The sequence below is a fragment of the Cricetulus griseus genome, assembly GCF_003668045.3.
Source record: "Cricetulus griseus strain 17A/GY chromosome 1 unlocalized genomic scaffold, alternate assembly CriGri-PICRH-1.0 chr1_0, whole genome shotgun sequence".
NCBI lineage: Eukaryota > Metazoa > Chordata > Mammalia > Rodentia > Cricetidae > Cricetulus > Cricetulus griseus.
The window spans coordinates 90853487-90925575 of record NW_023276806.1 but is presented as its reverse complement, the minus strand read 5'-3'; the positions used below and the strand labels follow the sequence as shown (position 1 = coordinate 90925575).

Sequence of the window (72089 nt, the reverse complement as noted above, 5' to 3'; positions counted from 1 at the left end):
GTTCTCAGTCTTGACTCTCAGACCCAAAGCATGACCTAGGTCTCTGCGCTTTCTGTGCCAGGAGATCTCTGTCCTCTTGTGCTGTATCCTACTTGGATCATTGAAGACAATGTCAGAAATTTAGTCACCAGAATCTTTCAAAACTAGGAAAATAAAGGTTTATTAATGTTTACTTTAACTTATCAATCTTAACTTTTCGTTTGTTTGTTTGAGACAAGATTTCTCTGTGTAGCCTTACTGTCCTGGAACTAGCTGTGTAGACCAGGCTGGCCTCAAACTCACAAATATCTGCCTGCCTCTTCCTCCTGAGTGCTGGGATTAAAGGCATGTGCCACCACAGCCTGCCAATCTTAACTTTCTAATGCAGAAAAGTACTAAGACCCTCAATAAGCCTTTCTCTTTGGGTTGTGCCAGGGATTGAATCCAGGTAATTATACATGCTACACATGTGCTTTGCTCCTGTATACCCTCAGCCCCAAGGTCTTCCTGCTAAAATGTTAACATATATATATATATATGTTATATATATATGATATATATATATATATATATATATATATATATATATATATATATGCAAGGCATGCTAAGGGAAGACAGGCATGTTTCCATGAGGGTTGAGAACTGTTCTCTTTTACTTATGCTAATGAGTTATGTTGTATGTGATAGTATGTATTGGCAACTTACACCTTATAGGATGTTTAAGCTAAACTAATCTGCCAAATGACAAGTGGCAATGAGATTCGTGCAACCACACTCGAGGGAAAATTTAACTTGGTTAATAAAAATGAAAGCAAAATGTAGTAAAATCATAGAATGACTATTGATTTATTCCTATTCATTGTTAAAGAACCTTCTTAGTCATATTCTAAACTAACTGTAAGAATCTAATGATGCATGTCAAAGTGTCAGCAAACCATTTGAAATTGTTAAGAAGCCTACAGAAATGAACTTTTAATCCTCTATTATTAACAAAAACGCTTCTCGCTGTAATCACACAGACTATCTTGTGCATCAGTTACATAGCCCAGCAGACAGCAATTAGCAAACATTTTTTAACTGAGCATACAGAAGCTATTTTTCATGACAAGCAAAAGTTTGTGGAGAATTTTCTCCTTGAATCAATTGTTGGAGCTCTAATGAATAATTATTCATCATGGATTCATCTCATCTTTTAAAAATACTATGCTTGCACATGTTTTAAAATATATAGAATATATTCCAAAAATGGGAAAGATTTATTATTTACATTTCAGCATTCTGTATTAAGGGTTTAAGCTATAATGTGTTAAGGGTGACATGAGAAGTTGGTACTTTGGCAGGCATTCTTTGATAAATGTTGACTTTAGGCAGGTAACACATTTATTATATACATTTCATCATTTTATTCATCACAACCTGAGTTGGCGATCTGATACTTTGATTGACAGGATTATTTATAAGTTTATCCTGATATCTGGCAAAGTTTTTAATAAGCTTACAAAATTAAAATCAGAAAACTGGAAATTTACCATCTTACTCCTATGAGAATGGCTAAAATCAAAAACACCAACGACAGTTTATACTGGAGAGGATGTGGGGAAAGGGGAATACTCCTCCACTGCTTGTGGGAGTGCCAACTTGTACAGCCACTTTGGAAATCAGTATGGCGATTCCTCAGGAAAATGGAGATCAGTCTACCACAAGATCCAGCAATTCCACTCTTAGGCATATACCCCAAAGAAGCATATTCATACAACAAGGACATCTGTTCAACTATGTTCATAACAGCATTATTTGAAATAGCCAGACCTGGAAGCAACCTAGATGCTCTTCAACTGAAGAATGGATAGAGAAAATGTGGTACATTTACACAATGGAGTACTACTCAGTGGAAAAAAGACAATGTAATCTTGAAATTCGCAGGTAAGTGACTGGAACTAGAAGAAACCATCTTGAATGAGGTAACCTAGTCACAAAAGGACAAACATGGTATGTACTCACTCATATATTGATTTTAGACATAGAGCAAAGGATTACCAGCCTACAATCCACACCGCCAGAGAAGCTAAGAAACAAGGAGGACTCTAAGAGAGACATACATGATTCCCCGGGGAAGGGGAAAGGGACAAGGTCTCATGAGAAAATTGGGAGCATGGCAGGAGAGGATAGGGAACTAGGAGGAAGGGGAGAAGGGGAGAAGAGGAGGGGGAAGGAGAAGATGAGGGAGCAGGAAGGTAGAGTCAGGGAAAGAATAGAGGAGAGCAAGATAAGAGACACCACAATAGGTGGAGCCATTATAGGTTTAAAGAGAAATCTGGCACTAGGGAAATATCCAGAGATCTACAAGGATGACACCAACTAACCTGTTAGTATAGCAGTCATGGGAATCACTGGGAGTCATTTTATTAATAGTACTTTTTTAAGACCAGTAGTGTTTGGTTTTACTCTAGGTGTCTGGGATATCTAGTCTCTGGTTCTTGGTTAACCAAGAAGTGTCAGGTATATGTTCTCTCTTGCTGTGTGGGCTAAGTCAAATTTGACATTGGTTGGCTACTCCCACCAATGCAACCTGTGGTGATTTGAATGTAATTGGCCCCCATAATCTCATAGAGTGGTACTATTAGGAAATGTGGAATTGTTGGAGTGTGCATGACCTTCTTGAAGGAAGTGTGTCACTGTGGGGGTGGGCTCTGAGGTTCCTTGTGCTCATAATACTCCCCTGTGTCTCAGACCACTTCCTGTTGCCTGCAAGATGTAGGACTATCAGCTACTTCTCTACATGTCTGTCTGCATGCCCCCATGCCATCCCACTTAAATGTTTCCATTTATAAGAGTTGCTGTGGTCCTGGTATCTTCCACAGCAAAAAAATCCCTAACTAAGACCCAACCATTGCCCTAGCATACTTTCCAGGCAGGACAAACTTTAGGTCAAAAGTTTTCTGGCCTGTTGTCAGACTTTCTTTGCATCACCACCACCATCTGAATAATGCCATAGAGACTCTTCCCTAATTATGAAAGCTTTGCCTTACCTTGGGCTTATTCACAACTAGCTTTTAAAATTTAAATTCACCCATTTATATTAATCTATGTTCTGCCACATGGCTCATTACCTCTCCTCAGTTCTGAAACTCCAACTTCATGTCTGGCTAATGAATCCCAACTGCTTGATTCTTCCCAGAGTTCCTATCTCTGCCCAGAAGTCCAACCTATCCTCTGTTGCCTAGCTATTAACCCTTCAGCTCTTTATTAAACCAATGTGTTTTAGGCAGGCAAGGAAGGACAGACATTTGATCACATAGTGTGATCAAATACCCTGCAACAGTGGCCAGATTGGTGTGCATGTTTCTCTTATAGTGCCTTGCTTAGTACCTTCCCACACCAAAGACACTACAACAGATTGGGTAAAGGCTTCATGTAGGCACCAGCTGGACTTCTCCATGTTCAGTGAGTGTGTAAGTGTCATCCTTAGCCATGAGAGTCTGCTGTCCATTTGCAAAGAGCAAACCATTGTCTTAGCAACAGCCTAGGTTGTTTGGGGGATTTCCATGATACTACTACCTAGGCCAGCAATTCAGGAATCCAGTATGGCTACTGGAAGCCTCCTCTGGTTACAAGACATCACTAGTTAAGATTCCAAATTCCCGTTATTAGGAGACTTCATTAGGATCACCTTCATGTATTTTAGGAAGTTTCCACTGCACTAAGTTTCCATATTATCCCTCAAATACATCTTTCTTTCCTGACATTCTCTCCCTCTACCCTATCTTCCCTCCCTCTCCTCACCTGGGAGGATCATTGTTCCTGTCCCCATTCACTCCCTTTGATATTTGTGTATACGAAGGCTATTGATTTTTGTGAGTTAATCATCATATAGCTACTTTGCTGAAAGTGTTTATCAATAACTATAGGAGTTACCATTATACCATCTGCAAATAACTATGCTTTGACTTCTTCTTTTCCAATTTGTATCCCCATGATCTCCTTTAGTTTTCTTATTTCTCTAGTTGAGACTTTTAAGTACTATATTGAATAGGTATGGAGAAAGTGGACAACCTTTCATTTTTCTGATATGCTTCTTTTAATTTGATAATGGGTATGGGCTTACTGTAAACTGCCCATTATCATGTTTAGGTATGTTGCTTGTATCCCTAATCTCTCCAGGACTTTTATTACAAAGGGGTACTGGATTTTTTGTCAAAGGCCTTTTCTGCATCTAATGAGATAATTGTGTGGATTTTTTTCAATTTCTTTATATGTAGGATCACATTTAATGATTTTCATATGTTGATTCTTCCCTGCATCTCCTACATGAAGTCTACTTGATCATGATGGGTCTTTTTGATGTGTTCTTCAAGCATTTTATTAAGTATTTTTGCATCAGTGTTCTTAAGAGAATTTGATTTGTATTTCTTTCTTTCTTGAGTCTTTATGTAGTTTGGGTATTAGGGCAACTTTGGCCTCATAAAATAATTCAAGCAATGTTTCTTCTGTTACTTTTTTGTAGAATAATTTGAGGAGTATTGACATTAACTTTTCTTTGAAAATCTAGTCAAATACTGCACTAAAACCACCTGGCACTGGGCTTTTTGAGGTTGAGAGTTTTTTTTTTTTTTTTTCTTTTATTTGGTTTTCAATGCATACTGACCACAGTTTCCTTTGTCTCCACTCCTCCTAGCCCCTCCCCCACCTCATTTCCTCTGTCCCCTAATCCACTTCTCCTCTGTTTCCCTTCAGAGCTCAGGCCTCCTAGGAATATCCTCTGAACAAGGCCCTAACTAGACGCACTATGACTATGCACAAAACCTCATATCAAGGCTAGGCAAGGTAACCCAGTAAGACAAAACAGGTCCAGTTGGTTGGGAGACTTTAAATGACTGCTTCTATTTCACTAGGGGTTAAAGGTTTATTTAAATAGTTTATCTGTTTTTTGTTTAACTTTGATAAGTAATACCTTCCAGAAAATGACCCATTTCTTTTAAAGTTTCCAGTTTGGTGGAGTACAGGTTTTTAAAGTATATTCTTATGATTCTCTCAATTTCCTGGGTGTCTGTTTTTACATCTCCTTTTCATTTCTGATTTTGTTAATTTGGATATTCTTTCTCTGCCTTTTAGTTAGTTTGCATTATGGTTTGTTGATATAATTGATTTCACAAAGAACCAACTCTTTGTTTCATTATTTGTATTGTTCTTTTTCTATTTAACTGATTTCAGACCTGTGTTTGATTATTTCTTTCTGTCTACTCATTTTGGGTGTGGTTACATCTTTTTGTTCTAGAGCATTCAGGTGTGAGAATATTTTAGGATTTTTTGCTTTGCTTTTTGTTTGTTTATTTGTTGTCACATAAGTTTTGGTATGCTATGTGTTTATTTTCATTTTATACCTGAGATAGATGAGAGATCTTCTATCATTTTGTATCGTGAAGTTTGCCTCTGTGGTTTCTGTTCAAATTTCTAAATTTTTCATTTCCAGGATTCTTTTAGTTTGTGGGTATTTTTTTATTGATTCTACTTCCATTTTCATATCTTAAACAGTTTTATTTATTTCCTTCCACTGTTTGTGTTTTCCTGGATTTCTTTAAGGAATTTATTCATTTCCTCTCTAAGGACCTCTATCATCTATCATCTTGACATTGTTGGTTTTAAGGTCATTTTCTTGTGCTTCTGCTTTGTTGGAATATTCAGTGCCTGTTGTGATAGAAGAGCTGTGCTCTAATGGAGACATATTGCCCTGGCTGTTATTGATTATGTTCTTATACTGACATCTAGGCACCAGATGGTTTGGGATGATTATAGGTCTAGGTGCTGATTTCTGTTTAGTGGCTGTTTTGTTCCCTGGTTTCTGTTTCTTTAGATTTTTGGAGATTGTGATGGCTGCAAGTTGTCTGTTTTTGTGGCCTGCTCAGCTGGTATATTCCCAGCGAATACCTACTGGTACTGGAGGCAAGGATACTGGGGTGAGTTGGGGGAAGGAAGTTTGGAAGAGAAAGTCTTTGTGATCCATTGGGGATGGGATTAGTAAGGAAAGGAAACAAGTGGTTTTCTGCTACAGAACTGAGACTGAGGGTTTGGTTCTGGAGGAGCAGAAGGAGAGGTGAGGGTCTGCCTTTAGTCTACTTGTTACCCTGAAAGGAACATCTCTTGGGTTTGCAAAGGGTACCCTCTGGGTTTTGGGGCTGGGACAAAGCAAATAGTTTAGGGAGAGAATTAGAAGGGGAAGATTTGTGATATACACAGACGATGGGGATGGGCAGGAAAGTCTGACTCGGATGTTCTTCTATAGAGCTGGGGATGAGACAGGGAGATTGGGTCTGGAGAAGCAGGGGAACAGAAAATAATTTGCAATCAGCCTACCTGGTTTTCTGGCGTGCCTGGCATGTGGGTTAGCAGGAGTTGCCTTCTGGAGTTGAGGGCTGGGATAAAGCAAAGTGTTTGGGAACGGAGGTTAGGAGGGGATTATCGTCTGTGGGACCCATAGGAGGTGTGGGCATGGAGGGAAGGAAGGCTGCAGATGGTGTTCTTTTGCAGAACTAGGGATGAGAGTGGGAGATTAGATTTGAAGGGGATGAGGGAGTATTGATCATCTTCAGTTATTTCATCTGTTTCTCTGGTGTGTAAATGCCTGCTGTTTTTGGAGGCTGGGATACTGGCATGAATTGGGGGAAGAAATATTGGGATAGAAAGAAGATCTTTGTGTCTACATTTTGTACCTGTTGAGGTTGGGTTTTAGTTGGGGGGTGGTAGGGGAGGATGGGTGGGAGAAGGGAACTGGGATTGTCATGTAAATAAATCCTGTTTCTAATTCAAATTTTAAAAAGTTAAAAGAAAAAAAAAGAAATAGAGTAATAAAAAAGTCATGGAAAGATGAAAAATACAAAAAAAAAAAAAAAAAGAATCTTTGTGATCTCTTGAGGAGAGTGTCACAGAGAATAAGAAGACCACAGCAGGTTTTCTGCTACAGAGCTGGGGATGATACTGGAGGGGTTGGACCTGGAGCAAAATGAAAGGTGTGGGTCTGCCTACAATCTTCTTGTTGACTTCCCTGTACTGAAAATTTATATTATAGGATAACCAGTAATTAACCAAGGGTACTGGAAGGATTCTTTGTCCCATGACCATGGAAAAATTCAAGGTGTAGAGAAAAGAAAATTCAGGGAAGTATTAATAACACATCTCAGATACAGAGCAGTGCTGGTTGCATCTACAGAAGCAGAACTAAAAGATATTTCCTCTCAACTCAGAGAGTGTCTGCAATAAGCAGACAGCATTAAGCTGTCTAGGAGACCAGAGCTTATTTGTTGAGTGCTCTTTAGGAAAAGTTACTTAAACCCTGTGTTTCTGATTCCTTGTCATAGGGATACAAGAAATAGTAAAATTTCTTATATATTAATGGAATGCTAGCCTTAAAATATTTTAAAATTGATCAGTGACTGAAACAGCTAGTGCCAGGGTCATTTGTGAATTTTAAGAGAATGAAATTTAAGTTAAGAGATTCAGAGTGTTAAAACTGAAACATTTTCCAGGATCATCTTTGATAGTTCCCATTACAACACTCAATGAATGAAGCTAATGAAAAGGAGTGGTAGATAAAATTCAGTTGAAGACAGCTTGCCTAGTATGTGAAAATCCTAAATTTGCTCTCCAGAACTTCCAAGGAAGAAAAAGGCAAGGAACAAATGAAAAAAAAAAGGAGGAAGAAAGGAAGGAAAAGAGTAAAAAGGAGTATGTAGAAGTTTGAGATGTAGATATTGGGTAATAATTCTTACATAACACAAATGTGTAATGACGTAGGTTTTCTCAACAAACAGGCTAGGTTGGGTGGCCAGTGAATGCCAGTGATTGGCCTGTCTCTGCCTTCCCACCTCTAGGATTACTAAGGCACACCTCTCCCACACCCACTGTTTTATATGGGTTCTGAGACTCAAAGAACTTTAGTGGCTGAACTATCTTCTCAGACCCCTCAGTTATTCTTTCATAATGTTCTTTGTTTAAATAGTGAAAAATAAGCAGTGCTTTTCAGATCTAAGTGTCTTGAATGAGCCATACATAGTTATAAATCAGAGAGAAAACACTCTGAAGTACTCTATCAGTACAGGACAAAAGGAACAAAGTTCTATTATTATCTGTTTTTCTAGGCTATTATTTCCAGATTGACCATTTTACTGACATGTGATTAACTTGGAACTTGAGGAATTGGGTAATTTCCTACAAAAATGTAGTAATGTTTCTATGAGCATTCAACCTTTTTGTCAAAGGAGGGTGGAGACAACTCACTAATACCATGACCAGGTGAAGCAATGACAGTGCTTAAGTGTAGCCTCTGCACTTTCTCACACTCCTATTAGCTTCTCCCCATTGATGGATTTTTAGTCAAGTTCGTGTCACTAATTCCTGTCTTTCCCAGTGAACTTCAGGTATCAACCACATAGATTCAAAGTTGCCACTCCTATAATGGACATAATAACATTTCAGTTTTGTTATACCTGAATTCCTTTTGCAGGGCACACATTTCACATTACCTGAATCACAGAGAGGTTTGGATGTATCTTCTTAGAGAGTGCATTTCTCTTCTGATGCCAGATGTGAAACAGGTGCATGACCTGTTATCCAGATGTTTGTGTTCACCACTTTGAATATTGAGCTAATATAAAGAATTAGAGGCCATTTAGAAATTATAAAATGAAGAAAACTTTAATAGTGAACACTAAGAAACATGAATTCAGTTACTAAGCAATTATTTAGTACCCCAGTCTTCCTAATGATATTGCTTGATTGGTTATGTTTTGATTCATTCATTTTTGAGTGAATGATATCTTTCCAACACAGTTCTATGCAGCTTAAATCTGACCTGTTAGGATTTGGTCTATATGTAACTTTCCAGAATGACCTCTAATTATACTCCTCATCAAGTAACAGTGTACAGTCACTGCTTACCATGATCCCAAAACATCCTGTGTTGAGAACTCTGTACTCTTTTTTTTCCCCGTTCTTTTTTTGGCTAAGCTTCTTCTGACCTGTCTTCCACTTTCAGGTTCCTAGATGAACACTACCATATCTATATGAGGCCCTCTTTCCTTCAGTTATGGAAAGACAATACACCTTAAAGGAAGATAGACTTTGACTTAAAACCATAACAGCATATCAATGTTTCTCTATTGACCCAGATTCTGGAGTTCATCTTAATTTCACAGGAATATTTTAATTTGTTTCATATAGAATAGCTAAGTTATGAAAAGGTGTGTATTATTCAAATTGACATTGTTCTCTAATCTTCTAGGGTTAAAATAAGGATGTAATTCTTTTTCTTTTTGTTGTCACATTAATGTTCAGGGCCTTATACATAGTCGGTAAGCACTATGCCACTGAGTTATAGTTTCACCCTAGGAAAGAACTTGTGAAATAATAGCATAAAATGTACTAAGATTTCATTTCATATAGTCAAATGTAAATCAGAGTGTCTGCTTGGAAATATAGCAAAGGAGATGAAGGCTTTTATTCAGAGTCATTTTATATTGTTTTCAACCAGAAACCCTGATCTGGGGTTTGTCTTCAGACCCTTATCAAGATTCCATCATAATAGTTTTATTTTCAAAATCACTGTACACTCCTGAGAAATTATTTAAAAAGTAACAAAGCTACTAGAAGTCCAAAATTCTTATAGGAACTAGGATTACTAGTCTTTTCTTTTTATTATGATTCCTAAATGTGAGTGCTGATAACATTAATGAGTAATATAAAATCAGTAATAGGATATTGTTCTTTATACTCATATATTAGTGTAACTCTGTCCTCATCAAAGAAGCTTTGTGTAGTGGATGGCATTTAATACAGAGACCCACAGCTGGTCAAAACATAGGAAATAAGTGTCTCCAGGGTGCTCGGTGACAAATGAGACATCTTTAGCCAACAATCTATCCTAAGGTTCATGGAACATTATGGAAAAGAGGGCATAAAGATTGTGAGATGAAGAAATTCAGGGGAACTTGGGTGAACTTTGTCTTTTGGACATGGCAGTCCTATTGTACTTATGAACGCACAATATCTGTGTTTCCCTGCACAAATTCTGCACAAGATCAAGCCAGTCAGCATTCCAGTATGGATGATGAAGGACATGAGTCCCCACCCATGGCTATTGACCCATATTGGCTGTGGATGGTGGTCTGTGGTCTTTAAGGATATATCTGCCTGTAGGTTAACCATTGTCCAGTGATGGCCCCAAGCCATGATAAATGGGCAGTAGTAATTAGGCTCAGCAGGTTTTTGTAACATAAAAGTTACAAAAAAGATATCAACTTCAGAAGAGAATGTGTGTGGGGGATGTAGTGTTGGAGGGAGTGGAGGTAACTGTGACAAAATAAATTATATGTATGTATAAAACTCTCAGAGAATAAACTGTATAACTATATATAGAGATATAGTAGATATATACACTACTAGAACAAGAAAACAAACAAAAGTATGATCTAAATACTGGGACCAATTTAATATTTTAGTATCTTGTATGCATCCAAGATTCAAATGCCCAAACTCTTAGAAATATTTCTTGCTATTAAAAGTTGTTTGATTGAACCATGGAGTTGAGATTTTGTGGTTAATAGAAGCTATACATGCCAGCAACTGAGCCCCACTTCACTGTTGTCATTAAATTGTGCCATTCAAGGTTGAAGCAGTGGCATGGTGTTTCTTCATAGAATTCACCATAAGCTAACTCTAATGCAGGGCTTTGCTTTTTAGATTAAAGGATACATCCTCACTCCAAAGACCCACTACGTTACTTTTATGTATTTGATGTGTCTACTAAAGTATGTCCCAAGAGTTAAGTAATGGGCATTGTGCATGAACAGGATAAGAGAGTGATGAGGTTATCTCCCAGCTAATTTGATCCAATGTTATGACTTTAGTATTTATTCTACTTACCTAGAAATGTTCTATTCAAATGTTCTAATCTGGAAAGATATGGTTATATGTCTCCTGTTTGTTCTTATAAGGAAGGTGACTTGATTTTCATTTAACTGATGAAGATCAAAACCTCTCTTTTGTGAGTGGATGATCTAGGAGGAGTGCAATGGTCACTGCCTGGTAATAGCTATAGAACTCTATTCACATGGAAGTTCATATTAAAGAATTTTGTCTAAAACATGTAAAATTGGTGGCAAATTTGAAACTCCAGTTTGGTCTTTTTTAACTTGTGTCTTTTAAGCTCCACATCCTTCCAATATGGGTACCTCTAAGAAACTCTAGTGGTATTTATGACAGTTGAGAGATTTATATATTTACATTTACAGTAAGGTCCTGTAACTTAGTTACTTCTCTGTTGCTGTGACAAAACACTATGACCAAGGCAACTTACAAAAGAAAGTGTTTAGTTGAGATTGTGGTTCTAAGGAATAGGGTTCATGCTGACAAAGCAAAGGCATACTGGCAGGATCAGCTGACAGCTCACCTCTTGATCTAAAAGACATAGACAGGGACACTGGGAATGGTGTGAGTCTTTTGAAACTGTAAAACCTGCCTCCAGTAACATAGTTCATCCAACAGGGTCCACACCTCCTAATTTTTGCCATACAATTCCACCAACTGGGATCAAGTATTCAAACACATGAGTTTATGTGGGACATTCTTGTACAAACAACCACATCATGATTTTATTACACATTTATATTTTAATTAATAAATCTTCTTGTACCACGATATAACACCACAAGTAAGCAGTATGTAACAATGTGAAACACATTTAAATATATATTGTCAATGAAAAAAATTATAGATTGCGGCGTCCACCCTTGACCAGCAAGAACGACGCCACACCAAGGAATCTTCTTCAACACAGTTTAATCGGGAACCTCTTTGCTTTTACAGTGTATAATGGCGGCGGCCCCGGGTCGAGGGAGACGGGGCCTGATATAGTCTACATCTACCAATCACTAACCCTACGTGGCGCACCAGGATAGGTTGTCTCCAAGCAGAATTAAGAGGATACATGACCTTTACCAAATTTGGAGTTGTTTACCACAGAGAGCGCTCGCCGTCCGGCTGGCGGAGGGCGGAAACCGGCACCATCTTTTGGGTGCGGTATTCTGCAGCTCCCTACAGTTCCCCCTTTTTGTTTTAATATTATAGGAGTAGTAGTATCTATCTGTTGTTAGATTTTAGTCAGCCCTGTCTTAGGTTTAACCCCAGTCTCCCTATCTTACCCGTCAAAGAGTCACTGTGTCACCCTCATAGGCTCATGTCTTAGGTTGAAGGGAACACATGTATGCTTATTCGCTCAGCAAGAGGGTAGGTGCCCGTCATTGAGCATGACTGATTCAGATACGCATCACTCACTCAGCAAGGGCGAGACAGACATCTATTTGTCTGTCAGCATGGATAACCATGCTTGAGGGGACTGTCCTGCTTCCACAGCAGCAAAGGCCTGTACCAACATAGCAGTTTGAGATTTTTGTGACTTTTTGATCCTGTATAGGCACCATAGGCAAACAAAAATGGCTAACAGCATCATGGAAAACATAACCCCTACTCCAGCCCATTACCAAATTTGGAGTTGTTTACCACAGAGAGCGCTCGCCGTCGGGCTGGCGGAGGGCGGAAACCGGCGCCATCTTTTGGGTGCAGTATTCTGCAGCTCCCTACAATAGATTTTTCTATGACTGGTTCTATATATTTCCATCAAATTTATTTTGTCTGCCTGGTGAAGCTATCTAGCCATACTACAGAGAACAAAATTTAAAAAACAAACAAAGGAGTTAGGCAAGAGAGAAGTTCCATGACACAGTAGTGGAAGCCTCACATCCAGACTTACACCCTGGATACATAACCTTTGGCTCCATCTTCTCCTGGCAGAAGAAATGGAGTTGGGCTTAGGGTTTCCGGATTTCACAACATTCCCTAATGATAAAGTTCACTTGGGGAGCTTGTGTTCTCCAAAAGTGTATTCCCAGACTCAGTTCAATTCTACTGAATCCGGATGTCAAGAGAAGCCCTGGAAGTGAAATGTGACAGGACTTCCAGGTGATTTTCATCCCTTCAGCGTTTGGAAATCAATGACCTCATCAGCCCTGTTCTTCTGAGTCAGACTGTCTGTGATCTGCTTAATCCCCTCTTTGTAACGATTCCTTTCCTTTCACCACCGCTGTAGAGCTTGGGATAGACGTGGTGGGAAGCAGGAAAAATATTAGTTTTAAAATGAAAATCACATTGAGGAAGCTGAGGAGATTGCTCAGTGAGAAAAAGCAGTTACCTTTTTTTAAAGGTGATTTTTAAAAGAAAGTACTTTTTAAAATAAGTAAAAAAAAAAAAAAAAAAAGAAAAAAAGCTGAAAGCAGTAATACCCCTCTGTCATCAAGCTCCCTTCTGATAAAATGGGAGGTACAAATAGGAGATTGTAGTGTTGAGTGCACACATAGCAGCACAGCAGCAGAAACAGCAAGAAAACCATGACTCAAAAACAAGGTGGGGAGGAAGAGGCAATGCGAGAAAGATGTTCTCTGACCGCCACACCTACCTACACACACATATATGCACATGAGATGATTTAAAAAATAATTCAACACTGAGTGTTGAGAAGTTAGTCATTATGTGAAAAAGTCCTCAGAACTAAAACCGCATCGCTTTCATCAAATCATTGGATACAGTTTGAATGTAGATTTTCTCCCAAGGGCTGATGATATGATCTTTTGTGGGTAGCTGGGGGCACTGGTTTGTGAGAATTGGGGAACTTTAGGAGGTAGGGCCTGGTCAAAGGAAATAAATTAGTGAGAAGAGATCCTTGGGGCCATGCTATCTACCTTCTTTCTGCTCCCTATGTACCAACAGGTGAAGGCCTGTCTCTGCCATACAGTCTCTCCACCATGATGTTTTACCTGAGTGCATGAGGGCAAAGTACTATAAACTGAGCCCTTTGAAACAATGAGCATGAGCCTTCCCTATCAGTGATTTTCTCACAGCAATACAATAAAGTCTAAGAAAATCATATTGACACCACCAATAGTTACTAATACCAATAATGCTGATAAACCTGGGAAGACATCATGGCCAGCTTCTAGTGCAATAATATACTGTGCGATAACACCGCTCTGCACACAGGATACCGTAGTCTGACTGAAAACAAATGCTATGCATGCATGTCTGCTCTACACCTGTCTGCTGCAATGTGGGCTGATACCACCTGATACTGAGGCCCTATTTGAAATCACTTATGTTATCCCCATCGTCCTTAGCAGCATCCTACACCTGAACCTTTTCCACTCTACAGATAGCACATGTATGTTATTTTTCATGTCTACTACCAAATAAATTTACTTTTAAAAAGACTCCAATCTTCTCCAGTCTCTTTCCTGGTTTTCTCATGGGAAACCTGGATTCTCATTTGGTCTTCTCTTTTTTATTCTATTTTTCACATTGTTGTTAGGACAGAGGCTTCTCTTGCTTCTTTCCCGTTGTTTAGTTTCCATCTACTTACTCATTCTGATTTTTTTAAAGACAGACTCATGTAACCTAGGCTGCTCTCAAACTCACTATAACTACCTCCACAGCTTGAGTGAGGGGATTTGACAATTACAGGCATGGACCACCATACCTTGGTTATGTGGTACTGGGCATGAAATCCAAGGATTTGTGCATTCCAGGCAAGCACTCTATCAACTGATCTACTTTCACAGCCCCATTCGTTTTTAACTCTGTTTTAATATTGTTGTGGTTGAAGTATAGATGTAACGTGTCACACAGACACTTGCTTGCAATATATGATGAACATATTTTACCCCAAACTTAACTGTAACAAAAATATTTTTGAACATTTCTCTCTAAAGGAAAAGTGATATACATATTTCCATGGTAATTGAATTTCTAATTTCTTAACTAGACTGACCAAACTTCCACTGAAATTATTTTTTAAAATTCACCATATGTTAAATATAACAAAATGTAGTAACACTTGATGGCAATAACCTAAGAACTAGTCAGTTGGTTCATCTCAATACACATTTCTAAATGACTTCAGGATAGAGAAATTAATTTCAAGAGTAAGTCCAGTGTGTTAGAGACTGTTTGGAAATCATGGAAACAGTGTCATTTACACCGATAAAAATGTCAGCTGCCTTCTGAGAAATTCAAAATGTTGCCTCATTAGTTTCACATCTCAAGTCTTAGTCTTTATATTTATGGTTTCGGTGTTGTAATCCTTTTTCCTAAGGAGATTTATTTTGTCTACCATGACACCGATGAGTCTTCCTTATTTCTTAGGGAAATCCTGCATTTTGTTCCTGTTACATCTTACTTATGAATCCAGAGACTTCACATTTTAACTGAGTTGAGCAAAGTAATGACAGCAATAAATAGTATCAATACATTTTGATACATAGTATCAGTTTTTCTTTTTCTGCTTTTCTTTTAGATCTTCCCACCTACTTAAATAAACATACTTATAACAAGAAAATTCTTTTCAATATCTTTTACTATAAATGAGTACCATGGTACTTTCATATCCATGTATTATTTTGAATATATAGTAAAATCTGGAACTTATGCTTAGTTTTCAAGATACTGGGAGTTTGTTATACAAAACCATAGGGTGCTAAATATTTCTACAATTTAAGCCATTTATAAATGACTTAACAATTAAAGTACAAATTCTGATGAACAATGGTCTTAAAATAATGACATTTTAAAAACAAATTTAATGCATGTGAGATGATATTTCCTTCTTTTAATTTTCATTTATTTCATCACCATTGATGGAAAGAAACCAGTAATCCCTACCATGCCAATTAATACTTATTTTTTATACTTGGATGAAATTTGGAATAAAATATCTGATATAGCAAAATAAATTACTAAGTCAAATTAAGTGCACATTAAAACACCATAAGCATAATTTCTAATGTAAGCATACTTTAAAATTTTACTTTAAAGCCATCTTTGTGTTTTGAAATTTTTGTACAACTTTTAGTTAAATTTTTAAAAGATAGTTATGATATGAGTTTATTTTATTCAAAAATTAGTCCGGAGGAAGCTTCTATTCCAGTATTGTTTTCCCAGCACGAAAATGTTAAGTTGATAAAATTGGCATAATGAAATGATAATTGCAAGGCTCTCAGGATACAATAGCACCATATATCACTGCTCATCACCTTCAAACTTAACATCTTAGTTTAGCTTTGTGTTTATTTTAGTAAATGTCTTCCTTCACAAATTGCCTCTCAATCTGTCACATGCCAGAATTAGATTGGCTCGACTGCCTAATTAAATACAGGTTCATCATGAAGAAGTCTTCTCTGCTTTTACATTTCAGTCTAGTATCACATTTGGAATGACACCTACATGTTCTAAACTGAAGAAGGATGGAGAGGAAGTCCCAGGCCTCTTCTTGTACTCCTGGGAAAGCAATGGCAACTTAACATGCATAGAAGAAAAAATGTGGGGGAACAGAAGGGATTCCTCCAGCAGGACGTGCCTGAATCAGCATACCTCAAGAATGAAGTCTGAGTGTACCCACCTGTCTTTCTCCCAGGGAACCTCATTTTCCTCAGAATTATCGAAATGTGCTAGGAAGGAGAGTGAAGTGACTTCCACTTAAGACCATTTTCTCATGTGACATCATTAGAAGAAATGGAACCTAGAGGAAAGGATGTAATATGAACTCCAGTTCTACTCCTCACAGGGCATCAGAGGGGCCTTACAGAGTCCCCAGATTCAGCTTCTATTCTTGAGAAGTGAAGGGGTTAGCCCAAGGTTCTCTCATTCCCAGAAGGTAGCTGATTTCATGAATATTTTGCTTCATTTTAAGAGCTGTGAAAAAGCAGAAGGCTCAACTAAATATTCAAACTGTACCAACAACAACAACCACAAGAGCAAAATGTGACTGATTTCTTTCATGCTAACACATAGTGGAAGATGACACATCATTAATATGAAGAAGGTTCCATAGTTTATATAATGCATGTACAATAAAAGGATTAGAAATAAACTTGAGAACAAGAAATAGTATTTGTTGTAGAAGAGCAAAAAGTTGCCCTGTAGATTGGATGTTCACTTGTTTATTTTCTATTGGGTATTGGGCTAACCTTTGATTCTCAAATGACTAGTTAATTATTTCATTCTATGTTTTCAAAGTGAGTATTTTGTGTTGCAAGTGAAATGTTTCAAAAACTCAATGTATAACTCACAGCATCTAGACTTGATATTACATTGAAAACAACAAAGTAGAGCCCACCCAAGCATTTATTTTCCTTGTTTGTCTATGAGTGGAGGTGGAAGGAGAACAGACTTGAACCAATTACAAAGGCTGTATAGTCTTGAAAAAAATCATCATTCTACTTTTATAGATATATTCAGTTTCTTCTAAGTGCAAGGAATGAATTGTATGCTTTATACATTAAGATAAATAATATTTATAATATCTAAGTTAGAAACACATGCAGATAACTGCATGGTAGACATATTCTGTACTCTTATTTTCATGACCTATTTTAATAATTGACCTCTGCTTTGCTCTTTCTTTTTATTAACCTCTATTTTAGTGAACCATGGACTTTAAAAGCATTTTGGGATACAGCATAAAATGCAAAGAAAATATCTACTTAAGTCTTCTTTACTGAGGGTTAATGCTTGCTTCATTATTAAAAATAAATAGCAAAAATTATAAAGATGATTATACATTAAAACAATAAATATTCTGTTTCTAGTATCATCTCAGACTTTACACACACACAGGGAGAATTAGTGAATCTTTCCAACTGACTTATTTCTGAGAAATAGAATCTGCTGATAAATTCTGATTTTTCTAAAACAATTTCTAGTAATACACTACCAGCATAGACACTTTCAAATAATCTTCATCTGTGTCTTCAATTCTTATATAATTTTGCAATAACTTGTCTGATATAATGTGGTTTTCCATATCCAACAGATGTTTGTCAGCAGTGTTATGATGAAATCCAAATGACTACTCTTAAGAAATTGATTTAAAAGAAATATCTGTGTATCCAGCCAGTGTTAGGTGCTAGATAAATGTTTTTAGAAATACTCTCATTAAACAAATACTCTCTTATATACTTTCAACTTCAGAATCTAAGACATAAGCATTTGAAACTGCACCTGCTGCCCTGGATATTAAAAATGGGTTGAATGAACAGTGGTACCTAGGTAATAAAGCTATTTTAGCATGCTCATTCCCAAATCCTGTGTTTATATTTGTCCCATTATATCACAAAGGAAGGAAATGCAATATGTCTTTGTCTTTAGTATATTTTTGCTTTTAATTTTGGATATATATATATATATATATGCAAATAATCATTGGCAGCAATATGGTCAAGAGCTATCAACCAACTCTCTGTCACTTGTTATATGTCTTTTCTGCTATCACTTTTCATAATGCAAGTCAGTAAGGAAATAGTATTGGAGAAGAAGAGGAAGGAGGTTCTAAATTGAGGCCAATTTGGCCTGCTGATGGAGATGCTGTCCCAGGAAAACAAGATCTGGGACTGTAGCTCATTGGTGAGCACTGAAAGCCTAGGTTTGATATATAGAACTACAGAAATCAACCCAAACCATCCAACCGCAGCAAAAATTGCTTCAAGGATATGTGACCTGTTTACTTGAGCACATCTCATGCAGTAATACAATACAATGTGCAGTAACAATGAAGAATTCCAAATCATACTAAGTTTTAAGCTAACCAAACTCCTCATTCATATTTTTATCATTTTTTATTTTAAAAACAATCATTTCTCATTTTACATACCAGTTCCCACTCCCTCCCCTCCTCCTGCTACTCCCTCCTTCCCTCCACTCCCACGCCCATACACTCCTCAGAGTGAGTAAGGCTTCCCATAGGGAGTCAAGGAACTCTGGGACCTTACTTTGAGGCAGAACCAAGGTCCTCCCCACTATATCTATGCTGAACAAGGTATCCCTCCAAAGAGAATAGGCTCCAAAAAGCCAGTTCAATCACTAGGGATAAATACTGGTCCCACTGCCAGGGGCCCCACAGACTACCCAAGCCACACTTTATTCAGTTTGATCTTAGACAAAATATTTTTCCTTGTGATTTAGTTTGAACCAGTGTAGAGCACAGATATGATAGCATAATAAAAATTTTAAAGTTAAAGATGGAATATTTATATATGTATTTGTACATTGACAGGTTTTGAAGATTTCAGACATAAGTAATTGTAAATTAACTTTTCATACTAACAAGAAAGTGTTTTTCTAAAAATTTATTTTCTAATTATGATAATAAGATTCAATCGACCATTCTTCATTTATTATAATTTAAATTAAATCATAATTAAGAACAACAGAAATAAACATATACATTACCACTGATCTAAGAAAGTTTCAACCAACAATGGTGTCATACAGTAAATTAGAAATGTATTTTTCTTTCCAGTGAGAACAGTTGTTGAGTTTTGTAGTTAGACATGACGACTTTAGACTTTAACAAGACATGTGCTTGTTTATTAATTACTTACAGGTAATGTTTAGAAACTTTATGAAGTTCATGTATTTGCTATTTCAAGAGTTTATTTTTAGAGAGAGAACTATGCAAATGGATGCTATTCTGTATTTCATAGTGACATTAATTACTTATATGTCTGTGTATATTCACTATTATAGTGACAGTTGAACAGTGTCCTAGCTCACCAGGTCATCGGCTTTGATCCTTTATCTTTTGAAGACACTGGATTAATACCTTCATCTTGCCTGCACTTCAGAGCACTGCCTCTGCTCTGTCTTCTTTCAAGTCTTTGCTCCCAGATGCTATTTACTTATTTCAAGCTGAATGTATTTTTGGAGGGTTATCCTTCTTGGTTTATCATGTAATGTTGAGAAGTTCTAAAACTGAATTTATTAACATTATTCAAACAGCAAACTCAATTAGATTCAAGTAGTATGCTTTCAAATTGCTAGAAAAGTTGTTTTTAAAGATTTATTCATAAATTTACTTGTGTATGTGTGTATGAGAGACAGAGAGAGAGAGATGAGAGAGGAACACACAGAGAGAAAGAGAGAGAGATAGAGATAGATAGGTAGATAGATAGATAGATAGATAGATAGATAGATAGATAGATAGATAGATAGTACATTGGTGCACTTCATTCAGAATTATGAGTAGCATGTCAAACACCTTGAAGCTGGAGTTGCTGGTGGCTGTGAGCTGCCTGATAATGATGCTGGAAACCACACTCAGGTCCTTGCAGCAGCAGTACATGCTCTTAACCACTGGGTCAGCTCTCCAGTCTCTTAGAAAATTTTTGAGTTAGTTTGTTTTTTGAAACAAGATCTTATAATATAGCCCTGATTGGTCTAGAACCTACTTTGTAGACCAGGCTAACCACAAACTCACAGGTATCCACCTGCCTCTGCCTCCCAACTGCTAGGATTAAAGGCATGTGCCACAAGGTCAGGCTAGGAAACTGCTCAATAAGCAAATCTCTCGGGTAAAACAAACTCTAAAGGAGTTTTTTGTTTGGTTGGTTTTTGCTGGTAAGACTTGGTATTTGGGGGACCTAATGAGGAACTGGCTTAAAGGTTACAGTAACTGACAGCACTTGAGATTCAACATGAGTAGAAAGAAGCCTAATCACATTTCCCTTTAACTCTAGAGGAGGCTGCCATGGACACCTGCCTTTCTCCATGGGAATTTTCTGACTGCAGGATAATCAACAATGATCCACAGCTGCATAACCAAATATATCATGTTGTCCTAGACCTTCCTGTCTCCTGATGGTGGGCAGCCATTGTTCCTCCTGTAGAAGCATCTTCTCTTGCCCCTCTCCACAGCAATGTGAGGAGTGTAAGTGCTCATCTGTGAATACTCAGTAAGCCTTTCCATTCATGTTTTCCATACGCATAGAAATTCCATTTCTTAATCTTATGATTGTACATATTGTCAGCTATAATATCAGGCCCCCAATAGCTGAACCAAAGAAAATAGAAAAAGCAATTTCCTCTCAGAAAACATTCTATATTTATTAAAAGCATACTCTTTAGCTTCCAGGAAACATGTCAATAAGAAAATAATTTATAAAACTTATCCCCACAGACATAATAATATGAGGTCTGACAATTTAAAAATAATGTCCTACTATTGTTAGTTTATGGTTACTTCAAACTTAATAGCTTATTTGTTAGAATATGTTTCAGATAAAGATAGATGAGAGAAAAATGAAAGAATGAAATTAAATAATTGGTAAGAGTTAGTGTAGAGAAATAAGGTAGATTTTATCTCATTTGTGCTAGTGTTTCTTTTTGTCGGAACCTGGCAATTAAATGAACAGGACTATTCAATGGGCAGAAAGCAAATTTAGTTAAATAAGTTTACAGAACAAAATAACTTCCATAAAGAATGATGATCAAAAAAAAAGCATTTGGGTCAGTTACATACATATTGAATGGACAAGAATACTGTGTTATAAGAAAGCAGCTAAGTTTCATGGGGAAGTTGAGAAGATAACTTAATTTTAACTGGGTCTTTACAGCATTCTACTAGCTTGAACTTCCTGTCCTTGATGAGAAGATTATTGCTTCCTTTTGTGTAGGGATGACACTGTTCATATTTCCTGCTTTTACAAATCAGAAAGGAAGTAAAGGATGTCAGAATTATCTTCTTGCTCTGGCTGCTTTTCAAGTATCTCTAACTCAAAACAGACAAATCATCAGCATCAATTTTCAAAACTCATTGTTGAGTTTTAAGAATATAGAGTTAGAACAAATTATGCCAGATACCTGTGTCAGTTAATATGATGTAAGTACAGCTCTTCATGGATTGAAGCAAAAAAAAAAAAAAAAAAAAAAGAAAGAAAAAGAAAAGAAAAGAAAAGCACATAAAATGGATCTGTTTGGGTGCAGAGTGAAAATCATATAAGGACTGTAGCCCATCTCTGCAAGTTACACATTGCATCCTCTGTAAAAGTAAGACCTTGTGAGCATTCCTACTGCACAAGGAGATAGGATATCTGGGTAAAGCGGAGACAAAGACAACCTAAAGGAGTTCTTCAAATGCTGGCTCACAGATACATTTGGAAAGGATAGCATTATTCCTGGTGTTTGATGTTAATTATATTACAACATTATTATCAAGAGATGATTAAGGGACATATTTCACATTGATGTCTCTAAAATTTCTTTATCTTCTTCTAACATATACTCATTTTATAACAGAAAGAACCTATCACATGGTAACTATGGGTTCCCTCCAAGGTTATGTTACTAAGAAGTTAGTAATTTCGACAATAAAACAAGCTTTAATGCTTCAACCTTACTGCAACTTAATTATTATTCTGGCATTAGATACTTTTAAGATCTGCAGATCTAGGCAATTTGTTTTATGAAAATGACCCATGGTCCTTGAAGAAGCTTGTGTTTTAAAGTGGACATGTTGCTTCAAAGTGTAATAACCATCATGAGCATGCTACCTGTGAAAAACATCCTGTATTCAAATTTTAGGAAAAGAACTTTAAATTGTTTATTATCACTTTAAAAGAATTCCAACTGTCTCTGGTCACTTTAGACACTCACTAACGCAGCCAATCATCTATGGCTTCTAACTAGAGAAAAGGGTGGGGTTAAAGGGTATAGTTTGTACTATGCTGTTAAAGGTCAAATATAATCCAACCCCTTCTTCCTTTGCAGTCTTTACTCAAACAAAATCCAATTCTTGACACAGAACTTGTCACAAACTGCAAGACAAAGCTTGCAAATGAGTTTGAATGCTTGCTAAGGGGCCATTTATTAGTTTGGATATTTTGTCAATTTATCACAGTAAAGTTGACATACATGTCTACCTTCCTGATTGGTCTGACTACAATAAGATTTTTTCTTTGTGTCTTTATGTACAGCATTTTTGAAGTTTCTGATATAACTTCAGATATCGGGTCATTCAAAACATCAGCACTGAATGAATCAAAAGCTGAATTTTGTTGTGTGGCCAACTTGAATCTAAACTTAGACAATAATGTGAAATCAATCAACATTGACTTGGAGAAAAAATATGTGTTCTGCATGGTTATTCCAAGATGGCAACCTGAGAGCATTTAGACAGTTGAAGGCACATTAGTCAGGCTTTAGTCACTGTTACACACTTCAGGAAGGGTTTCTTTTGGCTCCTTATTTCAGAGACACAAGTTTATGTTAGCTGGCTCTTTTGCTACCAGACTTATTTCAAGATAAAAACATCATGGAGGAAGGCCAGGTGGAGGAAAAAATGACTAATAGCAGCCAGGAAGCAGAGAGGAAGATGTCGACCATAAGACATAGTTCCTGAGAATGTGCCCCTAGTAACCTACTTCCTTTAAATAGTCCCCTCCTCAGGAAACTCCCACCTTCCAATAAAACTGAATCTATCATTGAGTTAATTCATTGACAAAGGCAGAGATCTTGTGATTCACTAATTCTCCCAAAACCTCATCTCTGAAACTGTTTACTTTGGGGAACAAGCCATTAATAGATGAGCCCTTTAAGGAGATATTTCATGTCCAAGCTATAGCAGAGGACATGCGTGTAGGTCAGAACTGTTCAATTAATGCTAACTATCATATTGGAGGACTCTTTTATTCATATGTATTTACTGTGGAGGAATTACATTACCACATTAGTACAAGCAATTCTCTAGGCATGGCCACAACCCTAATATTTCTTCTAGCTGGAGTGTTGTAGTAACTATAGTCAATTGAGTCTAAGTCACTATGAATATCTAAATAATTAGGATCTCTTTATAATACAAGCTTTCAGCCAATTATCTTGACTTTGGTTTTGTTTCAAATTCATTTTTGAACACCAACAAATACATTACCTTGGAACTCCATTCCTGAACATTAAAGATCTTTTATAAAATATTAAACGTTCAGGCTGGAGAATGGCTCTGTTGTTAACGGCATTATACTGCTCTTACAGAGAACCAAGATTGTTTCCTACCTTACTCAGGTTAGACAGATCACAACCATCTGTAATACCAGCTCCAGAGGCTCTCATGCCCTCTTCTGGACTCTGTATGCACCTGTAATCACATGTGCCTACACCCACCATACATCCACACATATATACATAATTAAAAACAAATCATTTTTAAAATGGTTAAACATTCAAGCACCCTCTATATATCTTATATATGCAGAATAAAACTTTGGAATCACATATCTTTTAGCATAAACATGACAATGAAGTCCAGAATATTTTTCAAACCATATCTGGGGTTTTCCACATTAGGCATTGACACACTGACAATCAATGCCACCAATGCAAATGGTGGGAAATATTCCTGGTAGTTATCATAGTGAATAACTGTACTCAGTCATACTCTGTCTTCTGAAATCAATTGAATATATATATTCCTTTTTAATTTAGTTGGTTTTAAAATGGAAGTCAAATAAAAACCAAACAAGATTCTTACTGCTTATCTATCAGTCATCTTTTTTTTCTTCCACAACAAAGTTATAACTTTTATGTGGTCAACAGGCAACACTAAGATTAGAAGCCTGAAGGATTTCTACTGCAAAGAGTCACCATATTCTTTCCACTGTCTCCTACCTGTGTCCCTGTGCTGGAGTTGCTTGAGCCCTTTCTATTCCACTGAAGTTTCTCATTTAACACACCAGGAACTGGATTTGGGGTTTCACTCTCTCCAGATATGTGTATGCAGGAAGACAGGTGGAATGAGAGCTCTGGACTGAAGAACTTTTGGTTCCAGGAGAATATCTGCAAACATAAACAAGAACAGCTGCTGTTTGATGCCAACTTACTCTATATTCAATAACTAAAAACAACATCTGTTTCAGAAACATTTCACTTTAGTTTAATTATTAATAAGAATATTTATTGAAGGAAGATGTACACTACAGAAACTGGAGATTAGATACCAGCTTCAGGGTAAAAGTATCTGTCAGTGAACATAGTTGCCTTTTGACCTGGCAAGTGGCTGTAGAAATTATTGCAAGTGTCATATAAATAGATGAGTCTGGGAACAAGTATTTACAGCATGGATATTATTAAGTTTAAATGAAAGTTAGGGAAAACAAACCTGTTTTCATTTGTCACAATTTTGGAGTAGTATGAAGAATACTTCCTTGGGTCAGTCAGCGGATGCCTGTGTTGCCCAATTCTCTCCAAGACTGCATGTGTTAAAACAGTGTTTTGAGAAATGATGCTTCATGTGAGGCTCCAGCTGGTCTGGAATAGCACAATTTCAAGCCCACGAAAAGCAGTCTGACAGGGTGACATTCTATCATCCAGCCAATGGATATGTTTTATTAGCAAGAACAAATATATATCAATAGAATTTGTTTAAACTAGCATTGAAGCATGTATTCATCTCACTTAGCTCTGCACACCATGCCAAAATCAAATAAACTCAGTGAAATATTATTGAATATGTATTAAATCAATGGCATAACAAATAAAATCGTATTTCTCCAAACATGCAATCAATCACTAGACTATTTAATATATTTCACTAATGCAATATATATTACCTAAGATGAATTCACTAAAGTGAACCCCATTTAATAGCAACTGACACATATCAATATGGATAGCAGTAAAGATAATCTCTAGCTAAACAGTTTTCCAAGGTTCTGAAATTATATAATTTAAACTTTTTTGAAAAGAGAAATCTGGGCAATCAGTTACACTATCCTGTTACCTTTTAGTCATATATTTCTAAATGTGGACATAACATGGGGAAAACATAAAAACTAGATTGGTGATGTTTTCAATTTGAAATACAAAGAAAATTATAATTTCCACTAAAAATATCTATAGCTGACTTTTTAAAGTTAAGATACATATCTATATATACTTTTCTGGAATCCTTGAGTGTGTGAAAATAATTTTTGCTTATATTTGAGATTATAATAAAATTACAACATTCCCCCTTCCCCTTTCTCCCTCAAAACACTCGCAGATAACCCTACCTGTTCTCATCAAATTCATGGCCTCTTTTTTCACAGATACTATGATTTTTATGTATGTAGTGAGCATATCCATGTAATATATATATATATATATATCATATATATATAAATGATATATAAATCATGTATTTTGTATACATATATTAGTAAATATAATCTGTTAAGTCCATAATGTTACTTGTATGTATGTTTTCTGGGTTGAACAGTTTTGAAACCTCAAGCTAGCAATCCACTTTCATATTCTATTACTTACTTTTTTCTTTGAGATTAAAAAAAGTCTTTTGAAAGAAAACCTAATAGTGAGATAACACTTTGTGATGATTAACTTTTATAACTCTTACAATATACAAGGAACTTTAGAAGTGACTCTGGCAGAGATTTGTATTGTGACAGGAAGGAAATGGCTGCCTTGTTTTACTTTTCCATGATGAATAGCAAGAGAAAAGGGAGCAGAAGAAGCAGCATGTGATGCGCTGTGGGTCTGCTAAGTGCAGTACAACTGCCAATTGTTAAGGAGCCAGCAAGTCCACGGAGTGAGTTCAGCCTTCCTGGGATTCTAGTTCCCATGAATCTTTTGGCATGCCTTTGCTTCTCTTTCCTGCCTTGACCCTAAAGGGATGTTACAAAGCTGCTTGATATCAAGAATTGAAATTTCTGAATATGCTAGCATATGGAAGGTGTACTAATTTAACCCAGTATGCCAGCATGTATCTAATCTTGTTCTAGTCTTCCTTACAGGTGTGCAACCTTGTAATGCAGTCTTATGTGGTCATAAAACAATGAATCTTTCATTAATTCAGCAAAACCCTTCTTCATAAAGTACTGTGGTACAAGTGGCAGGTTTCAGTTGACCACAGGAACAGCCATCTGCCGTTGTGGTATTTGCATTATGTTATTTAGGAACTTGTTGTTCTACAAAAGATAATGTCCCCATATAAAAACACTTATCATTCTAAGTGATCCCCCTTCTCTGCTTGTTTTCTTGGTATAAAAGTAAACAGTATACATGTCTATGTTTTTGTGGCAGAGGTGAAGTTCCAATGCTTTTCTTTCTTGGCTTCTAACACTTTGTAGGAAGATTCTTGCCTAATTAGTGAGACTTTACTGCCAATATCAAGACCTCAGGAACGCCATCCAAATAGCCCATGATCTGAGGATGCCTGCCCTGAGCGAGACACAGTCTGTAGACTCAGATGCCAAGTCATGAGAATGACTCAAAGACATGCTTGTGACTCACACTTAGGAATTAGAAACACATACAGTGAAATATAAAAAGTGGACAGAAGCCAGGCAGATAAAGGTATGAAAAAATAAAAATTCACTTATCTCAGTTAAACAAAATCTGAAAAAGAGTGGATGGGAGAAATTGAACAAGAGCCCACCCCTAGATGAAGAGCCACAAACAATTAATAACTGTGGCTAGTGGGAAAATCAAACTTCTCCAGAAAGAGCCCTGTATAACCTCTGCTAGGCTATCCAATCCCAAGCCATCAGCCCTAAACATATGTGTGGATGAACAATATTCAATGAACTCATAAGATTGTATTTGTATACATATTAATATATGTATATTTAAAACAATAATAAAGAGGGAAGCCATGGATTTCGGAGGGAGACATGGGAAAATGAAGTAAATATAATACACAGATATGAAAATATGAAACTATGAAAATATTGATTATATATCCATATATAGAATTTCTGAGAAAATAATCCATGAAAGTTGTTGATCTCTTAGTCATTTACTTTAATTAAGGTTTTTTTCACATTGCAAAATGGAAAATAAAAATATGGTTGGTTGTTATTTAAACAACAAATAAAGAATAATCAACCTCTCTCATAAAAGAGCAAAACTTTCAGTTCAGCTGGGGTGTTGGGGAGAGATCAAGCAGAGTAGGAGGGAAGGCAAGCATTCTACAAAGGCCCTTACTTGTGAAGCTTCAGAGGAAAGCAAAGACTCCACTGGCCATTTATGAGATATTTTGTATGGGGTTCTGGGATAGTGGGGCTGAATCTGCACTTGTGATTAACATGAGAATGTAAGCACAAAAGTAAAGTCTTCACTCTGCTGGGCCAGTCAATGCTAGGTAGGTGGAGCTGCGAAACTGATGGTGACACAGAAGAGGCCAGCATCATTTAGGTGAGATCTTCTGGGTGTATTTCTTCAGGGTCAGGGCACAGAAACTTGTTCAGAGGGTGCCAAGGCTGTACCTTGTACTGGCAGAAGAACTTAAGAATGTTGAAGAGTTTGCCAGGTGATACTGGCCTGGAAGGGACAAAAGAGTACTAGAGAGCAGCCAAGGTTTAGCTTAGCACTGTGAGAGACCAGGAGAGGCCACTGGGAAGAAGCAATCTCGGTAGCTGTAAAAGCCCCAGGATTGAAGGGGTTATGGAGAGATGTTGAGACTTAGTGCCATGGGACAGGTAAGAGTACCTGATGAGAGCCTGGGATAGGCTGTTACTGAAGGTGCAGCCCATTTTAGTAGAGATCCCAGCATATTGGAACTGCCAGTATCATGGGATGGCCAACAAGGACAGCAGCCATCCTGTGATGTGGAGGGAGCCATCCTGAGCCCTCAAGTCAAACTGTACAGGTGGCAGGTGGCACAGCCAGAGAAATTGAGCCCTTTGGGATCCATAGGATCATGAGTGTGTACCAGCCATCCAGCACTGACCTTTTTAAATTGTGACTTTTTACATTTTACATTGATTGTGATTGTAACCTAGTTTTTCCCTCTTAGTGTAAAACAAAAAGTATTTAACTTATTTCTTCATTTTAAGGAACCACAATTGAGAGACTGAGATCTTAGACTTTGAATATTTTAGAGAAAATAGATTTTCAGAGATACTTTGGATAAATTTAAGACTCTGAAATTCTGGTTGTTTTAAAGAGACTAATGTTCATGTTTTTGTTTGTTTTTCAAGACACAGTTTCTCTGTCTAAGATCCCTGGTTATCCTGGAACTCTCTTTGTTCCAAACTCTCTTTGGTCTCAGGCTGAGTTCAAACTCACAAAGATCTGCCTGACTCAGCCTCAAGTGCTGGCATTAAAGGCATGAGCCACTACACCCACCCAACCTGTGACTGAACTTCTAAAGACTATGGAACTTTTAAAAGTTGGAATGTTTTTCATTGTGATATTGATATTGATGTTAATATGAAATCTTGGGGAAGAGCAAGAAATAAAAGGTAATATGATGTTTTTGTATGCCGAGTTGACAAGGGGTCAATTGTGCTGTTACTTGTCAACTTGAGACACGCCTAGACAGAGGTAGCAAGACAGACTTTTAATTAAGAAAACACCTCCATAAGATTGTCCTGTAGGTGAGTCTGTGGGGCATTGTATTGATTAATGATTGATGTGGGAGGACCATCCCATGACAGGTGGTGTCTTCCCGGGCAGATGATTCTGAGCTGTATAAGAAAACAGGCTGAGCAAGCCTTGGAGAGCAATCTAGCAAGCATCACTCTTCTGTGTTGTTTGCTCCAGTTCCTGCCTCCAAGTTTCTTCCACAACTTACTCTCAGCAATGGACTGTTAATTAGTTGAAATAAATCCTTTCCTCCCTCTTGGTCATGATGTGTACCAAAATAACAGAAACCCTAGCTAAGATACCTTCTAAAGTAGTCTTCCCAAGTCCTCATACACATTGGCATTCTAATTGATTTTTACTAAATAAATGGTCACAACTTGAATTAGTCACTTGTTAATAAGTTTTTTCTTCAAGTTGAAGAGAATATCATCTGTCTTCTTGGGCCCCACATCCTATGCCTCATAGAGTTTGTTCAAAGGCCATGACTCAAAACTATTAAGACATGATTGGATTTAAATTTTAATTATTAAACAAAAATTATAGCATGTAATAAAATAGTTGGCCTGTGAGCAACACAGATTAATTTCTATTGAATCAAGAGTGACTTCTCAAAACATTTGCCAGTGTGTTTTATTTTACGTATGTCCTGCTTTTTTGGAGGGGGTATGGCAATGTTAATTTATTCACACGCAGCTTTCATTCATCTCTGGAGTTAGGGTAGGAGCTGAGTACAAGATGACATAATGAATATGACTAAGACAGATTTCCTGACCCAGCAGTTAAACAAGAAGCTATTTGTTGGATGTACCATTTTCACTGGCAAAGTGCATATCCCTCTTACCATTTCGTAATTTGCTCCAGAATCTCTCTTTCCTTCTTAGTTCTAAGAGATATGTAACCGCAGAGGGACTTAGAGGAAGAATAATTGTGTCTTAGGGAAGAACTTTGGCCTACCACATACTTTGCTCTAGTTGGGGTCAGGAAAAAGATCAATACCTAATTGTGTTGCTTAGCTGTTGCTGAGACTTTAAAAAAATTTAATGGGCACAAATTAACCAAACAAGATTTCTAATTCGCCTTTGTTATGCCACAAGGATGAAGAAACTAAGGATGAAAAATAGGCTGATGGTCCAACCCCACCTGCTGTTAATAAGTAGGACACTTGAGGAAGATGAAGGACTTATCCGACCTGTGTTCCTTCCCTTTAGGAAAGCAAAAATCTCACCCCTAGCAGTGAAAAGAATTCATCTCTTTGTCTAGGGCTCTGTTTTCCCATAGAAAAACCTTTTTCAAATAAAATCATTCAAATAATTACAGATCTTAGGAATAACAAATTATTAAGTAGAAAATTACTATACTTCTAAAATAAGTATTACCTTATGTATGTTTCATCCAACTTCAACTGGGGACTAATAACTTAATGTGAGCTTCCTTCTCTTTATGTCATTTGAAACACTGAACTTATGGTAAAATGCCAGCAAGTTTCCATTTTAGGTTTAAATTAGAAGTAGCTGTTATTTCAAAGAGTCCCATTTTCAGTCATTAAAGGTTCAGGGCACGTTATGCAGTAATAGAAGAGATGTTATTGGAGGTTATAATGCACAGCTTCCCTAGTGCCCTGTTACCTCTTGTAAGCCTCAGGCTAAGAAATTCAACTAACTTTAGTATAATTTAAGATTATTAACAAAAATTGTCCCCTCTACAAATTTTTCATGAAAGGCTAAAAAAATTGAGGTTGAAATATTAAACCCAGATTTCTCTCATTGTCCTTTTTGAAGTTTTATTCTGACATGCTAGTCTCACAAAATGTAAGCATTTCAATATTTATTTGATAATTTAAATTATTTTGATTAACAATATTTGCATTTCACCCTGTTTTTTGCATAGCATAAAAATTTGAAAAGAGAAGCACAGGATCATCAGAAATGTATTTGAAAGACAACTTTTAAAACATAATGAATTATAAACTTAATCATACAATGATTAATATCTTTGCTAAGCCAGAGTACACAGATGGAACTTTTTTTTCCAAAGATAACAAAGCCATCACTCACTGTATAACCTCATTGTGTTGTTATCACATAATTTCCTCATGTCTGTGAATGAACTCAAGACCAACAGATATTTACAAATAATGGCTTTCTGGATAAATTGTTTGCCTGCCTGTAATACCAGTACCCAGAAAGTAGAACCAGGTGATCCTCCCAGTAGACTGACTAGTAGACAAGCCTAAATCAGAAAGAGACCGTCCGTGCTTCAGTATATATGGTAGGAAGTGATCAAGAAAATCACATCAATCTTGTCTTGACACTCATGCATACACATCACACCCATACACGTGTAAAAAATATTATAACATGTGGAAGTCTTCAAAGTGATATACATCATAACATGATGAATTCACCGGCAAGACACTAAGGTAGACTTTTATCATAAATTTTCTCATTTATTCTTAAACTCTTCAGTGATGTTCAGCAATATGACTTTATTCTAATTGCTGAAAATTACTGAATTTCATTTTAAATGTCCAAGTAAATTCAGTTATTATAAACAACACGAACATTTATCTCAATACTTTTACATGTGTTACGCTAGAGAATATGTTAGCTTTTAATGCTACATCTTTTACTATAAAAAAACTACACAATGCAGATTGCAGGCTTTCTTGGAGAGGTACACAGGAAATACATGCAATTGAAATGTCAGTTTCTTCAAAGCACCTGACTAAAATGAAGTATTCATTAAATTTCCAAGTGATGGGATGAATGCAATTACAAGACACCAGCATTTTAGATTCTGCACATCAGTTTTTACACATCAGTCATGACAGTGACCCCCAGATAGGAAATATTCCCTCCTCCTTTAAGGTATGAAAATTGAGGGTCAGAGAGATAGGAAAATTGTGTTAAATCTCATAACAGATTCTAGCTCCAGTTGAGACTTAACCTTCAGATCTTTCTATTCAGTTCTCATCCACACTAGATTTCTGTTCCCCTGCCCCAAGGTTTAGTATATTTGGTCAAGCAGAGCAATCAGAGATCACAGGAACATAAAGGTATACAGGAATGATTCCAAGCCAAAGAACCTGTTCCATCTTCTGTGGGAGTCTAAAAAAATGAAAGAATGTTATACTATGACTGCATTCTGGTAATGAGACTTCAAACAATTAATCCAACTGCACACACATACACACAAAAAGGTAGACAGAACAGAACCACAGTAGAATTTCTCTGCTCACATGAGAACTGAATTGCACAGTAGCGAGGAATGCTGAGTTATTTTACATGACATTGGATATTTAGTATCAGGCTGCCATTGAAGCTCATTTAGTCCCTCATGAACTATGTAAATTAGAAAACATGCTCAATTTCAATTCATCTATTTTTCAGCTATTTTATTGTACATAGATGAAACTCTCATTTGAATTGTTTTTGTAAGAGATGAAATATGCCAAATTCTAACCTGAGGCCAAAGAACACTATTACTATAACTTGAAGAGATTGTGTAACATCCACACTGTCCTTAGAATTGATGGCGTTATTCCAGGCCAAACTCAAGTCAAAACTGAGTATCCCTCTTCCAATTATGTACTGCTACATTCTATAAAATATAATCATTTGACCATCAAAGTTAAAATCAATTATAAATGAAAATACAAGAAGCATTGCCCTAGATGTGCAATTATAAAAGACATCAGTAGCTGATACAAGTTGTTTATGCCTCCTTTCCCTCAGTTTCATAATTGGATGGAGTGTGAGACTAAATAGTAATCCCCTCAAGATATGCAGATTCAATCTGGAGTACCTGTGAGTGTCAGTTTTAAGTAGAAATAGCTTTTTTTCAAATATTATGGAGATCTTGGTATGACAGATTATTCACTCACATCCTGCTAGACCGTCAGTGTAGAACTAGGCTCCACATGAAGGAATTTTGTAAAATCAGGAAGCAGTGTCACTATTAAACCCAGTAGTTACACTACTGGCCAGGCACCATGAAAAGTAATCATAGATGCCAGAGAGACAAGCAAATGGACTCCACTCAATCTTCACAGAGAGTGTGGACAACTAGGTTACAGACACAAAAAGCTAACACCATAATTCAAACTTCCAAAACTTGAAACAAATTAATGATTGTCCTTTCAATCACCAACTTTATGCTACATCTCTTTTTTTATTTAGATTATTTAATTACTACTCTTATTTATATATCCATCCCCCTATTCCCTCACCCTCCCATGCTCCCGTGTTCCCTACCAACCCCCTAACCAATCCCCCAACTCCTCCCCAGGGATAGTGAGGCGCTCCATAGGGGACCTTTAAAGTCCCTCCATAGGGAATGGGCTCCCAAAGTCCATTTGTGCTCTAGGGATAAAGACTGGCTCCACTGTTAGAGGCCTCATAGACTGTCTTGGTCTTCGAGCTGGCACCCACATTCAGAGGGCTTGGTTCAGTCAAATGCTGTTTCCCCAGTTTTATGACTAGGGTCTCCATGCTCTCACTAGGTCAGGTCAACTGTTTCTGTGGGTTTCTGCAGCACTGTCTTGGCTCCTTTGCTCATCCCTCCTCCCTCAACTAGATTCCAGGAGTATGGTTCAGTGCTTAGCTGTGGGTGCCCATTTCTGCTTCAAACAGCTACTTGAGGAAGGCTCTAGGAATGGTAACCAAGGTAGACATCAATCTCATTATAGGGGAAAAGCATCAATGGCATAGTCTACACCACTGCCTGAATTCTTGGGGTCATCCCTGTGGATCCCTTAACATTTTGCTTGTGCCAGACTTCTCTCCAAACCTGTACTGCCTCCCTCCATCAAGGCATCTCCTTTCTTGCCCCCCTCTATTCTTCCCCTGTCTCAGTCATCTTGTTCTCCTCCCCCCTTCCCTTCTTCCCTTCCTACCTCCTTCCTCTCCTCCCCCTGCTACCACTTTGCTCAGGGGTTCTTGTCCCCCTCCCCTTCTTCACGGGACTATGCAATCTTCTCTTGGGGTCCTCCTTGTTTCCTAGCTCCTCTGGCAGAGTGGATTGTAGACTGGTTATTCTTTGCTGTATGTCAAAAAATCACATGTGAGTGAGTACATACCATCTTTATCTTTTTTGTGACTGGGTTACCTCACTCAGGATGGTTTCTTCTAGTTCCATCCATTTTCCTGCAAATTTCAAGATTCCATTGTTTTTTTGTTCTGCTGAGTAGTAGTCCATTGTGTGAATGTACCACATATTCTCTATCCATTCTTGAGTTGAGGGGTATCTAGGTCACCTCCAGGTTCTGGCTATTACAAATAATGCTGCTATGAACATAGTTGAACATATGTCCTTATTGCATGAATGTGCATTTTTTGAGTATATGCCCAAGAAAGGAATTGCTGAATCTTGAGGTAGACTGATTCTCATTTTCCTGAGAAACTGCCATACTGATTTCCAAAGTGGTTATACAAGTTCATACCCAACAGCAATGGAGGAGTGTTTCCCTTTCTCCACATCCTCTCCAGCATAGACTGTCATTGGTGTTAGTAGGAAAGGTAGGATCAATATAGTAAAAATGGAATCTTATCAAAAACAATCTACAGATTCAATGCAATTCCCATCAAAATCCCAACACAGTTCTTCACAGACTTTGAAAGAATGGTACTCAACTTCATATGGAAAACCAAAAAAACCCATGATAGCCAAGAAAACCCTATACAATAAAGAAACTTCTGGAGGCATCACCATCCCTGACTTCAATGCTTATTATAAAGCAATAGTCCTGAAAACAGCTTGGTATTGGCACAAAAATAGACTGGTTGACCAATGGAATTGAATTGAAAACACAGATATGGACCCACACACCTACGAACACCTGATTTTTGACAAAAAATGCTAAAGTTATACAATGGAAAAAGAAAAGCATCATCAACAAATGGTGTTGGCATAACTGGTTTCGGACATGTAGAAGATTGCAGATAGATCCATATCTATCATCGTGCACAAAACTTAAGTCCAAATGGATCAAAGACCTCAACATAAATACAGCCACAGTGAACTTCCTAGAAGAGAAAGTAGGTGGTACCCTCAAACAAATTGGTACAGGAGACCACTTTCTGAACATAACACCAGTAGCACAAACATTGATACCGACAGTTAATAAATTGGGCCTCCTGAAACTGAGAAGTTCCTGTAAGGCAAACGACAGAGTCAGCAAGACAAAACGCCAGACCACAGAATGGGAAAAGATCTTCACCAACCCCACATCTGACAGAGGACTGATCACCAAAATATATAATGAATTCAAGAAGCTAGCCACCAAAACACCAAACAGTGCAATTAAAAAGTGGAGTGCAGAACTAAATAGAGAATTCTCAACAGAGGAATCTACAATGGCTGAAATACACTTGAGAAAGTGCTCTACATCCTTAGCCATCAGGGAAATGGAACTCAAAAACATTCTGAGATACCATCTTACTTTTATCACAATGGCTAAAATCAATATGCTGTATCTCTTAAAGGAGCCACAGTAAAATTAAAAGCTAATAAAAACAAAAGGAAAAAAAAACTAACACAGATGAGGGGCACAGTTAGAAGAGGAGACCAGTTTTAAGCTAACCAGGGTTAGCTTAAAATATATAGTCATGGTTTGCATTGCCTTGTCAAAGAGCAGTGAGAGTAAACACTTGTTAAACGTCCTGGAAAATCAAATACAAAGAGAGTATCAATGTATAGGAGCAAGATTCCAGCCCTGTTTATTTAGGGGTCCTATTATCAAATTTTCTTAGAGATTCCCCCTTACTATACATCTAGATGCCTATAGACTCATTATTTCCACCTCTGCTATATTTTCTTATGAATAAGCTACTGCTTTAGCTGTTCCTTTTCTGATATTAAACAATATTTTGGAAGAGTGTGTGTGTGTGTGTGTGTGTGTGTGTGTGATTGTATTGTTTTGGTTTGAATATGAAATATATCTCACAGCTTTATTATTTAAACGCTTTCTTCTTATGGTTGACACTATCTTTGGAAGGTTATGGGAATTTGGAAAGTGATACTTAGCTGGAGGAACACAGCAGGTCATTGAAGTGAGATCCTCTGCGGTCAGGTTCCACCATTTCCTGTCTTTCTCTTTGTTTTCTGGCCCATGGTGATGGAAATGGTCTCTGCCAGTAGGCACTAAGGGTTTTCACCGTCCTTTTTCTATTTTGATAGATGGCACCATAAGCCAAAAACATTCCTTTGTCTCTTAAGTTGTACCTATCAGGTATTGTCATGATGACACAAAATAGAAAGATAGTTGCCACTCTTTAAATTTCAGGGTAGAGGGATAAGCCTACCTATCTCTACTCTACCCTCCTTTCACTCAGTTCTCTTGTCAATTAGCACCAGCATACATCAACTTCTTTCTATATAATCAGATGATATTGCATTAAAGAATTAAGTCAACAGTTTGATGTAGGCTTTGATATCTGTGAGGTTATTATAGTGAAGTAAATTCAAAGGTATTGCATTCATTCCACATTAGTCCAGAGACATAAAAGAGTTCACACATTACACTTGCTTCTTTTTTGTAGGACAGTCAGACTCCTTGGGACTTGTTTCCATATCATTTTCAAAAGATGTGTGGTCTAAGTGGAAACAGTAAGAATAGAATGGCAGAAATGTCTAAGGTACAAATATGATTGTTTATATAAAATCAGTGTTATATAAACCAGTCGCTCAGAGTCAACTCAAAATTTCCCCAGATAATTTAATATTCTGATAGAGTAACTGTTCTTCAGAATGCATCTGGTAGCTGGTGTTAGCAAATGGCAATACCTATTTCTCCCTCAAAGTTATAATTCAATTTTCTTTTGGAAAAAGGTGTTCCGATTAATTAAAGATTAGCAATGTGCCAATTTGTTTTCCCTGCCAAAATGTGACTATAGGCAGTGCCACATGCCTGCAATTCCAACACTTGGGAGGCAGAGACAGGGGGCAGGTTGCAGCTAGGCTACATAGCCTATCAAGCTAGGAGAGGTACAGCATGAGGTCACTGTAAAAATAAAAGTGTGTATGAAACTTATCATTTCTAAAGAGTCTATTAGTTACATGGGGCCATTAACTGAAGAAGAGAGAAAGTGGACTCAGATGCGACCAGTGCAAATCAGTGGTCAGTCAAGAGTTCCTGGGGCTAGATCATTGGCCCAGCAATTAAGAGGACTTGTTGCTTTTCCAGAGGACCTAGATTTGGTTCTCTGCACCCACATGGTGACTGACAGCAATCTGTGACTACAGTTTGAGAAGATGCAACACCCTCTTCTGATCCCTGAAGGCACCAGGAATGCACAAACATATACACAGGCAAAATAACCACACCCATAAATTACATAGATCTAAAAAAAATGAATTTAAATGCTTGTTGCATAGATGCTGGCTCTTGGCAAAGGTAGAAGAGAATTTTACTAATGTATAACCACTCTGGCAGGCATGATGGGACTGAAAATAGTTAGGGATCTCCTCTCAACTCAGAACTATTTTATTATTTAAAATGCAACCAAACAACAGAGAAAAACAAAATCTAGTTAGATTTTTTTAAAGTGTACCTACAGTAAGATAGCTTCACTGTGACTATCCACAAGGTCTTTTAGTACTCCTATGTATGTGCAACTCCTCCTTGGCCAAGTGTTATCAAGCAATGCCTGCTGATAATTATGGCTAAGTCATTTTCCTAACTTTTCTAAGATGAGAACCAAATGCAGAAATTCTTCCAATATTCATTTAGCAATGAATTAGTTACAACAACTTTCTTCTATATGATCTTCTATGTACCTTAGCTTTCTTGATGCAAATTAACTGATTTCTCACTGAGTCTCAGACACACAATCCTGGTACTCTATTCTCCATTCTCTTGAGACATGAACTCTATGTCTTCCTTTGTCATAATTTACTCTCTCATTTTACTACATTTTCAGTAGCATCTAGAAAAAATATTCCAGGAGAATTATTTTTAAGACATTGTATTTCTGAAATAGGTTCATTCCCCCCTTAGATCAGTCGTGGTTTGAGGGAGATGGGATTGTAAGTGCCAAGCCATTTGCTCTAATCAGTGCAGCTACTGATAAGGTCAATGTTTTCCCTGCATGAGTGATGTTCCCACTGCTGGAGAATCCTATGAACTCTTCTTCTTATCTTGTTTTCTGGACTTTGGTTAAGAGCTGGGTCTTCTTTAACCTGGTGCTGATCATTCCATACTCTCTTTGGTGCGGGCTGTCATCATTTTCTGTCTCCACCCCTCCTTTATTCTGTTGTCACCAACCTGAATACTTGATGCTTATTGCTGGACATGGGCAAACATCATTAATTTTATGCTCTTTTCTTTTACATTCCATAACTTTGTCTTTTTTGTCCTTGCCTGGATGATATTCTTTGAATAATGTCTAAAGAATTACAGAAAATCTTAATGAGTGCACTTATGTAGAATATCTGAGTGAATTTAATTTTTTCTGTGGTGTTATATTTCTTTTTAATTTTTAAAAGGTATGTAAGTGTTGTGCATGTGTGTCTTTGTGTATATGCATGTGGGCATGGAGGACAGAGGTCAAACAAGTCAGGTGTATTCTCTATTTCCTCCACCTTGTTTCTTAAGAAATTCCTTCTTGGAACCCAGAAATCACAAATTAGTTAGGCTGCATGGGCATTGAGCTTTGAAATCTGTCTCTATCCATCCCTAATACTAGAGTAATGTATGTGTGCCAAAACATTCTGCATTTGCATAGGTGGTGGGGGTCTTAACTCAAGTCCTCATATGTGCACAGCAAAGTCTTTCCCTGTATGTTCTGTAGTACACTATCTTCCATTACTCACTAATGCTATTGTTTGTGCCTTTACACTGTGACTTTCCCTTCACTGTCTTTGTCCTTTTCCCTTATCTTTACCAATCACTTTTGTTGATTCACTGGAGTTCATCATGTCTATCCTTTGTTTCAGAATAAAGCTTTCTTTGTGTAATGCATAGCCCTGGCTACATATTCACATTTAAAACCAAGGAACAATAGAACCCAGAAATGTTTTCTGGGTGTCAGAGTTGAGTTGAAGGAAGGGTCTTTTGAGGCATCCACTTGCAGTAGATACTGAGGTCTGAGAAGGGATGAGGGGTTTAATGTGGCCTTTTGGGGTGTGGTCAAGAGGCTCCATAGGTTCATTCTGTAGTTTACTAATTAGCCTTCAGGATGTGAAACCTGACACCACAACATTCTCCATTTCACCCAGGAAGACTCCAAGATCACAGTTTGAGCTGAGTGTTAGTACTGAGAGGAGGAGAGCCTGGGGAAGGATGTTTTCTACTTAAACTGAATAAGGTGGAGACACAAAATTCCAAACCTGGGGTTCCCATCCTTTACCATAACTTTCTTTTTTAATTTAAATTAAAACAAGCTTCTTTTACATGTCAATCTAAGTTCCCTCACCCTCCCTCCTCCCATGCCCCCCATTGGACCACCCTATCCCAACCCCTTTCTGCTCCCCAGGAAGGGTGAGACCTTCCTTGGGGGATCTTCAAAGTCTGTCATATCATTTGGAGGCCTAAGCCCTCCCCAGTGTGTCTAGGCTTCAAGAGTATCCCTCTATAAAGAGACGGCTCCCAAAGTTCATTTGTGTACTAGGGGTAAATACTGATTCACTACCAGAGGCCCCATAGATTGTCCAGACCTCCAAACTGACTTCTCCCTTCAGGGGGTCTAGAACAGTCCTATGATTGTTTCCCAGCTATCAGTCTGGGGTCCATGAGCAACCCCTTGTTCAGGTCTGTTGTTTCTGTGGGTTTCTCCAGCATGGTCTTGACCCCTTTACTCATCACTCCTTCCTCTCTGCAACTGGGTTCCAGAGTTCAGCTCAGTGTTTAGCTGTGAATGTCTGCATCTGCTTCCATAAGCTACTAGTTGAAGGCACTAGAATGGAATATAAGGTATTCATCAATCTCATTATTGGAGAAGGGCTTTTAAGGTAGCCTCTCAACTATTGCTTAGATTGTTAGTTGGGGTTGACCTTGTAGATCTCTGGATATTTCCCTCGTGCCAGAATTCTCTTTAAAACTATAATGGCTCCCTCTATAATTGTATCCCTTTTCTTGCTCTCCTCCATTCCTCCCTTGACTACATCTTACTGCTCCCTCCTGTCCTCCTCTGCCCTCCCCTTCTCCCTTTCTCTTTCTTCTAACTCCTTCGCCCTCCCCCCATGATCCTTTACCATAACTTTCAATCAACCCTCTAGTCTCATCCATTTTTCTACTTCTATCTTCCAAATTGGTAATTCCTACTTTTTAAAAAAAAAATCTATTTGCTTCTTGTGTAAGTGATGAGCTTCAAAATTTATCTCTCTTCTCTTTCAAATTTAATTCCCTCATCTGTTAATGTTGCACCCTTCATTTTTTATCGCTCATGAGTTTTTTTTTTAATTTTAGAGCTTTATCAATCATAAATATATTGGAAAGAAAAGGAGGAAGGGTGGCTTGAATAATAAATTTCCTCTACAAGCCTATATTTGAACACTTAGTGCCCAGTTGGTAGCACTGTTTGGGAGAGTTAAGAGGTGCGGATCTGTTGAAAAAGTGTGTTACCAGGAGAGGACTTTGAGATATCAGAGCCTTGCCCCACTTCCTGCCCTCTTTCCTCTTCTTCCTGCTTGTGACTGAAGATATGATTGATCTCTCTGCCACCTGTTCCTGTCCCATGCTTGCCTCATGCTGCCATGCTTCCCTGTCACAATGGATTCTTATCACCCTGGAATAATAATAAGAAAAAAAAAGCAGTTTTTTTTTCTGTAAATTGCCTTGGCTATTGTGTTTTATCACAGCAATAGAAAGTAACTAATACAGAAGATATTCATAACATTGGAAGGAATCCACAAAAATAATTTTAACAGTAACTATTGTTGAATTTTTAAAGCACTATTTTAGGGCAATTTGATGCTCACAGCCATACTGACCCTGAAGCAACGAGTTTCCATATGCCTTCTCAGCCCACATATAATGCCATCCACAATCAACATCTTGCTCCAGAATAGGATGCTTGTTATATATGATGAGTCTGCAATGGTTGAAGCATCATTATCACTCCAAGTCTCTAGTGTACATTAGAGTTCACTCTCTGTTAGTGTAGTGCATTGGAAAATATCTATAATGACATATATCTACCAGCACAGCATCGCATGACATAGATTTACTGCTATAAAAATCCTCTATGCTCTGAGTTTTTAGCCTCCCACTTATTCTTAAGGCCTGACAAGCATTGTTTTGCTGGTTTTGGAATGTTACACAACTCATGGTATGTAGCATTTTTGATTGGCATCTTTCACTTATTATTCATTTTATCTGATGATCCTCCATATCTTTCCATGGCTCAGCATCTGATGTTTTTGAATTACTAAACAGTATTGGCTTTGTGTATCTTTCATGTTCTCTCCATTCTGGTAGGTATGAAGTGATGCTTGGAATCAAAGTTCTTGAAGACAAATGACCCAGGACATGTTTTCATGTTCTTACTTGGCAACAGCACATCTATTTTGGTGAGCTATAAACCCACATATTTTAAACATTTTACTTGGTTTATTGGCTTTCTTATTGTCAAGGGTTAGTTTTTGCATGCCACACAGAACAACTTCATTACACATCTCTTTGCAAATATTTTCTCACATACTTGTCTTATTTTGACTGGCTCTCTTGGCAGGATCTTTAGCAGAGCTGAAACCTAAGTGACAAGGCCTCATAATGTTGACCAAGAACCCTTCCAGCTTAGTACAGATCTCCTGGGATCAAGTCATGTGGCCTTCCCATTTCACTCTGCCTGAGACCACTATGTACACCACTCCTTCCGAACTTAATTTTAACGATATTTGTAATATCAACTATTTCTTTCATGACTTGGGTTTCCAATGTTGAACCTTAACATGGGTCACTAAACCCAAATAAATTTCTTCTGGATTAACTCTAAAAATATTTCATGTTTTACATTCTGGAATTACATTAGGTTCATGACCTCTAGGGTCAAATAAGTAGGATCTATGTCTAGGTACTTTTTTTCCTCATGTGTATATGTACGTCAATAGAGCAGTATTGTTGGTTTGTTGAGAAACTATTTTTGTAGAGCAAAACAGAAATATCTTAAAACCTAACTGAGGAATATACAAACAATAGCAAAAGACAGACAGACAGACAGACAGACAGACAGATAGATGAGAGAGAGGAAATTAAAATAGAAAATATGAAACAAAGTAATATTTTTAGAGTGAATATCTGGCACAGCTGCATTAGTTTGAAAGAGGAAACCTCATACTCCCTGGCTGTAGTAGGTTCCATCTTGGTGCTGCACGGAGGAAGGGCAAGTGGCAGCTGTTAGGTCTCTGTAGCCTCAGTATTCCTTGGGCTTCTCCTGAGGAGGGATGTTGTTAGTCCTTTTCTGGTGGTCCCACAGACACCCCCTCTCTACTTTGACCTCTGCTGAGCCTTTAGGTCCTGTTTGTGTGAGTAGGGGCACATTGCTCTCTCCTGTGCAGCTAGTTGTCGCCCACATTGTACCTGCTTTAGAAGATTTTAAGCCAGCACTCCTTCCTGCTTCCCTGTGGAGATCTCCCTCTGTTTAATAAGGTCATTTATAGACCTTGTCTCTTGTAAAGAAAGAGCTTGCTATATATCACTTTGACTGTTTTCTTTCACCGAGTTTAATGGTATGACTTCTAATAAACCATCTTACCTGGAAGTCCTGACATTAATATTTTAGTGAAAATTTTATTATTATATGATAAAATTCAATGTGGCTGTTGCAGTAAATTACCGGACCATCCTCTGAGAAGACCATGATGCTGAGAAGGACAAGGGGATGAACCCCTCTGGAGACAGTTTCAGGGAACAGAGTCTGCTTTATTGCATGTGAACAAATACTTATATAGAGGAAGCCTATCAACTGTGATTGGTTAGCACATTCCCTGGGATTGGACAGTGAGCACTCATACCACCAGGGTCTCTATTCAAAAGAAGCATGTTGAAGGAAACATGGAAAGTACAGACACACCAGCAGGCCAGCTACACACTTACTGACACTACTTCTGGGAACACTCAGGAGCATGGTGTGTTATGATTGTTACTTAGAAGCACAGTGGGCCACATCATGCCTACATTTTCTCCTACCAACATATATAAGCTATGTGATTCCTTATGCATTACTCTATTCATTAAATATTTGTTGAGTGAATTAATGTAATTTCTCATAAAAATTATTGTGTACAATAAGGATCTTATTTTGAATTTGCTCTCATAACAATCCTCTATTTTATTGATACCCACCACAGATCATTTTTTAAATCCCTGGATTAAAGGAGAAGTGAGATAAATCCACCCCTTCCACCCCCAAAAAAACTTATTTGGAAAAATTAGAAGAATCTTTGTTTAAAATACAAAGCAATAAAAGCTTGCAGAAAATTAAATATGTTTCTTTCCTCTTTCTCCTCACCAGTCTCCAGCCACAGGGATAGTGTTTCTAATGGAAGCTCTTGTCAGACAAAATGAAAGGAGAGAGTCTCAGTTCTTACAAACCATCTTTGGAATATGAAAGCTTTCAATATTACAGGGAAGTCAATGGATGAAAATGAACAGTTTATTTTTCAACGCAAGGAAACACAAGATAACACAAAGTACTATGTGTGCTTATTTTCAGTTTGAAAAATGAATAAAATTAAAAAGACAGGACAGAGAAAGTAGTAAATGTTACAAAGATCAAGAATCCAAAATGTTACAAAATATCCAGAGACTATTTATTACCCATACAGAGGGTTAGGGTGGAAAAGAGATGATTTGTGGTCATTAGGACAAGTCTTAAAAAAAACTTAGTGAATGAGTTAGAGAATGTGAAATTTTTTGACCACAGAAAACAGTGGGAAAGCCTCATAGGAAAAAGAAAGAATAAAACAAAGTTGTGTTCTGCCTAGACTCCTATAATCTACTTCCCTGTTATATTTCAAAGGGAATAGCCTGTGGCAGAATAATCCAGGTTCTATGTTATTAAGTATTTATAAAGTTAATAGTAAAATCCCATGCCGAGAAACACTTTTGTGAGATGCTATATAAAGGGTTTGTAATTGACTGGGTAGAGAACAATCTCAAAGACCTACACAGCTTTGTTTCAAAGCAATATGTGTTAAAAAGACTTTTTAAAAATTTGCATAGCATTGGCTTTTTCAAACAACTCACAGTGGAAGTCCATTACTCAGTCCTCAAAATATCTTGAGATGAGTGGATACAGAAGGGAATGCTCATGATTTACACAGAGAGATTTCATGCTCATGGCAAGCAAGAGAAACATAAGGCTAGTGTCTGGAATAGAATCTGCTCTTACAACCTTGGGGCATTTATGGGTAAAAGGCTTGAGATCCAGATAATATTTGTTCTGTTAGTCTTGAAAAATATTCCAACTTTAACCATATATTATTCGCCTTGTTAACTCTCTAAAATAGTGTCATAGATGAAATGACACAGGAGTTCATATTGCTGGGTCAAGGAGCAAAGTTTGAGTCATTAAATTAAAATAGAGAACTACTAGCCCAGCATTGGCAGTCTGTCCTCTAAGCATAGCATGTCATATTGTTCTGTTACTTCATATGCATAGCACTAAGTTGCTTACCCACCTAGTGAAAGGAACTGTTCCACCTTAGAAGGCTAATTGACCCAAGGAGAGACAAAAAATGCAATCTTCTTTCTACTTCTTAATTTCTTGATTTAACCCCATTAAAAAGAAGCCCTTGCAATGATCTCTGCTCCTGTGATACTTTCAACCCAAGGAATCCTATATCCTTATTGTCTTAATTCCTGTTCCCATTGCTGTGATAAAATAGTCCTCAAGGAATGGAACCTAAGGGAAGAAGGATTTATTTGGCTGACAATTCCAGGTTACAGTCCATCATGGCAGGGAAGTTGTAGCAGCGATGCCTAAAGAATACTGGTCACATTACATCCACAGTCAAGAGAGCAATGAGTTAATGCATTCATGCTAAGGCTCAGTTAAGTCACTCTTCTTCATTCACTCTTGCACTCAGGCCTTGAATTGGTTCTACCACATCCAGAATGATTCTTCCTAGATCAATTTACCTAATTAAGAAAATTCCATCTTGATCCCTAATTAAGAAATCCATCATCCAGGTAACTAACAATGACCATCAAACTCATAATATAAAATTCAGCAAAACAATTTATCTCTGTGTTTTAATGCTTCTGCCACACACAGAACATCTATTCAATATGTAGCTACTGTCATAAACAACAGTATAAATTCCTTGTTTGCATAAATGTATTCATCTACTGAAAATTCACATGGCTCTGAAAATTGGGTGCTTACATTTTCTTTTCTTTCTCTTTTCTAGGATTGTTTTACTGCTGTGAGATAAGTCTTCTGTATGCTGTTATTGTTTTATTCCCATTGGTTAATAAAGAAACTGGTTTGGTCTATAGCAAAGCAGAATAATGCCAGGTGGGAAAGTCAAACTGAAAATACAGGGAAGAATAGAGGAGTCAGAGAGATGCCAGCCAGATGCTGGAGGAGCAAGATGTATTAGAGCACAGGTAAAGCCATGAGACACGTGGCCGAACAGATTAATAGAAATGATTTAATTTAAATGTAAGGGCTAGTTAGTAACAAACCTGAACTATAGGCCAAGCAGTTTGTAATTAATATTAAGCCTTTGAGTAATTATTTAGAAGCAACTGCAGGATGGAGTGGGACAGAGAAACCTCTGTTTACAGTTTACCCATCTTTCGGCAGTTTCCCTCACTTGGCACGTCTTCCTTTCTCCATCACTCATTAGTGGGCTTTTAAACTCTCTCCTGAGATTTCAGACTCATTATTAGGACTTTGATGTCTTTTTCTTTCAACAGTGCTCAATGAGTTTTTATTTAAATCTCCCCATGTCTGCTGCTTGCAGTTCCTTCCTTGTGACTTTTCCAGTTAATTTCAGATAGCTCAGTCTGACTCTTGTCCTACAATGCAGCCCAGGATGAGGACACATTTCAGCCTTACATGATTCTCTTGGACAGTTACCATGCTTCCTGGTGTTGGTCTTAGTGATGATAAACATTTAAGAAGGTTCCATTTTTTTTTTTGATATTGTGAATAGTGCTGCAATGAACATGTATGTACAAACATCATTGCAGTGTGCTAACTTAAAGTCCTTTGAATATGTACTTTAGAGTAGTGTGGCTCAGGGCACAATTCTACATGTCCCTGAAGTGTTAGTAAGAGCAGCTTGTCTTTAAATACTACTAATAATTTGTCTGATACCTAGGCTCAGCTTCTCCTTGCCATAGTTGTCTTGCAAAATGTGTTTCAAATGTAATCCCTGACAGTTGGCTATCTTCATTGGTGATGCTGAACTCTCATGGTATCTTGTTAAAGGAAACTGCAGTCTGTCTTACAGTTGTGCTTTCATGCCTGGGCAGAATTCATAGAGCATTAACCACGCCTGGCTAATGCAATCAGCACAAAGTTTTTCCATCTTGGTTTTCTACTTTCTCCTGAGGCACTCATTTTCCAAACCAAATTCAATTTCTCTGCTGCTCTGAAGCTCATGTCAAACTCCTTATTTCCAGGGATTTGGACTACTGTAAATATATCCCTGGGGTTCTTTCCAATTGGATTAATAATTAGGGTCCCACTGGCACATACGTGTCCCTAGGCTGGTTTCTGTATTGAGAGCAGAAGCTCATAACTTACCTTGATGGAAGGAAGTCTTCCATTCTCCAATCACACATGTAAAGTCTGTCTTCCTCCCGTCTTCCCTCCCTCCCTCTCTCTTACCCTCTCTTCCCCCTCCCCTCTCTCTTTCCTTCTATCCCTCCCTCCTTGCCCCTCTGTCTCCTCCCATCCTCCACCCTAGTAAAGACAAAACAGGAGAAATGACAATAAATTCTGGATTTCTCTCTGTAGTGCATCCAGGAAGCTCACTTAGTTCTCTCATTCTCCCTGAGGATTTCTACCTGGCTGCCTTCACTGGTAATGAGTGTTCACTCACCCTCTGCCAAAGGCAGTCAGTGGGTTTCCAGGGCTTGCTCTCATCTCTCCAGGAGCATTGTTTTCTCCCATAGGCACAATTCTCTGTCTCTAGGACATTGAGGAATTTGTCAAATTGAATTTCCTGAGCTTCTTTCCGTCTGAGTATCCTTTCTTCTATTTCAATCACAAGCATGGCCACAGCACTTTTTTTAAGGGAAACAATTTTAGAAGCATTCACTGCCTCAATATCTTCTTCCAGAATAAGTAGATCATGCTTCCAACTTCTTGAAATCTGTTACTTGATTCTGCGCCAAGACTCGGAGACAGCAAGAACAAAAGCCTGCTTCAGGTTCTCATGCTCACTTTCTTATCCTACTTCTACATCCTTTGAAGAAAGCCATTTTTTGCTTCTTACAAGCAAGCATCTTCTTGTCAAGACCTATCCATTAAGATAGAAAAACAAAGAACACATTACAAATAATAATCATGCCCACAATATAATACCTGCTGTTTATTTTGTACATATTGTGTGCTAGGCACAGTCCAACCACTTTACATTCTTACAGCTGGTTTGATAGAGGAATGACTTAATACAATCATCAACATAGAGCTGATTTGACAAGGTAGCTATTATTTAACTTTTAAGGGACCTTAACTGACTTCTGAATCCAGTTCTGTCTTCCTCTCTAGACTCCTGTTCTCAATAATGAGTGGATACACAAACCTCATTTTGTGTAGTAGATGGCACATAAATGTCACAATTCAAGAGTCCTGAGCCCTTAAGATATGTTAGTTTGAGATGGGAGAAGCTTCAACAAAGCAATGTCAAACAGCATCACATAAAACTTGGTATACACTGGCAATGGCAGTGGTTGGATGAGCAGCTTGAACACCAAGGGGACCTTGTTACACAAGCAAAGTCCCTTGGTCCGCACCAAGGAGACTCTACCAGACAATCTGTATTTTCACTTATGTTCAAAAAGGAATGCAGGACCTCAAGGTGAGACAGTACATCCCTTATCTACTATCACCATAATGTAGTTCCCTGGAAACAGAGCTAGGTGCCTGCTACATCAGTCATCTAGAAATGAGGATGAGTGCAAAAAGCAAACTGGCTTGAGACTCTGAGATTCAGCCCCACTTATCATTGAAAACATAAGAAGCAAATAATTATTTCTCTTCCTAAAGCATATCATCACTCCTACTTTGATTCTTTCCAAACAAAATTAATGATTTCCCATGTGATTTTTATTTAATTTTTGTTTCATTATGCTGTTACAAACAGGCAATTTGGAGTTATTTGTCTTTAACAGGTTGACTCATTGAATGATTGAATGAAGAAATCTCTTCATTACCAGGCTTACTTCTTTCTTTCTTTTTTGTTTGTTTTTTGAGACAAGGTTTCCCAGTAGCTATGGCTCCAGTCCTATAACTCATTCTATAGACCAGCTGGCCTCAAACTCACAGAGATCCACCTGCCTCTGCCTCCGGAGTGTTTGGATTAAAGGCATGCACCATCACTGCCCAGCACCCATGCTTATTTCTAGAAGAGTGTCTAAAGCTTTGCTTGTTGAAGGAAGACAATCTGGTCCTGTCAGCCATTGCATAAAAATCTTAACTAAGCCAGGCCCAGTGGTACAATCTGTAGTCTCAGCCAAGGCAGGAGGATTACTAAAAATCCCAGCTCAGACAAGGCTACTCAGGGGAAACCTGTCTCAAAACAAACAACCTAAACTGAGCACTGGAAGCATTGTTAAAATTAATCTAATATTCGTCTGTGCAAAGTTTAAGGTTGGTTTTGGGAGACACCGTTGACAGCTTGTCTAGAGAGCTGTTAGTGAGTGGCTCTTCTGAACTGCTCTCTTCTCCCCATCCCAACCTTGAACTGTAGTTTCTGTCTCCTCTGTTTCTCCCCCTGCTGTGATTCCTAATGAAATAAATTTCAGGAAGCCTACTGATTGACTCCATGACAAGGGTGTAATTGACAGGAGCAGCTGGGCCCTCTTGACACATGACAACCCTCTCATTCTTTCAGATGGCTTCTTTTTAATTCCCACCTTAGCCCTTTCTCATTTCTCCTTTGTTGGAGGACATCTCTGAGAACTCCCTAGATTTCTTGCTTCCAGTATTTTCCTATTAGTCTTATTTAGAAGGAGCATTTTCCTCAATTCATAAGATATTCTGCAGAAATCATCCTGATTCATTCCTTAGTCTTAGGAGTTTCTATGGGGTCTCTTTGGCTGCTTGTCAGGGTCTCATCACTCTTACCTAAAAACTCAGAACAGTTGTGGCATCCATTGATGTCTCTCTTCTCATACCGACACAAATGTACCTGTAGCGTTTGTGGTGTGGGGTTTGCCGACTTTAAAATTAGAAAGCTTATTTTAATCAGATTTTTTTTTGTTTTCTTTCTTGCTGACATACACTGGAGTTATTTTCAATGATCTTTTCAATCCTTATTTTAAATAAGAAAAATTAGATTTTTCTAAAGATGGTAATGAGAATCTGAGTGCAAGAAGTTTGTATTTGTGAGTTTGAGTGCAAAGGCATCTGAGTTCAATAATTATCATTTTCAGTTTGTATATTTTTTGCAAAAGCTATATAAAGACATAGTATAGTGAGTACATTTGAGAAGCTTCTAAGAGTTTCACTGCCTTTGAGGACTAACTTAATATTTTCTGTCTTGAGAGGTGTCTGGGAATTGCTGGATATATATATATATTATATATATATATATATAATATATATATATCATCTTTACTGGTCACTAAGAGTTAAGCTTTCCTAGAAGTGACCCTCTTTTCTGCTCCATCACTAGCTTGCACTCTAAAGGATGTGACCCAAGTTGAATGCCAGTTTCTAGTGTTCAGGGGTGGATTCCCTAACCTTTCTGATCAATAATTTTTATCATTTGTATTATTTACCACAGCAACATTACTGCCAGTTGTAAAAATGGGCTATTCTAGGGTAGAGAAGCAGAAAAGGCTTTTATTTTTGGCTCTTTCCTTTTTAACTTTAAAATTATTATATTAATATGTGGATGGATGTTTGAAATACATGTATGTCTGTGAATCCTATGTGTGCCTGGTGCCCACTGAAGCTGGAAGAAGGCTTTGGTTCCCCTGGAGCTGGGGTTACCGATGGTGGTGAGCCATTATGTGAGTGATAGATATTGATCTCAAGTGCTCTGGAAGAGCAGCCAATGGTCTTAACCATTGAGCCATCTCCCCAGCCCATAGACATTTTTTTTAAGTGTGCCTAATGCTGACTATATAACCTAAGTCTATGGGAATATAGTGAAGTCCCAGGTGAATGTGTACTGTTGCTATGAGCATGGCCATGCCTGGGACCTCAATGCCCCAGCTCCACGGCAGTGGCAAAGTCTTCCCAATGTGAGGCTCAGAGGGATGGCACAGCCTTCCTCCAGATCCAGTGCAAATGTTGAGGGTATGTGCAGAAATTTCCACCATAGCTTTTCTCCCTGAGGATATTTATGGCCTAAAGACTAATCATACTGAGATTAGCTAAACCTGCCTCCTGCCTGGTGTTCACCTGGGTGATGTTACCCTGCCTCCCTTTACTATGGTTACCTAACAAACATGATAAGCTTCTGGTATGCTGTGATTTCTCCATCTGAGAACTCAGACCACCTGATTGATCTCAGCTTTTCTGTATGTCTGTATATGTGTCTGTCATTTCTTCATTTCTTTGTTGCCCCAAGTCAGGCTTCTGGAAGCCATTCATATGATGAATTTTGCTTCTCTGTTACATTGTATCGTGATAAGCTTTGTGTTTTCTTGGCATTTTCAACTAAATTTAAGTTTCTTACTAGCCACATATCTCTAAGATAATGTAGCTTTCCTTGCCCATCCTATGGGTTGTGGTGAACACATTTATAACATTTAACAGGTTATTAGCAAGAAAATAATAATTTTCTGTAACCAAAGCATATGTGGCATGGGAACCTGAAAGGACAAAGGCATAAACCCACAAGGAAAGCTGTCTGCTTTCATTCTTAGGTTTGGTAAAAGTACCAGCAAATAGAAGGGAAGTCTTGCCCTGCCTTTTAGATTCTTCTTGGGACTTCTGGGTAGCATCTCTTCCTTGGAGAAAGCGTCAGTGACCATGTTAGGTCTCACAGGCTGAGGAGCAAAGAACCCAGAGCATGAGACAGCCTGGATCCTGAGCCTCACCTCAAGAGACAATGTTGGGGTTTACAGACAGGAGAAGAGGAGGCCAGAGAGATCTTGCTGAGGTGGCCACTCAGGGTCCTTTAATTCAGACTGTTTGGCATGTCAAAGAGCAAAAACTTGGAAGTACCTGCACCCCAACACAAGGTAACTCCAATTCACTACCAATTAGCATCCAAGGGCTTGCAGCAAATGCTGGAGGCAATACGGGACATATGTTTCTCTTATACTTTTAAGCATATGTCATTGTATTTAAATGTGAATATGGACATTGTCTTAGGTGGTCTTTTAATTTTACTTCATTGAATCTAGTTACACAAAATTACTAACAGATAATTGTAGCTTATTTCTATAAAGTACAATCTTATTTTAATGTATATTAAACATAGTATAAATACATAGCTAAATATGATAATTGTAAAAGTAGTAAATGTAAATAATCATTTTTTAAACCAAATTTCAAATGTCTCTGATACAGAATGGTTCCCTAAATTTCTAGAAGGTTTTCTGAAAGTACTTAGTGCTATTTGGACCAAAGGTAGATTTCAAAACACTCACATGATGAGGTAATGCATTTGCAACAGACTTCTGAGGAAGGTTATACATTGCTTAGATGGCAAATAAAAAATGCAAAGGAGTGAGGAGTCAAGACCTCCTGAGTACCCTTGAAGTGCTTAGTGGTTTTTCTTGCTTCCTTTTCCTTCATAGTAGATCATGCAGCCCTGCTAGTAACCTGTCAATCAAACAATATAAGAATATCTCTTAAGGCTTAGACTATGAAATCATATGATGTGAAGACTGGAAAGTAACAGAAAAGATAACATAGCCGTTTCAGAACTGTATCATCTTTTTACTCTGGCTTGTTCTAGTTCTATCATCACTATGCTTTGAGTTCAACCACAACTCACAGCCCCTGTGTCTTCATCCAGTCCATATAGACACAACTTTCTGAAGGATCTGCTGGGTGGTGTGGAGTAATTTTCTTTCCAGTATCTAAGCAAGGAGCTCATGATTTTCCTCTAAGGTTTTTAGTTTGTTTCCCTCCTACATTTTTTTTTGGTGTGTGTGTGTGTGTACTAGAACACATGCTTATGTGTCATAACCCATGTGAGTGTGGAGTATGAGTGTGGAGGTCAGAGGACAACTTCAACTTCTTTCCTTCTACCATGTGAGTGGTAGATCACACTCAAGTCCTTAGGCTTAATGGTAAGTGAATAATTCCTTTACAGGCTCAACCATTTCACTAAACAATACTCAGTATTTTTAAGGGAACAAAGTAATTTAATATATGGGACTAGAAAGAAATAGTTATAGTATATAGTTGAAGACATTTCATTCTTATATTTTTTCTATTAGAGAAATATATTTGTTAATGTAGCACACAAAATACATTAATCGGTAAATTGTCATAGAGTCCGTGGTGCCATTCTTGAGAGAGTCTGTTTAATTATGTCTTCAAGTAGGAAATAATCTATTTATTTTACAACTAAATGTAAACACATTTTTGGAATATATTGTCTACATTTTTATGCATTTGGAGGCCTAAACTACGATCTGAAATAAATATACTAATTACATTGTTCTCTGTGTTTTTAAGATATCCACTAGGAACTTTCAGAACTAGGATTGGTAACAAGGCCAAACCATTCATTAATCACTTCCCAAATGAAAAATCTTTCTCTATAAAGCTGTGTTTAATACTCAGTTTGATTTTTGAAATGCTTTTTACTGAAGTCTCTGATATTTAATTAAATGTGAATGGAGGTTTAAGGGCACTTGTCTTTTCCAGCAAGTGTTAGCCAGCAAGTTGTACTGATGATGTGTGTAGCATTAACTAACATCAGTTGAACCAGGCTCTTAGGGACAATCTCATAATAATGTTACCAGTTGAGGTTAACAACAAGAAAACAACAATAAAAACAAATAGACACGAAGGGCAGAATGCGACTCGCCCATGCCGCTCACCACCCTCTTTCAAAGCTGGCACCCTCTGAAATCAGCAGGTTCCTACACGCGCTGTGCAAAGCAAGGCGCTGTGCAGGGCCAGGGCGTGCCCACCTGCAAACTGCTGGCTGTCTGGAGCCTGCAAACACCTTGCGAGTTCCGAGAGGCTCTGGATAAGTCTGCCCGGGCCACTCGGCTCAAACCTTTAGGCAGAAGGCTGTCAGCGTCCAGAAGCTTTTCAGTGTGTCAGCAACTTCAGTTAGCAGAGCTAGCTGGTGGAGGGCTGAGGAAACCCCTCTGACCAATCGCTCGCCAGTAGCCATCGCTGCCCTAGCATACCTTTTGTTCTGATCACTGATTCGAGTGTCGGCCGCCGTGCCAGGCGTGCAGAGGCACCGAGATCCCTGCCTTGAGAGGCCACCTCCCGCGCTCAGTGCCCAGCCCTGAGCCCGCCGCCACGAGCCTGCACAGCTGAGACACGCCCCTCTCCTCCCCGCGGAGCAGGGACTCGCCCGGGCTCCCAGGCTCCGCCCACCCCGCTGGGAGCCTAGCTCTCTTTCCTGCCCCCCTGCACTCGAGACCCAGAAGAGCCTCGGGAAGGGCTGCAGCCTTCATGGAAGGCGATCCGGGTGCAGGCTAGCAGCGCCAGGGTCCGCGGCCACGCGCTCTCCAAAGGACCCCCGAGGCTGAGCGCGGCCGGAGAAACGGCGCGGTGGCCCCGGGGAAGGTCCGGGCTTGCAAGGTAGGGAGCGGGCAGATGGCCAGGCAAAGTTGATCCATGAGGGGAGGTGGCTGGCCTGAGCCCTCTCGCCACCGGGAACCACCGAGCGACTTGGACCTGACCCCACCACGCCCGGGCGCGCAGTGCAGCGCCGATCTGCTGCCCTGCGCGGGAGCGCACTTGCAAACTTGGTGGAGGTGCCCTGCGCGTCCTGTTGTGTAACCTCTGCGCCGCCAGCTGGACCGGGAAGTTGCCCGCCCGTCCTTCAGCTTGATTCAGTCACAACCCCGGGGCGAATTTCATGGCCCGCGACGAACGCGCGGCCACAGCCGGCGTGGGCAAGCTCCCGCGAGCCCCGATTCGTAGGGAGCTCCCGCGCGCGGTCCCTTCCCCTCACCCGCGCCTCCGATGCGCCCTGACCCTCTTGCCACTGCCGCCCGCTTGCCGCCGTCTGCCCCTCCGAGTTACTGCTTGAGTTGGAGAGCAAAGGATGACCGAGGTGCCTTGGCCGGCTGTCCCCAACGGGACGGACACAGCCTTCCTGGCTGGCCTGGGCTCGCCTTGGGGAAACAGTACAGTCGCCTCCACAGCAGCAGTTGCCTCTTCATTCAGATGTGCCCTGACCAAGACCGGCTTCCAGTTCTACTACCTGCCTGCCGTCTACATCCTAGTGTTCATCATCGGCTTCCTTGGCAACAGCGTGGCTATCTGGATGTTCGTTTTCCACATGAAGCCTTGGAGTGGCATCTCCGTGTACATGTTCAACTTGGCTCTGGCTGACTTTTTGTACGTGCTCACCCTGCCAGCCCTCATCTTCTACTACTTCAACAAGACTGACTGGATCTTCGGGGATGCTATGTGCAAGCTGCAGAGATTCATCTTCCATGTAAACCTCTATGGCAGCATCTTGTTCCTCACCTGCATCAGCGCACACAGGTACAGCGGCGTGGTGTACCCGCTCAAATCTCTGGGCAGGCTCAAGAAGAAGAATGCCATTTATGTCAGCGTGCTGGTGTGGCTCATTGTGGTGGTGGCCATCTCCCCCATTCTCTTCTACTCTGGCACTGGGATTCGGAAAAACAAAACCATCACCTGCTATGACACCACCACCGATGAGTACCTACGAAGTTATTTCATCTACAGTATGTGCACAACAGTGGCCATGTTCTGCATCCCCTTGGTGCTGATCTTGGGCTGTTATGGATTAATTGTTAGAGCTTTGATTTACAAAGACCTGGACAACTCCCCTCTCAGAAGGAAATCCATTTACCTGGTAATAATTGTTCTGACAGTGTTTGCTGTGTCTTACATCCCTTTCCATGTGATGAAAACGATGAATTTGCGGGCACGGCTGGATTTCCAGACCCCAGAAATGTGTGCTTTCAATGACAGGGTTTATGCGACTTACCAGGTGACACGGGGTCTAGCAAGTCTCAACAGCTGTGTGGACCCCATTCTTTATTTCTTGGCTGGAGATACTTTCAGAAGGAGATTGTCCCGAGCCACCAGGAAAGCTTCCAGGAGGAGTGAGGCCAATTTACAATCCAAGAGTGAAGAAATGACTCTCAATATTTTATCTGAGTTCAAGCAGAACGGAGACACAAGCTTGTGAAGGCACAAGACCCAAACACCTCACTTTTGTAATGTGGTAGGATGCTCCAAAACCAGCTGCTTTGCTTCTCCTTAAGTTCCTAGCAATGTTAGAGAATACTCCAAACTAGAAAGTAGTCAGTAAAAAAAAAAAAAAAAAAAAAGCATCAATTTGTTACACATTCACATTTATCTTTCCTATAAGCTCCTTTCTTACTTACTAGAAGTATGTGTAATCAAACAGTACTACCTAGATAAACACTCCCTCTTCTTCCTTTGAAATTCCTAGGCTTTTCTATTTAAAGTGTGTTTGCATGTGTAGCAGAGCAAATTTGATATTAAAAGTTTCTCCAAGAAAACTGGCCACCTGGAATTTGAGTTTTTGATTTGTCCAGCCTCTGTTGCTGTGAATAACTCATGATATAACCAAACTAAAATCTATATGTTCAAAAACTGTTTGGCACAGTCTAATGAAACACTAGTCAGTCCATTCAGTAATGAGTAGACACCTGTGGTACATGTCTTTCAGTTCCTCAGAAGCATAGACTGTGGCTGATAATGCCTTTGGGGAATTGAATAGAAAAATAAAATCAATGAACTTTTATGAGTGGAAAATGAGTATTTCCAGTTATTTCTGGAAAGCTGATTACTGCACATTGCTTGTTTAATGTTTGGTGGTGGGAGGCTGTGGATGTTATATTGTTGGCAAAATGCACTCAAAATAATTGATGTGCATGTGTTTTTCTTATAAATATTGTGGACCGTTAGGCTTCCTGGGATAAAAAGTTCTCACTCGCTCCACTGCTGTGCAGTGTCTTTGGACTTTGTGTTCCAAGAGAAGTGCTCCCTCACATCTGTGAAAACAATTTTGAGAAATCACAGTTAAATTTTAGACTAAAGGTTGGTTGGGTGAAGCAGCAGATCTGTTAGATGGAGAGCTACTGGGCAGGACTGTCAGAGTTTCAGAGGGCCATGGTTGACAGACATTTGCAATGCAGCTGGGGGTGGGAGGGAGAGTTCAAGAAGAAGGATGCAAAACTAAAATAATGGGAAGGTTCTTTTTGTTTCTTTAAAGTTCTTGAAAACTTTAAATGCAGGCTGAAATGTGAATGTAAGTAAGTTATAGGTGTGCCAAGAGGATGGAAAGCTGAAATCTTTTAATGAATTGTATTATTTTAATGATTCTTAAAATGAAAAACATTTGCAAAGAGAAAATAAAGGAAATTAACTTTTAAGTAAGTACCCGAAGCACCATAAAACTGAAAAGAAGACCATCATAGTCAGGAGATAGCCAGGGTTTTCTACACTTGTCTGCTAGATAGTAGTGGAATGTTTGTAAAGGATACTGAAATTTAAAAATAATTTCCACTGAATAACGAATTTTATAGTCCTTGGAATGGTCAACTTCAATTTGATTAAAATAATGAGGAAATAAAATTGTCACACATAAATAATCTGATGTCCCAGGAACTTTAGCTGTGAAAGGTATTCTTTATAGACTATCAATCTTCTGAGTTTGTAAATGAAGGTAGGAAGCACTTTTAAAGTATTTTCTAAGGAAAAAAAAAACTTTTGTGCCCAGTAGGATATAATGACATAAAATTCATGGTTTGGTGTCAAGTTTTTACACACAAGTGACTGGCCTTCTGGGAGATCTTTGAAGTGCTTCCATTTGCCCAGTCTGTTTTTACCCAGGTCCATGAAGAAAAGCTGCATTTAGCCTTTCTATCTAGTGGTTCTTTCCCACATTCACTCCTAGCATAAAAGCCACATGAAGAAGACACTTTTGGGGTCCCCTACTTTTGTGGTTTTCAGAATTCCCAAGTAGAAAGATTCATGCAGCATTTTCTGTTTCCGAATCCTACAGACAAAATCTAAAATACATCCTCATTATGTTGACACTTCACAAATGTTCAGTGGCTCAAAAGTAATTTTGTTAAACTAATCCAAATGGAAATTTCAGAAATGCACAGCTCAGTGATCCATATGTCTTTATCATTTCCTCATTATTTAATACAGATTTCTCCATTTGAGTCCCAGGATGCCAGACTGATGTTGGATATGTGTTAAATGCACGGTTCAACTTTCATAAATGGTTTTGGGAGTGTGTTTTAGTGAGAGGAACTTTGCCATGTTCCTCATTCTGAGGATTAGGCTCAGGTCTTAGTGGATACTAGGCAAGAGTTCATCCACTGAGACACAGTCCCAGCCCCTAAGGAAGAACACTTTCTTTCCAAACTTGTTTCATCATATAACATAGTGACAAGACTGACTGTGCCAACTTCTTCCAGTTCAAAAGAAGTCCCTGAGATAACCTGTGCATGTATAGGTCAGGATGAAGCAACATGCTATTAGCCAAAAGACCAAATTGTGCCACTTGATATGAGTAAGCATGTCCATAGTAAAGATAGATCTGTTGACATTTGGGTGAATGAATTAACAAGTCATGAAATTTCACACTACAAACTGTTTTCATTCCAAGTTCAAGGGTTTGTGTGTTTGTTGTTGGTTTTGTTGTTATTCCTTATAAACTGTTCTTTGACTCTTTGAAGGTTGCTTTGAACTCATATTGAACTAAAGTGATTAAGAAGAAACTTAGCACATAAGAGTTCAAAATTAAATCCATAATGTGGATACTGAGAAGTTGTTGGTCTCCTGATACTTGAAGCCCATTCTTCAAGAACAGCAAAGGTGACAGGACATCCATTTGTTGACACCATGGGTGCTGTGGCAAATCTTGAAAATCAGACAGTGAGAACTGTTTGGAATACGTTTCTGTGCTTCCTAGGACTCTTCTATCTAGTCCTTGGATAAAATACTCAGTGATCACCAGCTGTGGTATGGACAGGTTGAAACCTGAAAATCTCTACTTACTCAGCCAGGACACTAAACCAGCTTTTGATATGACAGACACCATTACTTAGCAACAGCTAGAATTCAACCAGTGAGAGGAGTTAGAAGTTTTGGTACTAGTAAGTATGGATTGAAGCTTTCCTTTTACCAGTTGAATGTAATTATTGTAAGTGTATTTATTGATGAAGCTCATGGGCCTTCAGCTGTACAGACTGTAAAACTTTCTCGAAGGTACAACATACTGATGTAAATTTATTTATTGCAATGTATAATATTCAAATGTCACACTGGCATATTTTACAATAATATATAATTCTAGATAAAATGACAACTATATTTAAGATGTTTTTCAGATATTAGTATTGAACATTTAAGACTAGTTTGTATTTAGATCTAAACAAATCTGCTTTATTATGTGTTTAATTTTCCCTGGATTTTGGACTTGCATGGTTTCCTTTTCTTTAGGGCTCTTGTTCTACAGACATAATTTGGTATTAGATTATAAGATTCATAGTGAGTGTAGGATATTTTAGACAGGTTCTGTATTGTGTACATTATATATATTTATATTATAAAAAGTTTGTTTTGTCTTTTCAGAAAGTTTAGAATATTGCCCTAGCTATGGTTAGAGCTTCCACTGCCAAAGGCTGAAGGCTTGTCTCCTATTCAAAACTAATGATTTAAAGTCTAGTGGGTTGGGCGTTATAGATGTAACTTAAGAATTTAAAGACAAACTTTAGTGAAACAGGGAGAGAAAAGTGCAGCAGGTAGTTTTCTGCTAGATCTTGAAGCTTTGTATTGTATTTTTTTTCTTATGGTAACAGAGTGCAACCTTTACTTCTTTGAGGTGGGGTTTTTATGTAACACTACCAACAAGTTCAGCATTGCAATTGATTTTAATCTGTTCTCTTCGGGAAGTTGGTAACTTTAATGCCAACATTTTTAGTGATAACTATATCATTTGGCTGCTAAATTCTGTCACATTTTTAAATGTAGGTGCATTTATGTTACATATCAAAATTTGTGCATTTGAGTTATGTTGTTTTAGCGATTTTGCAAGAAAATTTTATTTTTATAATATCTGTGATTTTAATGTAGATGATCGAAGCAGATTTCTTTGTGGTTACCAGTGCTATTGAGTGGTATGGAACAGTGTTACTTGACGTTCTGAGCCTTCTTGGGTTCATCTGCATCAGTGGTAGTTTAGCAAATTTGAACTGATTGCATATAATTGTCTTTGTAATAAAGAAGAGGTATACTTCCTGCAAAAGCACAGAATTGTTTGACTGTAGGAGGCTGCAGAATCTCTCATGTTTCTCTCTCTCTCTCTCTCTCTCTCTCTCTCTCTCTCTCTCTCTCTCTCTCTCTCTGTGTGTGTGTGTGTGTGTGTGTGTGTGTGGTGTCTAAGGCATGGCAGCCAATCTTGTATCTGCTATTTATAGTAACAGCAGTGCTTCATAATTGTGGTCATCAGAATTATACTTATCATAGACAAAACTGAGAAAGATTCAATAAAACTATGAAACGTGGTGATGGTGTCTGTGTTATTACACTGTTCTTGCTCAAACGTTTCCTCACATTTAACATGGGTGGTAGTGGCTATGCCTTTAATCCCAGCACTTGGGAGGCAGAGGCAGGTGGATCTATGTGAGTTCAAGGCCAGCCTGATCTACATAGTGAGTGCCAGGTCAGGCTCTAAAGCTACACAGAGAAACCCTGTCTTAAAAAGCCAAAAAAATAGTAATAGTAATAATAGTAATAATAATAATAATAATAATAATAATAATAATAATATACCGAGTGGAAAATGCTGCAGGATACATTATATTAATTCGGTAATTTCTTAAAATGACAACTGGGCTATAAAATTATATGAAAAAGAAGAATCCATGTGTAAATTAATCCCTAAGATTATTATTATTTCGTGTTTCAAAAAGGATACAATCTATTTGAGGGGTGGTGGTTTTGAGAAAGGGTTTCTCTATGTAACTCTAGCTGTCTTGGAACTTGTTTCATAGACCAGGCTGACCTTGAACTTACAGACATCTGTCTGCTTCTGCCTATCCATGGAAGCAATTACGCTAACCGTCTTTTGTAAGTTTCATTTTCAACTTATATTGATTGCTTTTGCCAATTGTAAGAAACACACACACACATACACCCGCACACTTGCACATGTGCACACACACACACACACACACACACACACACACACACACACACACACACTGAAAATGGTCTCAATAGAGAAGGTAATGTTGCAATGATCCTGTACTGGCTTTTCTGTCGTCTTCTAGAACTGCCCTGTAACAAATTCTTAGGGAGATTTGGACAGGACATGCAAATCTCCATCAGCCCTTAAGAAAAAGGTAAATCCATAGAAAAGTCTTTATTAGATGCATTGGACAGACTGCACTATTTGTGAGATCAACTTTCATAGTGTGTGTGTTTGTGTGTGTGTGTGTGTTGCTGTGTTGCTGTGTATTAGAGTGTATATGTGCATTTGACTATGTATTGGGATATATGTGTGCTCAAGGAGTGTGTATGCTGGAGTGTGTGAATGTGCATGTGTGCTACAGTGTGTACGGGAGTGTTTGTAATTCATACTCAGGAATAATTGTCTTGCTATTTTAAGACTTTCTTCTAAAGTTTTAACAACTTTGGCTTTCTAAATCACCTTAAGCTTAGAGTTACAGAACATTTGTCTGCAAATAAAAGTGCATCTTAGTTCTCCTCCTTCTGTTAATATGTTAGAAAATTTAAATACTCTTTTCAGGAAATGTAGGATTCTGCCCACAAATAGGGTTAAAGCTTCCATTTCCAAATGTAAAAGCTGTCTCTATATTCAGAGCTTATCTGTTACGGTCCAGAGATCTGACAGCACAAGCATTGTAGACACAGCAGATGTCACTTGAAATCTGTGTTAATGTTTTTCCCATGCTTGTTAACCCTCCAAAGTTGCAGTGCTCTGGGCTGGTCCTGGGGTCGGCCCTGAGCAGTCAGCCTAGCTGTTGGGACTGATAGACAGTCCAAACCAGCAGCTGTGTTGTACAACTGAACAACTGGCTAGACCACAGTGACCCAGGAACAGAGCTTTGGATAGGACAGGGATATGGAGGCAAATGGACTGTCTTTCATAAGGAGTAGGGGAAAATTCCTCAATACTTTTATTTTATTGCTTGCTGGTTAGAAAAGACCGGTGTGAAGATGACAAGTCCTCCATGATGGGCTAAGACAGAGAACTTCAAGATGATCCAGTAAATTTTGTGACTTTGGTTTACAGGTAGAAGTAAAATTTCCATTCAAAGGCATAGAGAGGAAAGAACACACTAATTAAGGGTTATGAGGGATGAGCTTCAACAAAGGAAATAGAATAGAGAATAGTATTGATAAGTATGGATATGACTTCTGTGTGTGTGTGTGTGTGTGTATTTATGTCCTAGGTTTTGTTATTTTGTTTTACTTTTTTGTTGTAGACATTACATAAATTGTGAATTACCCATAAGTGACATGCATATCTTTAGAAACAGGATGAGACATTTGTCTTTCAAAACTATTTTTAAATAATTATGAAGGTAATTGTTTGACTTTGTTACATGCAATCACTTTTTAAAAGCTGTTGATGTTATCGTTTTATAGTCATAATATCCAAAAATGTGTATTTGAAGCTGAAGGGACTCTTGCTAGCCTAAGCATGGCAAACATGGCTCTGACAAACCTTGCCCTTGTCCCCCATACCCTCTGCCTTGAAACAAAACAAAACAAAACCTAGATTACATTTCTAAAGTTAGGCCTGGTCACTTCCTCCAGAGGCTGACTACAAAATTCATCCTATCAAAACAGTGAAGTTCAGCAACCAAAAGCCATAATTGGCTTACTGAATTAGCATACCCAATTAAAATTAAATACCTTATCCCAATGCAGGCTTTCCCCTCTTACCTTCATAAGCCACCATTTTCTTATGTGCTATCTCTCTCTCCTCTCTATACAGAGGCAGTCCCTTGTCCCCTGCAGAACAATTCACCCCCTTCACTTGTTCCTTTCCCCTTCTCCCTCATCCTCCATCCCCTGTCTTTGTCTCTCATTCCCTGCCCTTTTTCCCTCTGGGGCAAATAAATCTCCTTTGTGCTGAGAACTTGGTCTTGGGGTGCTTGAGACAAGTTTACGGTCTCTACAGAAGTCATTGTACCTGATTTTTACAAGGGTTGACAGCATAACTTTTCATATCATATCTTTAGTTTTGGACCATCACCTTTTTCAGTGTAAGAGGCTGAACTTGCCATCAGAAAACCTCAGCTCAGAACTCAATGCTGCTACTTATAGCTTGTATTCCATCATCAGGTCATTTAAACCTTTTCGGCTCTGTATTCCATATAAACAAGAAGGGATTAATAATAGCACCTTACATAATGTTGTACAGAGATTCCCCACAGTTCACACTCACACAGCAGGAAAACACTCTAGGGTGTTTCTGCTGCTCTTTCTTTTAGACTCAATGAAATCACACTGTTCTTACTTAACAGTCTGTAGGCAGGTGCAGCTTTGCTGTCATTGCTTTAGACTTCTGTCTCCTTTCACACTTGGAGGCTTTCTGGGTCTCCCCATATCCTCATGGGATTGTAAGACCATGTGGACACATCATATTGTTCTTGTGCTTACTTCCTTGGATGCTTAAAGTCATAGTAAGTAAGAGGTCAACATTTTTATGCTTTGTACTATGCAGTTGACACTGTGAGACACAGATGCATAAGATAAAGTGTATTCAGCTAAAAGCACATTAAAGGAGCATCTACTGACCTCCCTCATCAGGCCATACCTCTTGAGTTCATGGTTTATTTTCAGTCACCACAGTCCAGAGTCTGGTCTTCATTTGTGCAGATCCAGAAACTTGATCTCAACAGTTCATCTAGAGTTCACCAACACTGAAGGACTGACTCACACCAAGCAAACTGACAAGAAAATCATTTACCAGCTAGATTGCCAATTCTTAATGTACAATGGCCATATCCCAGTCACAATAACAGGCATCTGCCTTTTTGTTTAAGGGGAAGGATCTAATTATATATTAGAAAGATGCCTGCAAAGCTTGAAATAAGAATAAAGATTGTGACATTCTTGAGAAACTTGTCTGAGAAGGAGAAGCCAGCTGAAGGAATGACATGCCCCCAGAGACTCTGGCCTTGCTATCCAGTATCTGTTTTTTACTTAGGAAACATCAGCTGCTTTGTTTCTTCCTGGAACAACTTAACAGTGCATGGGATGAAACAATCACTCATTTATTTATTTTAAAATTAGATACTACACATCATTATTTATTGAATGCAGCTTATGTCTTAGTGATATCACTCACCTGAGAAATACAGAAGGAAGGCAATTGTAGGAAAGGCCACAATGCTTTCTTGTTGGGAAATACACAGTATAGACATGCAGCAGTACAATATCATTGCAAACAGTATTCCACAGTTCAGGACTGACTTATTACAAGAGATAGAGGTTCAAGAATCATCCCTGTGCAAATATTAGCTGTAATCAAGAAAGTAGCAACAGCCTCCCAGGGAGTATGTGCAGAGAAGAAAAGATCAATAGAGGAAGGAGGTCAGTGGGCTCCAGCTGTAGCTACATCAACAAAAATGGAAGAACTAATGTAAGCAGGAAGAAATAAAGTCATTGAAGAACCAAGACAGCCCCCAAATCTGGAGGAAATCTACTTCAAAAACTAGCCTTGTAGAAGATGTAACTCTGTGTCACATGTCATGAAAGCAACCACAAAAAGTCTATGAGATTTGTAGATTCCAAAGCTTGATGTTAGCAAAGGTTCATCTAAATCATAAAGGAGTATTTATTAATGATTGCCCCAGAAGCTATTGGTGAAGAGAAAAGGCATTATAGGTCATTGGTTTGATGTAATAGGGAAAGAAATGGAAAACCGGGTAAAGAGATTTCCTGGAGATGCTGAGGAAGGAAGCTCTATGTGGAAATTGGGTGGCTGGAGGGTGAATTGAACATAACAAAGACAAAGGAAAGATCCAGCTGCATTACTGAGTCTGACAGTAAAGGCCATGGGAATGCAGAAGATCTATCGTGTGATTCTGGGACAATAGCCAGATGCCGAGTAGCAGAAAAGCTATAGAAGTTCTGTGGGGAGATGGATTTGAAGTCAGATAGGTAGATGACAGCATCAGTAAGGAGGCAGTTAGCAAGAATTAGCTGGCATTATTCCAAAAAAGAAGCATTTGTGTGGCAGTTGAATAATGTTAAGCAGCAAGAAGATGGAGGTTCTTGCCTGGTGTGTAAGGTAATAGGTTAGGAGACATGGCATTGACAAGGAAAAGGAATAAGTCTGTGTCCTAGAATGCATGCTAGAAAAGTTAAGCAGAGGGTGAATTGTTTTATAAGGTTCTTCAAAGAAGATGGACAGAGACAGAGAAACTGGGTCCAGCCATTCAGCCATTCTGCTCACACCAGCCAGACATCTTACATACTAGTGAAGGAGAGTGATCATACCTCCAGAGGATCCAGCTACCCATAGCCACACAGACTTTCTTAAATTAGGCCTTAGAAACCATGAAACTGAGAAAGACCCTCTCTGCTGAGACTGCTTTGAATTTCTAACCCATGATAAGCTATGAAGAAAACAATATTGTGGTGATTTCATACCACTGACTTTAGGATAGCTTTTTACATAGAAATAAATAGCTGGGACAAACCAAAACTGTATTTAGAACTGAAGATGTGGTGAGCTCTAAGTGCCCTTGTGGTCTTTTATTGGTGCTACCAGGTTAAGGGTAAAGGTGGAGAGTCAGGGTAGAGTTAACTTAGGGATTTTCTTAGTTTCATTTCCTGGTGCTGCTGTAAAATATAGTAATAAATGCAGTTTAGAGAGAAAAGAGATTATTTTAGCTCACAGTTAGTTACAGCTTACAATCTATCAGAACAAAGAACATAGCAAAATCATTAGCAACAGAGAGCAATGAATGCCCAGAATGCTCTGTCTAAGGAATAATGGTCAGGTCTTCCAGGGTTAATTAACATAACATATCTTCACATAGGATAATCCCCACAGGCATTACTATTAGGGCAACTCGATTGCTCAGATTTTCACAGGTGATTTTAGATTGTGTTAAATTGACAGAATTAAGCATCATAACATAATCCTTACCATTTTGACATCACTTTAAGGCATAATCTTTCAACCCTTGTTTTTATTTCACAATGTAAATATAGTCCATTTTTAAAATTTTTCATAGTTCTAACTTAGAAATCCCCAAAGGCTTCAGTAGTTCCTACACTTTAAAAGGTCAAAGTATCTGTGAGCTCCTATAAAATCAAAAGCAAATTACATACTACTAACACCTAATGGCGCAGAATAAGCGTTCCTGATACAAGAGGGAAGGAAGAGGGCACCACAAGAATTATCCCATCTAAACAATACCACAATCCTTTAGGGCAGTAATGAAAACCTTCATATCTAGTATCTGGAACTTATAAACTTGTAGTCTTCTGGGCTCCAAAGGGTTTGGGTAGACCCACTGTATTAGTTATTTTTCTGTTGCTGTGATAAAACACCCTAACCAAAAATTACTTGTAAAAGAAAGTTTATTTTGTCTTATGATTTCAGAGAAATAAGAATCCATTATGTGAAAGACATGGCAGAAAGTAGCTGGAATGGTATCAGAAGCAGAAACTGGGAGATCACATCGCATCCACAACTGGAAGGAGGATGAGGTTATATAGTTTCAATCCTGTTCCCAGTGATGTACTTTCTCCATCCAACAAAGTTATACCATCTAAACCTCCGCAAATAACACCACCAACTAGAAATCAAGTGTTGAAATACCCAAACCTATGGAGGACTTTTCTTATTCAACACACACACACACACACACACACACACACACACACACACACACACACACACACAGCCTTAGTCAGTGTTCTATTGCTGTGAAGAGACACTTTGACCATGGTAACTCTTATAAAAGAAATCATTTATTCAGGGCTTGTCTATACCATCAGAAGTTTAGTCCATTGTGGCCATGGTGGGAAGCATGACAGCATGCAGGCATACATGGTGCTGGAGAAGTAGCCGAGAGTTCTACATCCAAATCTGTAGGCAAAGGAAGAAGAAGAGAGAGGCTCTGGTCTTGGCATGGTCTTTTGAAACCTCAAAGCCCACCCCCAGTGACACACTTCCTTCAACAAGGCTATACCTTCTAATCCTTTCAAATAATACTGCTTCCTGGTGACCCATATTAAAGTCTATGAGCATCTGGGGACCAATCTCATTTAAAGTACCACCCTACCTATCCCCAGTTCTGTCAGATGAAGCACAGCTTTTCTCCTAGGCTTAGACAACTTCCACTACATAGCTGAAGCTCTCCTTGGCAGATGTCTCGCCATCCTAGCATTGCCAATATTATGGGTTCTCAATTTTAACTGAAGCTTCACCTTCACAGCTTTATGCAATGTCCTTTTAGGACCTTCATGCAGGAACTTTGACTCCCCTATACAGCTCCTGGTATTAACTATATTCCTTGACCCTCTCAGTCTTGTGTTTTTCTTGTTTTTGAAATTAACCATGCATTTGGTACTCAATGGCTTTTGTAGACCAACGGTGCAAACTCTTCCACATCCCTTCTGTAAAACATTCCAAAGGCATAACAACCAACCACATGGCCAGGTTTACCTCAGCACTGGTCTACTTTTTGTGTCCAAAGAAATGTTAGGCGTTTTGTCCTTCTTCACGTTTGGCTTCCCCTGGTTTCTTGTTTCTGAACTGACAAGAAGGTAATTTAAGGGATTGCACTGCAAAACCTTAGGCATACAGGAAGCTATTCACCATGTAGGCAGTACAAAATAGGAACTTAACTATGAATTCAGATGAAACCTGAAGTCATAGCATAAAGGCAGAATAACTCATCATGTAAATGTTTAATGGGGGGGGGGTTGAAGAATGTTCTGTAGCGTTTAAAACTCATATCAATAGACTTGCAATCTAAACGTGAATTTCAGCCATGAGAAATTGCATATAACTGACTATGGATGGCAAAGAACAGACAGATACAGAACAGCTGTGTTAGGTGTAATGTGTACACTCTGATGGATGGTACCTACTACCACATACTACCACTACAACTCCTAAGCTCAGAGTATTTACAAGATACTGCATGGGGGAGGAGTTATCATTAGAAGGAGTTCTCTATTAGTCAGCAGTCTAAGAATGTAAATATCCAGGGAGGGGAAGTTGCATTTGCTAGTTTTTGAAACTGGTCACTGGTTCTCACTGGAACTCCCGAAGAAAGCTTTGGTTCCTCTCTGAGTCTCATCTGAGGAAAACTGCCACATGGGCTGAGACAATGGAGTCCTTAACATGGTGGCAACCATGTCAACAATATATATTCACTCAGGACTTCACTCACTCAGGGCTTCATCTGTTGCCTTGAGAGCATGATACTCAACAGTCTTGATCCTTAGTCTGCTCATCCAAACAATAACATTAGTAAGACATTATATAATAGGTTCTTGCAAAATGAGAATTAAAATCTTTGGAAACTGCCTGTCTCCAAATTCTCAGTGAAGGGTTGCTGTTGATGGTGAACACTAGAGTGTGAGACTGGAAACCTAAGGAGATGCAGTTGGGTATCTACTGAAAGAACTCTGTGGAATCAGGACCAGGGAGCAGAAAATCCTAGAGAGACTTGGAGTCAAACAAAAGTCTCAGCTAAGGAATCCTGGATAGAAGGGCCAGAGAAGCCAAATGGAGATGAGCAAAGAAAATCATGCCAGCAACACAGAGGGCATCATCAGAGTTAGATGATAAAGAGAATGAGCAAGGAAGGAGTCAGTAGAAGACAACACTGCAAGATCAGAGAGGAGGGGAGGAAGCCAAGGAGAGAAGGGGAAGAAGGAAATGCTAAGGAACATCATGTTCTCAGCGACTTATTGAGTGAAAGCACTGTTCCTAATGGCCAGGTGATAAAATATATTGATTCTAAAGCAGATGGCATGCAGCACTTGTCCCTGCCACAGTGGTGGTTACTCAAGTCTTCAAATTTGAGAGAACATGCAGCCCCTCCTTGCCGGGATGTTATCTCTCCTGCTGTGTGCAAATCTGATTTTGGCATGCTCAGCTCCTCCCCACTGTGTTCCTGTTATCATCACACAGTACTCATTAGGACTTGAAGTCCTCTGAGCCTTATCAAATTCCATTATATGGCACAACAAATTTTAATTGTAGGTGGTAGTGTCTCTTGTTTTATCAACTTAGTCTGAAAATTAACTGCAAAAACATTAATCTTCTTTGCTCTTAAACCATTTTTATATTATTAAAAATGACCACATTTTGCTGCATGGTTAGCAATTTTTAAAATCTTCCTTATATATCAGAAATAGTTAAAATACAAGTGTACTTTCAATTCAGCTCCTGCAAACTTGTAAAGTACCTGACTAATCTACTGTCTATCACATCTGTAATTGCTAACCATCTCTTTCAAAAGGTCTTTCAAAAGAGTAATTAAATAATGATAGTTTTTAACATCAAAAATGTCTGGATGTCATGAAATTACATTCTTTTACCTGAAAACAAATAATTTTCAGTAAAAGCAAAGTTTATTACAGTTATATGCAAAGGATAGAGCCAGGAAAAGGCCCGATTACATCATTAAAATAATATAAATTCCAAGGATCCACCTGACTATTCTGTTTCTGTGTCTTGGCATAACTAAAATTGTCTGCCCATGCCGTAAGAGACACCCTCAAAAAATGTCCACTTTTCATCTCTTTCTTGAGGAAAGCTTTAAAATGATGATTAAGCAATTACATTGTAACCTAACAGCAAATTGTCTTCTGTGCAAATTGTATTATTCAATGACACAATTTCAGTTTCAAAGTCAACAAGTATGGAAGACTTAAATTGTACTGTTTTTTTTTAATTGCTATTAGCACACAGAGCAATGAGACTCATGATGGCATTTGCACATGTGTAACAACAATTGGATTTTATTCACCCACTTCTCCTAGTCTTCCTCCCTCTTGCCTGTTCCCCTCCTGCACTAAATTCCTCATATCATGCACATACACACAAATTTAAATCTAGATTCCACATCGAAGCCAAAACATCCAGTATTTGTCCTTCTGAGTCTGGCCCATTTTGCTTAGCATAATGATTTCCAGATACATTCACTTTCCTGCATATGTCATTATTTCAATTTTCTTCATAGCAGAATAAAATTTTATTTTGTATATGTTTCAGGCTTTCTTTATCCATTCATTTATGCTGCAGTAAAAATGGATGCACAAGTATCTCTCTTGAGAGGTGATTTAGTGAACTGCAACATATGTTTGAGTAGTATATATGATTCATGCAGTAATTCTTTTTTTGGTTTTCTACGGGATTTCAAAACTCCCAAGCCTGAGAAACGAGCTCAGCAAAGTAGCAAAATATAAAATCAACATTAAAAAAAGGTTCACCTGTCTATACTTAAACAATGGACTTACTTCCAAGAAAGTAATCAAAAGAAAGTACATTCACGAAAGAATCAAAAATAAAAGTAAAATACGTGAAATACATATAAGCAAGGAAGTGAGAGACCCAGATAATTAAAGACTTAACACAGCAAAGAAATAAACTGAAGAAGACACTAGAAAGAAGGCCTCACATGTCTGTTGATTGGCAGAATTTGACAAAAATGGCTACATTACTGAAAGCAATCTACGTATGCAATCAACCACTCAGCACAATTTCCATGATATTTTTTCACTGAAATAGATAAAGCAATCACGAAATTTATATGGAAACTCAAAAGACCTCAAGTAGCCAAAGTATAAGTATCTAGTTATACTACAGAACCATTGGTAACAAAACCATATGGCATGAACACAAAATAGATAGAAAGATTAATGGAATGCAATACTGGATCCAGAAATATCCTATAAAACCCTGTCCACTTAATTTTTGTGTCAGAAGAATTCAGTAGAAAAGAAATACATCTTCAACAAATGGTGCTTCTAGAACTGCAAATCCACCTGTTGGAGAATTAATCTAAATCCATAACTCTCATTCTGTTACAAGAGTAAATTCAAAATGGATCAAAGGCTATGATGTGAGACCAGTAACTTTGAAACTGTACCAGAACAACATAATTAAAGCACTTCGAGATATGAGCAAGGACAAGGATTTTCTTATGTTTTTAATTTTATGATAATCATGATTGATATGATTTATAAAATTCTCTCAAATATTCCAAGTATGGTGGTGATGGGGCATAAATGAAATTCTTTCAAAAATTGAAAGCTATATGTGACATCTATTTTCCTGTCTACATGGTTTTAATTTAGTGTGTGTGTGTGTGTGTGTGTGTGTGTGTGTGTGTGTGTCTGTCTGTCTGTCTGTCTGTCTGTCTGTCTCATGTGTGCAGGAACCCAACGAGGCAAAAAGAGAATACTAGACCTCTTGGAACTGGAGTGATAGGCAGTGTAAGCTGCCAGACTTTGACTGCTTGGAATCAAATGTTACCTATTGACAATGCAACATCTATTATACAGCACAATCTGTGGCCTTCCAGTCCATATTTATTTGAGGTACAAAAAATCCAATTTGAAATAATTATTTCCTAAGTTTACCCTTTACACATCCACCAAGCCACATTTCAGAAGATCACTGCTCCCACCAGGAGCAGAAGCAAAGGCAGGAGCCATAATGGCTCTCACACCAGCATATAAAAAGCCTACAAAACTTGGAATGGCAAAGAAACAGAGGCACTAATAAGGATGGATAAACCCAGGGAGCAAGGTGCACCTCATGTCCAAGTTGGTGGGAAATAGTATGGGCTAGAAAGGCTTGAACAGAACCATGAGTGGGAAAATGTATTGGATCTTCAAATATAATGCAGTTGCAGTTGTTAATAGACAGTGATAGAAAGTTGCATATTAAATAAGGAAAAGAAGGGAAATTATTTACTATGTTTGCATAAATACTGACCTTCAGGCTTTGTAAAGTCAAACCTAAATCACACTATGTCATGAGTTTCTTGAAAATGGTTTTTAAAATCGAACTTTGCTAATAACCTTTAGTATCTCTCAGAATGGCACCTGCTGACACTGGATACTGGGTTTATTTATGTTCAATAATGGTGGTCTACTTCTTACCTGCATAATCATGCTGGTAAGATTTGTGATATTCCCGATTTAAGATAACTGATGTAGCTAGATCAGGGAAAAAAAAAAACCCTTTCTATAATGAGTGCAGCTCTGAGTTGCCCCAAGACACCTGTAACACTGTCATAATGAGACCAGATTTCTAATGGTGTTGAAACATTTTCTCTGGGGCAGGGTAAGAATATTGGATTTCAAACTTCCTATTTGACTTTTACAACAATAGAATAATCTTTTAACTGCTTTAGCAATTTTCAGAATGTATAAATAGAGGTATGAATTACCTAAGAATGCCAGAATCCTTTTTGTATATAAAATCATAAATATGAAATGAAATTGCTTTGAAATCAGAGAATCATAACCACAAATACAATCATTAAGTGCAAGATATATTTTTCTCTCTTGAAAACCCTGTCCCAAGAGCTTTCAAGTTTGGAAAAATATTTTTATGGATACTAA

The 72089-nt window shown here is 38.3% G+C and overlaps 1 protein-coding gene and 1 long non-coding RNA gene across 2 annotated transcripts; one reads left to right on the top strand and one right to left on the bottom strand.

Moving 5' to 3' along the window:
- Window positions 1–13319: 13319 nt before the first annotated feature.
- Window positions 13320–53774, bottom strand: LOC107978740. The gene is made up of 4 exons (XR_003480363.2): window positions 53654–53774; window positions 47200–47619; window positions 24511–24678; window positions 13320–16767 (listed from the first exon to the last, which is right to left on the bottom strand). It is a non-coding gene; the product is annotated as an uncharacterized LOC107978740 (long non-coding RNA).
- A 103-nt stretch (window positions 53775–53877) lies between these two features.
- On the top strand, window positions 53878–60007 carry P2ry1 (purinergic receptor P2Y1). The gene has a single exon (XM_027391704.2). It carries the CDS (start codon window positions 54526–54528, stop codon window positions 55645–55647), a length of 1122 nt encoding a protein of 373 aa, XP_027247505.1. The 5' UTR covers window positions 53878–54525; the 3' UTR covers window positions 55648–60007.
- The last annotated feature ends 12082 nt before the right edge of the window (window positions 60008–72089 follow it).

Coding starts and splice junctions, on each gene's coding strand:
- P2ry1 (XM_027391704.2), top strand. CDS start 54,526: ATGACCGAGGTGCCTTGGCCGGCTGTCCCCAACGGGACGGACACAGCC.